Source organism: Onychomys torridus, chromosome 3, assembly GCF_903995425.1.
Source record: "Onychomys torridus chromosome 3, mOncTor1.1, whole genome shotgun sequence".
Lineage (NCBI taxonomy): Eukaryota > Metazoa > Chordata > Mammalia > Rodentia > Cricetidae > Onychomys > Onychomys torridus.
The window spans coordinates 6,939,589-7,011,677 of NC_050445.1; the positions used below are offsets into that span (position 1 = coordinate 6,939,589).

The 72,089-nt window shown below is 43.7% G+C and overlaps 1 protein-coding gene across 5 annotated transcripts; it reads left to right on the plus strand.

Moving 5' to 3' along the window:
• The first annotated feature begins 23,485 nt into the window (after positions 1-23,485).
• Ccdc126 (coiled-coil domain containing 126) lies at positions 23,486-49,300 on the plus strand. Of its 5 annotated transcripts, none has more exons than XM_036182707.1 (4): positions 23,486-23,687; positions 25,262-25,557; positions 42,454-42,831; positions 47,437-49,300. In XM_036182707.1, the coding sequence occupies exons 3-4, from the start codon at positions 42,594-42,596 to the stop codon at positions 47,619-47,621; spliced, it is 423 nt and encodes a 140-aa protein (XP_036038600.1). In that variant the 5' UTR covers positions 23,486-23,687; positions 25,262-25,557; positions 42,454-42,593; the 3' UTR covers positions 47,622-49,300. The 5 variants fall into 5 exon arrangements, with proteins under 5 accessions (XP_036038600.1, XP_036038604.1, XP_036038599.1 ...); XM_036182711.1 differs by having other exon boundaries at positions 25,420-25,557; XM_036182708.1 differs by lacking the exon at positions 23,486-23,687 and adding an exon at positions 24,397-24,542.
• The last annotated feature ends 22,789 nt before the right edge of the window (positions 49,301-72,089 follow it).

Genomic DNA, 72,089 nt, shown 5'->3' on the forward strand with positions numbered 1-72,089 from the left:
TTTTGCAGAAGACCTGGGTTCCATACCCACATCCACATGGAGACTCTCTACTGTCTGTGACATCGGTTCCAGGAGATTTGATGCCCTCTTCTGGCCTCTTCAGGGCAGTAGACACATATATGGCTTGCAGGCAAAACAACATTCACATAATATTTAAAAATAAATAAAATAAGTCTTTGTTTTAAAAGTTTAAGTTTCAACAATTCCTAACACTGCTTCTGTGGCTTTAAGCCCTGATAAATATAGGCAAATGTGCTAAGTAATTCACGCTTGGTAAATTACATCCAGGCAGGTGACTAAACTAGATATGTGAAAAATAAAAGATAAACACAGAATTAATAGTCCTGTTTTTCTTAACATTTTGGAAGTTACCAAACACTCCAAGGACAGATCTAAAATATTAAATATTAAGTAACCACAGGTGTGATTTAAAATCCAATGACTTGGTGTCAGAGAAGATGGCTTGGTGGTTAAGAGCATTTGTTGCTCTTGCACAGGACCCAGGTTCAGTTTCCAGCATCCATCTGGTGGCTCACAACCATCCACAGCTCCAGTTCCAGGAGATATGAAGCCCTTTTTCTCACTTCCTTTGGTACTAGGCAGGTATGTGATGCACATACATGTGTACAGTCAAACCATTCATCCACAGAAAGTAAATAAGGCTAAAAATTGCCACTTTAATAATAGTTATGTTCCAGATCAGCGGTTCTGAACCCGTTAAAAGCAGTTGTGTGGGAGAATGGGATCATGAGGGATTTTTAGTTTTTCATACACTAAAGAAACCTTTTCCTTCTAACCCTGTCAGGTCCTGTCATCGGTGTTGCTTAATGTCTTAGTTATTTTCAGGACCTGTGCTTTGGGAAGGAAAGCAGCACAGACATTAGAAGTCTAAGAGATGTTTAGATGCTTTTGTGAGCAAATATGTTTGAACTCTGCCCTCAGTGCTTTTCAAGCAAATCTTAGGGATATATCCTTAAATAGAAGGTCTGGGCTCAAAATCCTAACTCTACCACTTAGGATCTGGGCAAGATACTTGATTAATCTCTGTGTTTGAGCTTTCTCACGTGTAAAATGGAAATAATATTTTAGGATTATTATGAAGATGTGTTAATTCATTCAAAATGCTCAAACAGTGCTTAGCACACAGAAATTGATCAGTTATTATTATTATTTTTTTAACGATGCAGATCTAGAATTTAGGGCCAATCCTTTTGGGAAATCTAAAACTGTTTCTTGCTGTTGTTGTTTTATCTTTCTACTGGGAAAGAAACATAATTCAGATCTGTAATTTATGTGTGAGAATGTAGATCTTTTAAAAATCACCCTTTCTTTCTCTGTGTGTATGTATGCATGTATATGTGTATATTATGTGTGTTTAGGGTGTGCAGGTGTCCACAGAGGCCAGATGAGGGCATCAGATTCCCTGCTGGAGTTATAGGCAGTTGTGAGCTACCTACCCAGTGTGGATACAGGGAACCAAACTCAGGTCCTCTGTAAGAGCAGTACATGCTCTTAACCATTGGGCAATCTTTCCAGCTCTTAACAGTGGACTTTTTTTTTTTTTTTTGAGACAGGGTTTCTCTGTGTAGTTTTGGTACCTATCCTGGATCTCATTCTGTAGACCATGCTGTCCTCGAACTCACAGAGATCCATCTGGCTTTGCCTCCTGAGTGCTGAGATTAAAGGCGTGCGCCACCACTGCCCGGCAACAGCAGACTTTTTTTTAAAAATTTTTTTATTTTTATTTATTATGTATACAGTATTCTGCCTGCATGTGTCCCTGCAGGCCATAAGAGGGCACCAGATCTCATTACAAGTGGTTGTGAGCCACCATGTGGTTGAACTCAGGACCTCTGGGAAAGCAGTCGGTGCTCTTAACCACTGAGCCATCTCTCCAGCCCCAACAGCAGACTTTTTTTTTTTTTTTTTTTTTTTTTTTGAGCTGAGGATTGAACCCAGGGCCTAGGCAAGCACTCTACCACTGAGCTAAATCCCCAACCCAACAGCAGACTCTTTTTAAAGGTACAATATAGTCAATGGTCCGAGAACTGAGATGCCCATGCCTTCCAGATGTTGGTATTCCAGATCATCAGAAACATGCAAGTACTGGAGTAACTGTTAGATGGCATGGGGAGCAGAGGCAATTGCACAGGGTTTTATTTTACTGAGATCCTCCTGCCTCTGCCTCCAGAGCACTGGATTAAAGGTGTGAGCCACTGCTGTGGGATGTTCTGTATGTTAAATGTGTTGCTCTGATTGGTTAATAAATAAAACACTGATTGGCCAGTAGCCAGGCAGGAAGTATAGGCTGGACAAGCAGAGGGGAATTCTGGGAAGTGGAAGGCTGAGGGAGAGAGACGCTGCCAGCCACCACCGTGACAAGCAAGATGTAAGGTACCGGTAAGCCACGGGCCATGTGGCAACTTATAGACTAACAGAAATGGGTTAATTTAAGATATAAGAACTAGATAACAAGAAGCCTGCCATGGCCATACAGTTTGTAAGCAATACCAGTCTCTGTGTATTTTCTTGGTTGCGTCTGAGCAGCTGAGGGACTGGCGGGTGGGAGAGATTTGTCCTGAGTGTGGGCCAGGCAGGACTGGAGAAAACTTCAGCTACAAGCCACCACGGCTGACCTCTCCAGAGCGCTAGTATTAGAGGTGTGTGCCACAACAGCTGGCCTCCTAGGATTTTATGTGAATAGGCCTTATTAGATGTTGTCACGACTGGAATAAGGCTAGAGCCAGAGCCAGCAAAGAAGCAGTAATCAGTCATATGTCCCAGGAGGAGAGGTGGTTGGTCATTCATGCTTTCTCTATGTTCACACATGACAAAGGAATGGTAATATTTTGTCTTAATCCATCACAACCACAGAGTTATCTGATATAAGCATTCTGTGCAATTATTTATTTTAAGCAGGTCACTAAGGCTTAATGGTGAGTTCTAGGCTAGCCAAGGCTACACAGTGAGACCTGTCTCAAACAACAACAACAACAACCCAGAGACAAAGATCCCACAGCTGGAGCAAGGCTTATAATAAAAATGAGAGCACAGCCAAGGACTCCTGACAGAAGATTATATAGTGCAAGATTTGCATTCCGGGCTGGACAGACACTCCGTGGGCAAAGGCACTGGCCACACAAGCATGAGGACCTGAGCTCAGATCCCTAAAGCACACGTAAAGCTGGCTATGGTATCTCATGTTTGTAATCTCAGTGTTCCCCTAACCAACGGGAGGTGGAGACAGGAGAGGCCCCAGCCAGCCTGCTGTGTGCAAGTGAGGAATGATGAATGAGCCTATTCCCAACAAGGTGGAAGGAGAGACTGACACCTGAGCTTGTCCTCTGACCAACACCTGTACACCCTGGCATATGTACACCTGCACACCCTAGCACATGTACACCTGCACACCCTAGCATATGTACACCTGCACACCCTAGCATATGTACACCTGCACACTCTAGCATATGGACACCTGCACACTCTAGCACATGTACACCTGCACACCCTAGCACATGTACACCTGCACACTCTAGCACATGTACACCTGCACACCATAGCACATGTACACCTGCACACTTTAGCACATGTACACCTGCACACCATAGCACATGTACACCTGCACACCCTAGAACAAGTACACTTGCACACTCTAGCACATGTACACCTGCACATGCATATGCGTATACACACAGACACACACACAGAAAGAGAGAGCTTTTTAAAGCGCTACAGTCTCACACATAAATTACAAATGCTGGTTTGTGTTTCTTTCCAGATAGGAAGATAAAAAAACAACAATGTAAATCTCTTGTTTCTCTTCAAGCTCTGAATAACTACAGCCAGAGATTTTTGCCTGCATCAGTCAGGAGTGTGTTGCCTGTGAAAGGGGAAGGGAAATTTAACTATTTACACAGGGCTTGGTCCTGTTAGTTTCTGAACTGAGACCATTTCAAAAACTTAAAAACCAGAATTACTATCTAAGACTTACCTGACGATGTGCCTTAGGGCCAGGAGATAGCTCAGTTAGTGAAGTACTTGCCTTATAATCACTAGGACCTAAGTTTGATTCTTAAAATCCAGGCTTAAGAAAAAAGAGGTATGTTGTAAAATATTATTTTAAGGTGTGATACTTTTGTTTATGTTGCATTTGTTTAACTCAGTGAAACTGTGATACTGTGCCTGTCTAAAACACCTGACAAAGAGCTGAACGGCCTATAGCGAAGCAGGAGAAAGGATAGGTGGGGCTGGCAGGCAGGGAGGACAGATAGAAGGAGCAAGAGAACGAGGGAGGAGGACTTCGGGGCCAGCCACACAGCTAAGGAAAGCTGGCTAGAAACAAGCCAAGCTAAGGCTGAGCATTTATAATTAAGAATAAGCCTCCGTGTGTGATTTATTTGGGACCTGGGTAGTGGGCTCCAAAAGAAAAAAAACAACCAACAGCAGAGGTGGGGCTGGAGAGTTGGCTTCTAGAGGACATGAGTTAGATTCCCATACCTACATGGCAGCTCATAACTGTCTCATGCCCTCTTACGGCCTTTGTGGGTACTGGGCACACACATGATGCACAGGCATACATGGAGGCAAAACACTCATATACATAACAAAAAGAAAAAGAAAAAAGAGGTGGGTATGGTTGCCCATTCTTGTAATTTCATGGCTAGGCAGGTGAAGACAGGTGGATCTCTGGGGCTTGTTGATCAGACAGTCTAGCCTACTTGGTAAGAGACCTTGTTTTAAAAATAAATAAATAAATAAATAAATAAATAAATAAATAAATAAATAAATAAAACAGTGAATGGCAGCCAGGAAATGACATTCAAGGTTGTTCCTTGGCCTACGCACACATACACGCAAAGGCTTGCTTTAGATTTTATGCCCGTAGCATGGGAGTTGGTTGATGATGATGATGATTTTGTTTTTTAGAGACAAGATCTTGCTATGCTTTGAAATCTTCCTGCCTCAGCCTCCAAAGTGCTGAAATCACAGTCATGTGTGACCATATAGTCCTTTACAGAATAGGTTTGAATGGAAAGTAGAGAAAGAAAGACTTTCTTTTGCTGTGATGACTTAGGAATCCTGCCTCTGAGTAGACTATGTGCAAGACAATGTACCTAATAGGACATAATAATAGTACACAGTTAATGACTGTTCAGAAGAGTAAGGGGAAAAATACAAGACACAGTGCTTGGTAGCTAGATCAACAAACTTTCAAGGTCAGTGTTATCATTGCTGTTATCACTGTGCCAAATATTATATGAGTTATAACAAGAGGAAATCTCTCTCTTTTTTTTCAAATGTCGAATGCTGTTTATTGAAGGAGGGAGGAGGTCTTAAATACAGGCTTCCAGCACAATGGGAGAACCCCGGAGGGCAGAAGTTTGCTACCCATGTTTTACAATCTTGCATCTAAGTTGTTAATGCCCAATATGCAGGACACACGGACAAGGAACTTCCCTTAAGCATTCAGGAGGGTGGAACCCAGCAGGGAATTAGCATAGGGAGGATATTGTGGTTAAGGTCAGCAACCAAGGCAACAGTTTATCCAAAATGGGGGCCAGGGACCTATAGGTCCCCCCTTTTACTAAAAAATGAGCTTCTGACTTAGGTTGCATGGGACGTCAGCAGGTCACCTTACCTGTCATGGAGACGCCTGCTCAGGCCACACAGGCGCTCTGCCTTAGGTTGGTGAGCGCCCCCCAGACATTACCTGTCTCTGAATATTCATTATCATACAGGCTCAATCATGTGAGAGCTACAGAGTTAACTGCTGCCAAAGATCTCAAAGTGGCGCTGGGCTTGCAATCTGTGTGTTCGACACAGAAAAGACCAATAGAAGTTCTAACCCACCCACAGCCTGTAGGCTAAAGGTAACTGAGCCATTCCTTTCCTTAACGAGCCTTACTGCAAATTGGAGTCCTTGTAAGATGGTATCACAAAAGCAAATGGAATTTGAGATTATAAATTTATAATTTTCAAAGGCAATCAAAATGTATATAACTTATGAATTAAATTTATCATGTCCAATAGAATGAAAGATTGACTAACTGTGGTGGTTACTTTTGCCGCCAGGGTCCCTGCTGTGCTAGCTGTAGTAACCAATTATGAGATGGTGCCCAGGCGGTGGTGGTGCACACCTTTAATCCCAGCACTTGGGAGGCAGAGCCAGGTGGATCTCTGTAAGTTTGAGGCCAGCCTGGGCTACAGAGTGAATTCCAGGAAAGGTGCAAAGCTACACAGAGAAACCCTGTCTCACAAAACAAAACAATTATGAGATGGTAATCCCAGAAACAGTAGCAGCAGAGGCCGCCACTGCTATAGCAGCAACATCGGCAGCAGCAATGTCAAATTCTCTTCTGGAGCATGTGGGTATCCACTGGCATGGATACAACTCCAGGAACACAAACTGCCAAGGCCCATTTTTCTTGATCTCAGCACCACTTAAGCTGGCAGCTCTTCAAAAGAAAGACTAAGAACCATAAAGAAAAAACAGGCAGCTCTCAAGGAGCAGAACTAATGGTCTCATAATGGCTACATTCAGTCTCATAAATTTTAAGGTATCTTCAAAGGGGGTTAAATGAATTTCAGGAGGCCAATAAATGTTGCACAGAGCCACTCCTGAAAAGTAGGTACTACACCAGCTTGAAGAGGGTTGTAAAAATGAAAATGCTTAGCTGGCATGCTACTGTTAATAAATGGAGGTCAGTGACCTTCAGGGTTATCCTTAATCTCCAAGGTGTCTGGGTGACACATTCTCAAACATATTTGAAAGAGTAGTTACCATACGTCACCTTCTGGAGAATCAAACTGCATGGCTACAGTTCCTAGGCTTACGTTAATGCTTGCCAAAGCTGGCCATATTGGGCTCAATCCCCATTGGCATCAGAAGGGGAGGGTTTTTTATGAAGGCCCAATAGGTCTCTGCCATGTTGGGCTTCAGCAGCAGCCACAGGGCACACAAGGAACCTCATTATCCAGAGGAAATACAGAACCTCGGGCCCACACCAACACCAGATTGCGTTCCCTCCAAGTGCCAGTAGAAAGATCTTTCTATCACTCCAGAGGGTGATTTGCAACAGGAGCCCTCCAGTGCTTATCTGCAGCAGATACTCCAGCAGAATCCACCAATAAAAAATTTAAAATATATAAAACAAGTGAAAGAATAGAATGTGGAGAGGGATGATGAGCCCCTAGTTCCTCCTTTATACTTTAGCAAAATATATTTTTTTTTTTGTTTTTGTTTTTCTCGAGATAGGGTTTCTCTGTGTAACTTTGGAGGCTGTCCTAGATCTCGCTCTGTAGACTAGGCTGGCCTCAAGCTCATAGAGATCCACCTGGCTCTGCCTCCCGAGTGCTGGGAGTAAAGGCATGTGCCACCACCGCCTGGCTGGCTTTTTTTTTTTTTTATTAGTTCAAATTTTTCTTTTATTTTCTATTTTTCTTTTTAAAAATTAGTTAATTAATTTTTCTATTATCAGCTTGATACAGTATAAATTCTTACCTTGGGTTGGGGATTTAGCTCAGTGGTAGAGCGCTTGCCTAGCAAGCGCAAGGCCCTGGGTTCGATCCTCAGCTCAAAAAAATTCTTATCTTAATAGTGAAATGTTTTATTGAGGCTTACTTAGTAATTGAGTAAAACCAAAACTTATTATAAGCCACAGTCATCCTAGGGTCCCCCATGCTAGATATACATAGCCTCCATGGTTCTGTGGGTTGCAGTCTGATTGTTCTTTGCTTTATATCTAGAATCCACTTATGAGTTTTGTCCTTCTGGGTTTGGGTTACCTCACTTAGGATGATTTTTTTCTAGTTCCATCCATTTACCTGCAAATTTCATGCTGTCATTGTTTTTCTCTGCTGAGTAGTACTCCATTGTATATATGTACCACATTTTCTTAATCTATTCTTCAGTTGAGGGCATCTAGGTTGTTTCCAGGTTATGGCTATTACAAATAGTGCTGCTATGAACATAGTTGAGTATGTATCTTTGTGGTATGATTGAACATTCCTTGGGTATATGCCCAAGAGTGGTATGGCTGGGTCTTGAAGAAGATTGATTCCCAATTTTCTGAGAAACCGCCATACTGATTTCCACAGTGGTTGTACAAGTTTGCATTCCCACCAGCAGTAGAGGAGTGTTCCCTTTGCTCTGCATCCTCTCCAACATTGACTGTCATTAGTGTTTTTGATCATAGCCATTCTGACAGGTGTAAGATGGTATCTCAGAGTTGTTTTGATTTGCATTTCTCTGGTGATTAAGGAAGTTGAGCATTTCTTTAAATGTCTTTCAGCCATTTGTGATTCTTATTTTATGAATTCTCTGTTTAGCTCTTTAGCCCATTTTTTAATTGGGTTGTTCAGTATTTTGATGTCTAGTTTCTTGAGTTCTTTATATGCTGTGGAGATCAATCCTCTGTCAGATGTGGGGTTGGTGAAGATCTTTTCCCATTCTGTAGGCTGTCTCTTTGTCTTATTGACTGTGTCTTTTGCCCTGCAAAAGCCTCTCAGTTTCAAGACGTCCCATTTATTAATTGTTGTACTCAGTGTCTGTGCTGTTGGTGTTATATTTAGGAAGTGGTCTCTGGTGCCAGTGTTTTCAAGAGTACTTCCTACTTTCTCTTCCATCAGGTTCAGGGTTACTGGATTTATGTTGAGGTCTTTGATCCACTTGGACTTGAGTTTTGTGCATGGTGACAGATATGGATCTATTTGTAATCTTTTACATATTGACATCCAGTTATGCCAGCACCATTTGTTGAAGATACTTTCTTTTTTCCATTGTATAGTTTTGGCTTCTTTGTCAAAAATCAGGTGTTCATATGTGTGTGTATTAATGTCAGGGTCTTTAATTCGATTCCATTGGTCCATATGTTGGTTTTTGTTTGTTTGTTTGTTTGTTTTCTGGTTTTTCGAGACAGGGTTTCTCTGTGTAGCTTTGCGCCTTTCCTGGATCTCACTCTGTAGCCAGGCTGGCCTCAAACTTACAGAAATCCACCTGGCTCTGCCTCCCAAGTGCTGGGATTAAAGGTGTGCGCCACCACCGCCCGGCTCGTATGTTGGTTTTTATACCAGTACCAAGCTGTTTTTATTACTATAGCTCTATAGTAGAGCTTGAGGTCAGGGATGGTGATGCCTCCAGAGGTTGCTTTATCATACAGGATTCTTTTAGCTGTCCTGGGTCTTTTGTTTTTCCATATGAAATTGAGTATTTTTCTTTCCAAGTATGTGAAGAATTGTGTTGGGATTTTGATGGGGATTGCATTGAATCTGTAGATTGCTTTTGGTAAGGTTGCCCTTTTTACTATGTTAATCCTATCTATCCATGAACATGGGAGACCCTTCCATTTTCTGATATCTTCTTCAATTTCTTTCTTTAGAGATTTAAAGTTCTTATCAAAAAGGTCCTTCACTTGTCTAGTTAGTGTTATCCCAAAGTATTTTTATATTATTTGTGGCTATTGTAAAGGGTGATGTTTCTCTGACTTCTTTCTCAGCCCTTTTATCATTTGTGTATAGGAGGACTACTGACTTTTTTGAGTTGATCTTGTATCCTGCCACTTTACTGAAGGAGTTTGTCAGCTGTAAGAGTTCCCTGCTAGAAGTTTTGGTCACTTATATATATATGTATATTATCATATCATCTGCAAATAGTGAAAGTTTGACTTCTTACTTTCCAATTTGTATCCCTTTGATCTCCTTTGTTGTCTTATTGCTCTAGCTAGAACTTCTAGTACTATATTGACTAAATATGGGGAGAGTGGACAGCCTTGTCTTGTTCCTGATTTTAGTGGTATCGCTTTGAGTTTCTCTGTTTAATTTGATGTTGGCTGTTGGCTTGCTGTAAATTGCTTTTATTATGTTTAGGAATGTTCCTTGTATTCCTGATCTCTCTAAGACCTTTTATCATGAAGGGGTGTTGGATTTTGTCAAAGGCATTTAATGAGATGATCATGTGGATTTTTTTTTAAGATTTATTTATTTATTGTGTATAGTGTCCTGGTTGCATGTATGCCTATATGCCAGAAGAGGGCGCCAGATCTCATCACAGATGGTTGGGAGTCACCATGTGGGTGCTGGGAATTGAATTCAGGACCTCTGGAAGAGCAGCCAGTGCTCTTAACTGCTGAGCCATCTCCCCAGCCCCATCATGTGTTTTTTTTTTCTTTCAGTTTGTTTATATGGTATATTACATTGACAGATTTTTGTATGTTGAACCATCCTTGCATCCCAGGGATGAAACCTACTTGGTCGTGATGGATAATTTTTTTGATGTAGTCTTGGATTTGGTTTGCCAATATTTTGTTGAGTATTTTTGCATCAATGTTCATGAGGGAGATTGTTCTGTAATTCTCTCTCTCTCTCTCTCTCTCTCTCTCTCTGTTGCATCTTTGTGTGGTTTGGGTATCAGGGTAATTGTAGCCTCATAAAAAGTGTTTGGTAGTGTTCCTTCTGTTTCAATTGTGTGGAACAATTTGAAGAGTATTGGTATTAGTTCTTCTTTGAAAGTCTGGTAGAATTCTGCACTGAAACCATCTGGTCCTGGGCTTTTTTGGTTGGGAGACTTTTGATGACTGTTTCTATTTCTTTAGGGGTTATTGGTCTATTTAAATGGTTTATCTGGACTTGATTTAATTTTGGTATGTGGTATCTATCCAGAAAATTGTCCATTTCTTCCAGATTTTCCAATTTTGTGGAGTACAGGTTTTTGAAGTATGACCTGATGATTCTCTGGATTTCCTCATTGTCTGATGTTATTTCTCCCTTTTCATTTCTGATTTTGTTAATTTGGGTGTTCTCTCTTTGCCTTTTGGTTAATTTGGCTAGGGGTTTGTCTATCTTGCTGATTTTTTTCAAAGAACCAACTATTTGTCATTGATTTTTTTGTATTGCTCTTGGTTTCTATTTCATTGATTTCAGCCCCCAATTTGATTATTTCCTGGGGTCTAATTCTCCTGGGTGAGTTTGTTTCTTTTTCTTCTAGAGCTTTCAGTTGTGCTGTTAATTCATTGGTATGCGATTTCTCCATCTTCTTCATGTGTGCATTCAGAGCCATGCCTTTTCCTCATAGTGTCCCATAAGTTTGGGTATGTTGTACTTTCATTTTCATTGAATTCTAGGAAATCTTTAATTTCTTTCTTTATTTCTTCTTTGACCCATTGATGTTTCAGATGGGCATTATTCAGTTTCCATGAGATTGTAGGCTTTCTATAATTTTTGTTGTTGTTGAAGTCTAACTTTAAGGCATGGTGGTCCGATAAGATACAGGAGGTTATTCCAATGTTTTTGTATCTGTTGAGATTTGCTTTGTGACCAAGCATATGGTCAGTTTTTGAGAAGGTTCCATGGGGTGCTGAGAAGAAGGTATATTCTTTTGTGTTAGGATGGAATATTCTGTAGATATCTATTAAGTGCCTTTGAGTCATAACATCTGCTAGGTCCTTTATTTCTTTGTTAAGTTTCAATGTGGTAGATCTGTCTTTTGGTGATAGTGGTGTGTTGAAATCTCCCACTACTAATGTGTGGGGTTTGATGTGGGTTTTAAGCTTTAGTAATGTTTCTTTTATGAATGTGGGTGCCTTTGTATTTGGGGCATAAATGTTCAGAATCGAGACTTCATCTTAGTGGATTTTTCCTGTGATAAATATGTAATGTCCATCCTGATCTGTTTCGATTGATTTTAGTTTGAAGTCTATTTTTGTTTGTTTGTTTGTTTGGTTTTGTTTTGTTTTTCGAGACAGGGTTTCTCTGTGTAGCTTTGAGCCTTTTCCTGGATCTCGCTCTTTAGACCAGGCTGGCCTCAAACTCATAGAGATCCACCTGGCTCTGCCTCCCGAGTGCTGGGAGTAAAGGCGTGTGCCACCACTGCCTGGCTGGCTTTTTTTTTTTTTTTTAATTAGTTCAAATTTTTCTTTTATTTTCTATTTTTCTTCTTTCTTTTAAAAAATTAATTAATTAATTAATTTTTCTATTATCAGCTTGATACAGTATAAATTCTTATCTTGGGTTGGGGATTTAGCTCAGTGGTAGAGTGCTTGCCTAGCAAGCGCAAGGCCCTGGGTTCAATCCTCAGCTCAAAAAAAAAATTCTTATCTTAATAGTGAAATGTTTCATTGCGGCTTGCTTAGTAATTGAGTAAAACCAAAACTTATTATAAGCCGCAGTCATCCTAGGGTCCCCCATGCTATCTATCTATCTATATCTATATCTATATCTATATCTATATCTATATCTATATCTATATCTATATCGTGTCCATGGTTCTATGGGTTGCAGTCTGATTGTTCTTTGCTTTATATCTAGAATCCACTTATGAGTTTTGTCCTTCTGGGTTTGGATTACCTCACTTAGGATGATTTTTTCTAGTTCCATCCATTTACCTGCAAATTTCATGATGTCATGTTTTTCTCTGCTGAGTAGTACTCCATTGTGTATATGTACCACATTTTCTTAATCTGTTCTTCAGTTGAGGGGCATCTAGGTTGTTTCCAGGTTCTGGCTATTAAAAAAAGTGCTGCTATGTGCCCAATTTTCTGAGAAACCGCCATACTGATGGTGGTGATGGTATCCTGGGCCTATGAGGATGCTGGACTAAAGTCTATCAAATTGTGCAAACAAGAAAATTGTATACTATGTGAATTATATGTCAATAAAGATTTTATATTAAAAAAATAAAGGCATGCAGCACCACCGCCTGGCAAGTATTCATGATTAATTCTTAAACATTATTATTATTATTTTGGTTTTTTAAAAATTATATTTTCTGTGCATTGATGTTTTGTCTGCATTCATGTCTTTGTAAGGGTGTTGGAACTGTAGTTACAAACAGTCATGAGCTGCTATGTGGGTGCTGGGAATTGAACCTGGAACTCAGGTCCTCTGGAAGAGCAGCCAGTGCTCTTAATAGTTGAGCCATGTCTCTCTGTTGTTGTTTGTGGGTTTTTTTTTGTTTGTTTTTGTTTTTTTTTTCTTTTTGAGACAGTGTTTTTCTGTGTGGTCTGGCTGTCCTGGAACTCACTCTGTAGACTAGTCTGGCCTTGAACTTACAGAGATCCACCTTCCTCTGCCTCCCAAGTACTGCCACCTTTAAAGGCTGCAGCCACCTGGCCTAAAAATTATTTTTTAATGTATATAGATATTTGCATCATGCAAAATATGTATGTCTGTGCAGCATGTGCATGCCTGGTGTCCCCCAAGGCCAGAAGAGGTCATCAACTCTCCTGGAATTACAATTACAGCAGGTCTCGGTTGGTCCTGTAGTGATGAAAATTGAACCCGGGTCCTCTGGAAGAGCAGCCAGTGCTCTAAACCACTGTGCCATCTCTTCAGGCCCTCCAGCAAGTATTTTTATTAGCCACTTAAGATTTTTAAAAAAGATTTTTTTATTTTATGTATATGAATGTTTCACCTGCGTGTATGTGTGTCTGTCACCCCATCCTGGGAATCTGGTCCTCTGAAGTATGTAGACTTAACCACTGTGCTATCTCATCAGTCCCTCATTTATTTATTTATTTGATTGTTATTCTTCCAAAGCTTATATTTAATTGAGAGCTTTTGTTACACCTAGCCTGTTATGCATAAGTTAGGAGAGAAACACTTAGAGGTTCCAAAGATTTTAATAATTCACCATATAATCGGATTGTTGACTGATCAGGGCTGCAGGACAAGGACTCAGGAGCCTTGTTTCTCCTGGCAGCCCTGAGCAGGGCCAGAGGTGGGGTTTACAAGCACAAAAACCACAAACATTTGCTGCCAAGTTTGTTTCCACCCACTAGAAGCCAAAGACTAGGGGCTTTCCTGTGTGTTCTGTCATGGTCAGCCAATACAAAACAGGAGCTTTTCAGTCCAGCCAATCAGATTCATTTATTCTTTCTGTTGTCAGGAGCAGTCATAATGTTTTAAAGAACTAAGGGGCGTAACAGAGTATTTCTATGGTTTAGGGAGGAGGCTGGTCAACCTTTGGAGAGTTCTCAGCTCCCCTGGGGCGTGGAAACTTGAACTGTGTTTCACTTTGAGGGTAAATGGAGTCTGAAGTCAAAATGGCAGTCCTCAGGCTAAGGTGCTTTTGCCCGCTCCCTTCACTTTTTATATTCTAGATTAATTATAGAAACCAGTTAAACAGTGGTTAAATCTCTGTAGTAAGCCGCCTGACTGTCAGTTTCCCGAGTTTAGAACAGATTATCCTCATTTTCCGAATGGACTTACTTTCAAAGGGAAGAAATTCCAATGTAGTAGGCGAAGGTAGAGAGAGCTCAAAGGAAGGCAGACAGCCGGAGGGTGGCTGAGGAAGCTTCCTGCCAGTCCTCACAGTGACTGAGCTAACTCACAACTGTGCCAAGTGTGGGAAGCGTCCCTTTCCTCCGTGTCCTTGACAACATGTCTTTCTTGGTGGCAGCCATTCTGACATGGGTAAGAGAGCGTCTCAATGTACTTTCCTCTTTGCATTTGAAGTTTTTATTTTTAAAAATCCAACACAAAAGTCATTAAATTGTGAATGTATACTGTAATCTCTCATCTTCTCAGAAACAACACAGTAAGTTTTCTTTTTTGAGATGGGGTCTCATTATGTAACCTGGATTTCTCTATGTAGTTCAGGCTTTGAACTCAAAGTGATCCTCCTGCCCCTGCTTCCAGAATGCTGGGATTGAAGGCATCTGCCACCATGCCCAGCTGACAATGACCTGTTTTAGTAATTCACATGCTGACTATTGCACACACTTCTGTTCATTTCTGAGCATTTTATTTCAGGGGTGCCATTGTGACACAAATGTTTCTTTGTTTCCCCCCATTCATTGCTGGCGTATATTGGGAAGTGTTGAGTTTTGTATGTTGATTCTGTATCATCCTAGTTTGCTAAAAGTGTTTATGAGAATTTTTAGGATATTGTAAGGATATGATGATATAATCTACAAACAGTAATAATTTTACTTCTTCCTTTTCTATTTGTGTATATATATATATATATATATATATATATATATATATATATATATATATTGTTTGGTTTTTCGAGACAGGGTAGCTCAGGCTGGCCTTGAACTCACAGAGATCCGCCTGACTCTGCCTCCCAAGTGCTGGGATTACAGGCATGCGCCACCACCGCCTGGCCTATTTTTTATTATTTTTATTGTACCTTATTACTCAGGTTAACACTTTTGGTTTTTAAGCACTACACTGAACTGGTTCCTTTAACATATGATTTTTTTTTTTTTTTTTTTTTTTGCTTGTGGTATATGTTACTTTATTTTGAAAAAAAAATTTTTTTTTTGAGACAGGGTTTCTCTGTGTAGTTTTGGAGCCTGTCCTGGATCTCACTTTGTAGACCAGGCTGGACTTGAACTCACAGAGATCCGCCTGGCTCTGCCTCCCGAGTGCTGGGAGTAAAGGCATGCGCCACCACTGGCTATTTTGAATTTTTATTTTCCAATGTTTTGTCTCCTCTTGTTGGCTTTAAGGATCACTAACTGAAGAATCACACTTTTGATTTGTTTTGTTTTTGACTCATACATGGGTCTTCAATACCCTGGTGTTGTGCCTGGTTGACAAGCGTTCTGATACAGAATCTATGTTCAGATTTGGCTTTTGGATATGTCCTTTCTCTAGGAATGTGTCGGGGATCTTCTGCATTGGAGAAACAGAAGCCATGGTTAGATTTGATACTTCTCTTTTGGTACTTGAGTATGCAAGTCTTTCTTACTTGAGGAATCTCTCAGTACACAGCAACTTCAGGAGAGACTGCTGTTTTTTTAGTCTCATTCTGCCCTTTATTGCCCAAAAAGGAAGTAGTGTCCTCCCACCCACTCTGGAGCTGGAGGACCAGCGGGGAGCCTTGGTGGAACCCACATCACATGATGCGCAGGTGAGGAGATGGTTAAGATTCACCAAACACTCTTGTGGGGGCTGGTTATGTCACACTGTACTGTAGATGTATGTTGGCCAGATTATCCATGTTAAAAGTGAGGTGCTGTGAGTTTAACTCACTGGCACAGGACTTAGCTAAAATGTGAGAGGACGCACACAAATGCTTTCTAGTTGGATTGAAAGACTTTTTACAGAGATGTAAACATTCTTACTCATCTCCCTTATTTAGCTCTGTAGTTTCTCTTTAAAAAGATGTGTGTGTGTGTGTGTGTGTGTGTGTGTGTGTGTGTCTGTCTGTCTGTCTGTCTGTCTGTGCTGGCTATGTGTACAAGAGTGCAGGTGCCCAAGGAGGTCAGAGGACAGTGTCAGATCCCCTGCAGCTGGAGTTACAGATGGTTGTGAACCACCTAACCATGGCTCCTGGGAACCAAACTCCTGTCCTCTGCAAGACTAAGCAGTCTCTCCATCCCCCCCACCCCAGGGGAGGGGAAGGGGAGAGAGAGAGGGGAGAGTGGGGAGAGAGGGGGGAAAGAGGGGAGAGAGAAGGGAGAGTGGGAGGTCCTTGTTCCACCTGCCTCTGCCTCTGAGTGCTGGGATTAAAGGCATGTGCCACCATGCCCAGCTTTAAAACATCATATTACTGTGAAGAGACACCATGACCAAGTCAGTATACAGAATAAAAGAGTTTATTGGGGCTTAGAGTTTTAAAGGGTGAGTCCATGGCCATCATACCATGGAGCTCAGCTGGCAGGCGTGGTGCTGGAGCATAGCAGAGAGCTTACATCCTGAGGCAACAGCCATGAGGCAGAGAGATAGCAAACTGGGAATGACGTGGCCTTTCAGAACCCTCGAAGCCTGTCTACAGTGATAACACCTCCAACAAGATCACACCTCCTAGTCCTTCTCAAACAGTTCCACCAACTAGGGACCAAATATCAAACATATGAGCTTATGGGAGACCATTCTCATTCAAAACACCACAATGACCAAGACAACTTATAAAGGAAAATACTTAATTTGGCTGTGGTTCCAGAGGGTTGTATCCATTATGGGGCTAGGTATGTGGGGGAGTGGGGTGAAGGTGTGGCAGCTGAGAACTCACATCGGGAACTGCAAGTAGGAGGCAAAGAACACACTCAGGATGGTATGAGTCTCGAAGCCTTAAATCCCACCCCCAGTGACACACCTCCAACAAGGCTACAACTCTTAATTCTTCCCAAACGGTTCCATCAGCTGGGGACCAAGTGTTCAAACATGAGCGAGCCTATGGGGCCATTCTCATTCAAATGGCCATAGTTTACAAATATAACAAATTAATACACATAAACATTAGGTAATAGAGTTTCAGACAAGTAAGAACTATTGTTTTATCACTTTTTAATACTCTTCAAATTAAACAGAAATTCCTTAGGTTGACACAGCTTTCATAACCAGGATACAACAGCTATTTTTCTACTTTAGTGTTGTAAACTCCTTTCTCTCTCTCTCTCTCTCTCTCTCTCTCTCTCTCTCTCTCTCTCTCTCAAAGATTTATTTATTATGTACAGTGTTCTGCCTGCATGTGTGACTGCAGGCCAGAAGAGGGCACCAGATCTTATTTCAGATGGTTGTAAACCACCATGTGGTTGCTGGGAATTGAACTCAGGACCTCTGGAGGAGCAGACAGTGCTCTTAACCGCTGAGCCAACTCTCCAGCCCGTGTTGTAAACTCTTGAATCTTTTACTTATAATTGTAGCTCCTTTTTTTTTTTTAAGATTTATTTTATGTGTATGAGTGTTTTGCCTGAGTGCATGTGCCTGGTGCCTGTGGAGTTCAGAAGATGTTGAAACCCATTGAACTGGAGTTGTGGATGGTTGTGAGCTACCCTGTGGGTGCTGGGAATTGAAACTGGGTCCTCTGCAAGAGCAGGCAGTGCTCTTCACCACTGAGTCATCATCTCTCCAGCCCTTATCGCAGTTCTTTATAGATTCTATGTGCAGGCTCTGTTTGGGTTATACGTATTAGAAGGCTGTACAAATTTTATGCTTGCCTACATTTTCAGTTTCTTCACATATCTTTATAGCAATATTGTCTGACAGAAATGTAATGCAAACTGCGTTTTGATTTTTACTTTTGCTTGTAGTATTTAGTTTATATATACATATATATGGTAAATACTATATATATATATATATATATATATATATATATATATATACCATATATATAATAGTAAATATACCACACATATGATAGTATATATACCACATATCATATATATGATAGTATACACACACATATTTGAGACAGGATCTCCTGTAGTCTAGGATTACTTCAAACTTAATATATAGCTGAGAATGACATTGAACTCCCAAATGCTGGGATTATAGGTATATGTCACTTAGCTGCAGTTATATTTAAAAAACTTAAAAAAAAAAGCTAGTAAATTGCAATGGTGAATGGCTTTGTCAGGTGCTATGTGGCTGGTGTCTTGGTGTTTCGATGTGATTGGTGATTTGTGGTTTCATCACATCTGTTAAAAGGTGAAAACACCAATCTTTGTGAAGAGCCTGTCTGTCTGGTATGACCATCATCACCTTGGAGGCGGTCCTTCAACACTATCAAGAGTGTGATGGCTAGGTGGGTGTGGTGGCATGTGCTGTCAATCACAGCTCTCAGGAGTCTCTATGAGTTCCATTCAGCCAGTGCTATATAGAAGGAATCTTAAAAACAACATGAAGACAAAGATCCAAGAGCTGGGATAAGGAAAGCATCCCCCTAGACCAGCAGAGGCTCATGTCTACAGGCAAGCAGCTGGAAGATGGCCACACTCTTCTGGCTACAAAGTCGAGAAAGCTGACTCTAACTCTTCCTCCACCTGAGGGTGGCTATTAATTCATCAGTCTGCATTCCCTGGAGGCCACGATGGCATGATTCTGCACTATAGCCATTTGCCCTGACTTAAGTTTAAAGATGACGAATTTCAGTAATAGCTGAACCTCTCTAGACAAAAGCTGGGCGGTGGTGGAGGGAGAGGCAGGAGGATCACTGTGAATTCAAGGCCAGCCTGGTCTACACAGGGAGATCCAGGACAGGCACCATAACTACACAGAGAAACCCTGTCTCAAACAACAACAACAAAAATGTATATAAAAATTTATTGCATGGTGAACTTAAAAAAAAAAAAATTAGCCAGGTGGTGGTGGTACATGCCTTTAATCCCAGCACTCAGAAGGCAGGCAAATCTCTGAGTTGGAGGTCAGCCTGGTCTACAGAGTGAGTTCCAGAACATCCAGGGATACACAGAAAAATCCTATCTTGAAAAACAAACAAACAAAATCCTATCAATACATTTACTTAAATGTATAATATTTAACATTTACAGTCAAAAGTTTAAAACCCCAAGTGGTAGTGTACGTTGTTTCTTATGCAGCAAATCATCAGTATTTGGTAGCTTGCTGTTTCAGCACATCCTGATTCAGACTAACCACCTACCTTGCAAGACTTCAAGGGCCACACATGGCTAGCAGCATTGGAGAGCACAGAAAACCTACATCCAGGTCATTCCTTTTTGCGCACATGAATGATGATGTTCCTTTCCCTGTATGCCTGCCTGCCTACCAGGCTGGCTGTTTTCACACAGACAGCCACAGAGACCGTTTCCCCATTTACCAACACATCCACTCTTTCTGCAGCAAGGAGCTATCGCAGACTTTACTTACGACAATGGCTTTAATGCTTTAGTGTGGAGTGAGGCTAAGTAGCCAACATTCCCAAGGGCTTGCTGCACCCACAGTGCTGTGAAATGCTTCATACATATCAGCTCATGCTCTCAAGTTAATTCACAATATCCTTATGATTTACTTTTATGACTGACGGGGAAGCTGAGGCTTGTGCTGTTATGGCGTTTGCCTAAAGTCATACCGTTGGAGGACCTACGATTCAATGAAGGCTCTCTAATTCTAGATCCATGAGCTTTGATTTTCAACTTGGTAAGCACAGCATCTATGTGGAAAAATGAATAAGCAATGAATATATAATTGGCAAATTATAAAGCCTACAATATCCATGCCAAGAGATAGATGGTGTTTCCAACCTTAACCCCCCTTGTACAGGGACTCTGCAGGCAGTATTAGCCACCCGGGCGGAGGTGGCACATGCCTTTAATCCCAGCACTCAGGAGGCAGAGCCAGGCGGATCTCTGTGAGTTCGAGGCCAGCCTGGGCTACCAAGTGAGTTCCAGGAAAGGTGCAAAGCTACACAGAGAAAACCCTGTCTCGAAAAAAAACAAAAAACAAACAAGCAAACAAAAACCAAACAAACAAACTTTGAAAAATTTAGATTTATTTTATTTATGATTGCGTGTGTGTGTGTGTGTGTGTGTGTAAGCAAGAGTGTCACAGTACGTGTATGGAGGTCAGAAGACAACTTTCAGGAGTCAGTTCTCTCCTTGCACGGTGGGCTCTGAGAACTGACGTCCGCTCATCTGCTCTGTGTATTGTTCTGGGGGGCATACCTCCCCGGCCTCTGAGTTTCTTTTGGTTTTGTCCTTCACATGTGCTTTTCCCTCTGTGGTATGGATGTGGGTGTGGTTGAGAATGTGGTTTTGCATGTGCTACAGCAGGTGTGTGTCGGTTCTCTTGTGGGAGTCGGTTCTCTCCTAACACGGTGAGGGACTGAGCTGAGACTGTATGGCTTGGCGACCAGTGCCTTTATCCCTTGAGCCATCTTTTTAACCCCACATGACTCATTTTCCTAACACAATGCAGTTCGGTGCATCTGTATTGTGGCATGCAGTTTGTTCTTTTTTCCCAACTGAGTGTATTTCAGTCCCAGGTGGTGAAGCATGAGAATCCCCGTACACACTTGTCAGCACTTAAAATTGCCAATCTTTTTGTCTGAGCTGGTGTAGGGTTTTCTTAGCGTGGTTTGAATTTTTCCATTTTGGCATGAAGTTGACCCTCTTTCATGACAGTGAACACTGGTTATTTGGATTTTCTCCTTAGTTGGGGCCTGTCTGGATCCTCCTCCCCCTTCCTCTGTGGTGCTGAGGTTCAAACTATTTAAACCTCACACGTACCAGCATTCTCCCCCAAACTCTGTTTTTGTCCTCTTCCTCTTGTGATTAAAATTCTTCATGTATTCTGAGTACAAGGCCTTCCTGGTTAGATACATTGTAACGGTCTCACTCCACTCAAAGACTTCTGTTTGTTGCTGTTGAAACCGTGTCTTTCCCAGGCTGGCTTTGATTTCCAGATCCTCCTGTTTTGTTTTTTTGAGGTGTGTGTGTGTGTGTGTGTGTGTGTGTGTGTGTGTGTGTGTGTGTGTGTGTGTGTGTGTGTGTCTATGAGAGAGAGAGAGAGAGACAGACAGACAGACAGAGACAGAGACAGAGACAGAGAGAGACAGAGAGAGAGAGAGAGATTTTATGGGTGTGGGTGTTTTGCCAGCCTGTCCATCAGTGTGCCACCTGCATTCCTGGTGGACTGTCTAGAACTGGGGTTACAGATGTCTGTGAGCCACCATGTGGACACTGGGAACTGAACCTGAGCGCTTTGCAAGAACAAGTGCTTTTTTTCTTTTTCTTTTTTTTTAAATTTATTTATTATGTATACAGTGTTCTGCCTGCATGTATCCCTGTAGGCCAGAAGAGGGCACCAGATCTCATTACAGATGGTTGTGAGCCACCATGTGGTTGCTGGGAATTGAACTCAGGACCTCTGGAAGAACAGCTAGTGCTCTTAACCTCTGAGCCATCTCTCCAGCCCCATCATCAGGCTTTTCTAAGTTTTATTTTGATATCTGATTTTTGAGAATAGCTTTGTAGCCCAGAGGCATCTGTCCAGGAAAGTAGAACATCATTCGGTGTGCGGTCATTAGTACCCAGCGTTCTAGGGTCATCCATGATGAATTTGTCTCTCCATTTGTTAGACTCTCTCAGTACTTGAAATATGTGAATGGTAATTCCCCTGCACACTCAGAGATGTTCAGGTGTTACGGGTCAAGAATTTAACCTCTGAGCCATCTCTCCAGCCTTTAACCACTAAGACATCTTTCCAGCTCAATATTTGACTTTTTTGTTTGTTTGGTTCCCCCCTTCCCCCCCGAGACAGGGTTTCTTTGTAGCTTTGGAGGCTGTCCTGGAACTTGCTTTGTAGACCAGGCTGGCCTCGAATTCACAATGATCCACCTGCCTCTGCCTCCCGAGTGCTGGGATTACAGGCGTGCACCACCACCGCCCGGCTTAATATTTGACTTTTTTTTTTGAGCTGAGGATGGAACCCAGGGCCTTGTGCTTGCTAGGCAATCACTCTACCACTGAGCTAAATCCCCAACTCCTATATTTCACATTTTAATGTGTAATTTTTATGTGTGCTGGGTGTTGGTTTTTTGTGGCACTCTTGCTCCAAAGGAAAAGTCACGATACACAACAGAATCCACTAACAAGAGTTTTAAAAGGACAAAGAGAAAGGCATAGATGTGATCAGGCCTGTGGAAAGACATGTGCAAGAGAGAGACCAGGGGACATGGCGCCACCTTATAAAGGCCAGGACAGACCTGCGCACACAGGCCCATGCGCAGAGATCACTCGGTCAAGTCTGCATGACAACATGACCATGTAACCATGGGTCATGAAGGATGTAAGTGTCTAAGATGACTAAGTGTCCCGCCAGGCATGCGAGACCATGCCTGACTGTGGGGGCATGGTGGGAATTTCTATCACTGGGCATCTAATCTAGGGCCGATCGCCAAACCTGAAAGTCCTAGATTATTATTATTTTTTTAATGTATTAACTTTGTTGAGCTCCTCCTCCTTCTCCTCTTCCTCTTCTTCTTCTTCTTGATTTGGCTTTTTTTGAGATAAGGTTTCTCTGTGTAGCTTTGGAGCCTTTCCCAGAACTCACTCTGTAGACTAGGCTGGCCTCAAACTCACAGAGATCCGCCTGCCTCTGCCTCCCAAGTGCTGGGATTAAAGGCACGTGTCACCACCACCCGGCTTTTGAACTCTTAATTGTAATAATTTGTCTACAAATTGTCTTGTATTTGCCATGTGCATACATAATTATACCATACATGAAAAGAATATTGTTAAAATACTTTTTGTATTTATTAAATTGTATGTGAGTGTGCTGGTCTGCAGAGGCCCAAAGAAGATGGGATTCCCCTGAAACTGGAGTTCCAGGAGGTTATGAACCTCTTGATGTGGGAGCTGGGAATCAAACTCTGGCTTTATCGTCCTCAGCAAATGGTCTGAACTGCTGAGCCAGGTCTTCAGTCACCAGAAAAGGATACTTTGTTTCTATTAATCTATTAATCTTTAGTCCTTTTATTTTCCTTGTCCTTCTGCACTATGTAAGGATCTTCAGGAACAACGATGGGCACACTTGCATTCTGCAACAGTAGGATACCCAGCATCAGCTAACAGCATCTGGAGGGTTGTTTTTCCGATGGAAGGTCGGTAATAAGCCGCGGAGACTTCAGTTCACCATCAGGATGCTGCCTTTTTTCTAGTAGTGTTGCAGCTGCCGCGCCTCTTGGTTGCCAAGCAACGGCGTCACCCGCAGCCCCTGGGCTAAGAGCACGTGCCGCCTCTCCGCAAACCCGGACTACATCTCCCACAATGCCGCGCGCAGCGGGCCCTGGCCGCGGAGTGGGGGAAGGGCGGCCGGGAGGCGGAGCGGAAACGGGGAGCAGAGTCTCCGGGCGCCGAGCGCTCTCCGTCCTACCTCCATCCCGGCCCGGAGGCTGTTGCGGCGCCGCTGACGTCCGCGGCGGGCTGTAGCTGCAGCTCCAGCTCGCGAGCTCCGCGGCGGTGGCCCGCGTGATTGACGGGAAGCCCGCCGGCCAGGTAACGCGGAGGGGAGGCGGGAGGCGGTGTCCTCACGGCCCGGGCTTTGCCGCCGTGACAGCCGAGACTCCCGGGCCGGGCTCGGTGGCTTTCTGCGGGGCTGTGCAGCCGCCGCGGCGGAGCTCACTCGTGCTGCGTTTTTGACAGCTCAGTTCTTCGGTTGGGAGGAGGATCATGAAATGGCCTTTAAACCTGCCAAACTCTTCTCCTGGGAGGCTGGTGGGGGAGGAACTTCATTTGCTGTCTGGTGCAGGCGGCGGTGAAGGTTGAGTGGCCAGGCTGTCAGGATTCGAACTCCAGGTGCTACTTCCATCAGGCTAATCAAAGCCCGATAGGTTTCATCCAGCAGATGGAGATCGCACATTAGTTCTAAGTTGTTAGATTTATGAATAATAAACTAGGACACCATGAGCTCTTCATTTAATGAAAAGATGTTTTGAATGTGATACGAAGTGGTGTGCACTTGTGTGTGTGTTCTTTCGTTCAATCATTATTAAGTTGTGTGTTGACTTTAGGTTTTACTCACCTTACATGCAAAGGATTCCTTAAGACAGCGGTTCTCAACCTGGGTTGAGACCACTTCACAGGGGTTGTCCAGGACCATCTGCATATCAGATATATACATTACGATTCATAACAGTAGCAAAATAACAGTTATGAAGTCGCAACGAAAATAATTTTATGGTTGGGGGGGTCACCACAACATCAGGAACTGTATTAAGGGGTCACAGCATCAGGAAGGTTGAGCACCACTGCCTTAAAATATGCTGGCTTCTTAATTTCCGTCCTTTTAAGATGGCTGAGAATGTTCTAAGGAAATTGATGACTCTGCTTTCCTGAGGATCAGCTCTGGAGGTACTGTACAAGGACTCACTCACCTCCCCCACCTCTCCTGCCTGGCCTGTGGGAAACCCTTAAGAGGAGATTAAAGGCTTTGTCAGCGCCCAAGTCCTTTGCAGCTTTCCCCTGTCAACTTTCTGTACTGTCTCACTGGTTCACAGTCTTCACCTCGCTTAGGAGTTCTGTTTCCAAGTTGCAGTTTTTGTTCTCGAGACACATGGAACGCAGTAAATCTGATGGGGAGCCACTTCAGCGGTTCACGTTAGCCCTGCTGATGGCGGTGGTTTTTCCTCGCTTTCTCAATTTTGCTGACATTGGTGATGGGTTTTTCATGGAAATCTTTCTAAGTCTGTAACTGAATTTCCTTTGCATTTAAAACATTTGTTCTGTATGTACTGTTTTGAGTGGAGATACTCTTGTGCAGGTTGTGAAATAGTTGAGTATTGTTTTGGATGGGCACTTGTAATGGGGCAGCGGAGTTGGTGGGCCTGATGAGGTGCCTGTGTGAACGTCCTTAGAAAAAAGGAGGACTTCCAATGCTTGTTAGAAGAGTCACGTAGTTAACGACCGGGAATTGGGGAAGAAGGCATGCAAACATTTCTGATTAGCCTTAAAATGTGTGGCAAAACATTCATTTTGAAGAAAATGTTTCTACTGGTGTTACCGAGTGTCTAGAGGAGACAGTAATGACCACAGAAGAGGGTGACCTTGGTTCTTGTCCTGCTTCCCTGCAGATTTCCTTTGCTTGTGTCTAAAACAGTGCGTTGATCGATCCTGCGGACTCTTCTGCCTCAGACTTGCAATGCTAAGGATTTTGAAACACCCATTTTAATGAGGGGGAAGAAGATAGACTCTCCTCTCCTCGGCTGTGTCCTTGTTCCCTGCACTCCAGGTTATATAGTTCTCCAGGTCCACCCCGATAAAAAGGGATTACGAAAGAGCTGGGAAGCTGCAGGAGCCTCGATCCTACAGACCGCATCCCATTCTTTGTGTGCTGACATCCCATTCTGTCCTTTGCTGGCGGCCCTCGGTATGTGCTCTGGCGCAGAACTTATTCTCACTTTTCTAACCCGTTTTCACTTTTGCTCGTCATGAATTCATCTGCTTCGGCTGTTTTCTCACTGGCCTCTTTTTGTAGAAGGCCCCTGGCAGGGGTGCCCATGCCCACAGCTAGCTGTGGAAAGGGATGTGGGCCACGTGATACAAGTTAGGCTTGGCTAAGGCTTTGGGCAGGTCAGGCTGTGACTGAAGTCTCTGGGGTGCACCATATACTTTAGATTCAGCACTCACTATAGCCCGGTGATGGAGTGCTTTCTTTTCACTGTGGTACTTCCTGTTTTCATCCCTGCCCTGCTTTCCCCCAACCCCTTTTGGGGTTTATTTATTTGTTTATTTATGAGACAGGGTCTCACCGTGCAATCTCTGGCTAGGCTGGAACTTGCTGTGTCTACCAAACTGGTCTCCAACTCACAGAGAGCCACTTGTCTCTGCCTCCCTAGTACTAGAATGAAGGCGTGTGTCACTATGCAGGGGTCCTTTAGGGTATTATTTTATTGTTCTTTAAAAAAAAACAAACAAACTTTTTTTTTTTTTAGAAAGGGTTTCTCTGTGTAGCCCTGGCTGTCCTGTAGACCAGGCTGGCCTTGAACTCACAGAGATCCACCTGGCTTTGTCTCCTGAGTGCTGGGATCAAAGGCATACGACCCCACCGCCTGGCCTATTTTTGTAATCTTTGCTGCTTCTGTCTTATCCCTTCCCAAAAATGCCATCTAAAAATGATAAAATTTCTGTGTGTTACTTTAGCAGGAACTCTGTGTAGTTCTTCAAGGCAGTACATTTTCTTTTGTTTTATCTTTATTTCTTGGCAGTGTGGATTGAACCCAGTAGCTACATACCCCCAGGCCTAAGACATCTTCAAGTTTAGACCTAATTATAGAGTAGATAGCTGTCACCTATGTTAATTTTTTTCCACCAGATCGTGGCTTCAGGCAGTATTATGTAGAGAAAATATTTTAGGAATGGACCTTTTCCCCAGAAATTCCATTCCAGGGCCAAATCTGGTGTGTGTGTGTGTGTGTGTGTGTGTGTGTGTAGGACTTAGTTCTGTATCATCGTCTTGGACAGCACTATGTGTACCTTTATGTGCTGGTGAGCATACCATGTCTTTTTTATAATACACACATACCTCTGTGGCTGTAAAGTTTTTTGGAGACTAACAGACAGGAGTGATTCTTAGAGTACCCTAGGCTGAGTGAGGGCTGCTGCTGCTACTGTTAGATAATATTCACAACAGCACAAAGCGGAGCCCTGAAGCAAGACAAAATGGGATTTGAATGAGAGATTTTAAGGTAGGATTAGCCATCTGTTAATGTTTTTAATGTTGCTATTACAGTATTTTCATAAAAATACATGGAAATACTTCGTGAAAGGCAGTTTGAAATGCTCTATTTTTTTTTAAAAAATAATTTTTAAAACTGCAACCCAGCAAGAAATCTTTATCTTTAGAATTCATGGATTTATAATTGCATTCATGTCTATGTAAAAACATATATCCCAAGAAAACTCTGCAGTGTGTACGTTTTTCTCTGATGATTTTAGCTTTGTTTTTCAAAACATTGCTAGTTGCAGATAATTTGTTCCCTGCTTTTGAAGAGCAGTGGGATCCTGAGTTGGGAGTTTAGAGGTGTGAGCTGTCTCTAGTCCTCTGGTGTTGCTGGAAGTTTCTTGTTCCCTTGGTGTTCTCCTTCCTTTCTCTTTATAATTCTAGTTTAGGACTGAGCAGTGGTGGCACACGCCTTTGATCCCAGCACTCGGGAAGGCAGAGCCAGCTGGATCTCTGTGAGTTCAAGGCCAGCCTGGTGTACAGAGGGAGATCCAGGACAGGCTCCAAAGCTACTCAGAGAATCCCTGTCTCAGAAAAACCAAATAAATAAATAAAATAAAATAAAATTCCAGTTTAAATAGTTCATGATTTGTTGTCTTTTTTTCTAGTAATAATCCTGGCCAAAAGTGTTTATCTTTTGGTTTGGGACTAGGGTGAAATCACTAAAATGTTGCTTAACTACTCGGCTTTTTGCATGATGGCATGCTGTTTGGTAAGAGTGTAAGAGAGCTTTGACCAGTACTTTCCTTTATTTTTATTTTTATTTTTTTAAGATTATTTATTTATTTATTATGTATACAGTATTTTGCCTGCATGTGTCCCTGCAGGCCAGAAGAGGGCACCAGATCTCATTACAGATGGTTGTGAACCACCATGTGGTTTCTGGGAATTGAACTCAGGACCTCTGGAAGAACAGTCGGTGCTCTTAACCACTGAGCCATCTCTCCAGCTCCAGTACTTTCCTTTAAAGCAGTGGTTCTCAGCGTGTGGATTGCAACCCCAAGAGAAGTTGCATATCATATATTTACATTACAGTTCATAAGAGCAGCAAAATTACAGTTATGAAGTAGCAACAAAATAATTTTATGGCTAGGGGGTCCCTACAACGTGAGGAAAGGTCGTAGCATCAGGAAAGATGAAAACTACTTTTTTTTTTTTTTTTTGTTATTTTGTTTTGTGTTTTTAAAGACAGACTCTCACTCTGTGGTCCTGGCTGGCTTTGAACTCAGATCTTTTTGTTTCTGTGTCCTGAGTACTGGACTATAGGCATGTATCACTACACCTTGCTTCCTGTGAAGATTTTATAAGTTGGGGCGGGGGTATTACAGGCTGCAACAAATACAGAACTTTAGAGAAACGTCTGCCAGTATTTGCTGGTTAACCCTTGTGCTCCGCAGGTAATGTTTTAGAATTTGACACATTGTGCTTAAAATGTTTAGTTTTCTGTTAACTTTCTGGGGATTGCTAAGTAGACTTGGTTCTGCTCTGGCCTTCTATTATCCTCTTCCCATTAGAAAACACAAAGTAAGAGTTTCTTTTTGTGTTTGTAAAGACCACCATGTCAGGTCATTCCTGAAGGGACACTAGCTCACTTGAGCATGTGGCTCTGGCTGGCCTTGCCCTTCTCCCCGACTTCCTCTGCCTTGCTAAAAACCATTAGATCAAATTCCTAAAGTTAGCCACCAAGGTCTAGTCCCTTATTTGGATACTTCCTCCTCCTGAGACTGACTACCAAGGTCCAGCTATCAAAGTATTCAAGTCCAGCAATCAAAAGCCCCATTTGGTTCACTTAACTACATGCCCAATTAAAATTAAACACCTCATTCTAACATAGGGGTTTCCCATTTTACCTTTATAAACTGTCGTTTTCCTATGTGCTGTGTGTCTGTCTCCTCTATCCAGAGGTAGTCCTCTCCTCCAGGACAAATACCCCTCATCCCTCCCTTTTGCCCCTGGTTCCCTTCCCCCTCTACCTTCTGTCTCTGTCTCTTATTCCCTGCCCTCTGTCCCCCTCTGGGGTAAAGAACTCTCCTTTGTGCTGAGAACTTGGTTTTGGGGTATCTTGAGCTGACTCGAGGTTCCCTACAATTACTGATCCTGTATGTTACAGATTGCCTGACAAGTTCCTAAGAGGGTCATGGGGCTTTCTTTGTCTGGGGTTTCCTGCTATTTGTTAGGGAAGAATGCCATTTTTCTATCAAAGGTAGACAGTCTAGCGAGGGCCCACGTTCTGTACATCTCCCTCACCTCTAATCTCTCTCCCCACCTTGTAAAACTTTTATACAGATCTTTTATTTTCCTCGTATTTGTTTATACAACCTCCCCCCCCCCCCCAACGGCAGACTCCTCCCTTTCCTTCATTCTTTGCATGATCCTTTTAAAACTAGCCAATCGGGAATGACTGTGAGGTCAGACCCCAGCCAATCTGGAAAAGACGCAGTCACCACGAGAGTTAGAATAAAAACGTGTGCTCGCTAGTCTGGTTTGGGGTCTTAGTGCATCTTTGTGCAGGAAGGAATTATTTGGCAAGCTGCTGTCCCTTGGCTCCTGTGATTACTTGTGGGACACGGCTAGTCTTTGTTTCTAACTCACTCACTTTGGCTTCTCCAGACCAGGCCAGGCTTATCCATACTAGGGCTTGTGAAGCCTCTCCTGATTTATTTTTCCTTTCTTTCTTTCTTTCTTTCTTTCTTTCTTTCTTTCTTTCTTTCTTTCTTTCTTCCTTCCTTCCTTCCTTCCTTCCTTCCTTTCTTTCTTTCTTTTCTTTCTTTCAGATTTATTTGTGTGTGTGTGTCTGTCTGTCTGTCTGTGTCCATGTTTCTGTCTTCCCATGTCCATGGTGGCCAGAAGAGGGCTTCAGATTTCCTGGAGCTAGAATTATAGGTAGTGAGCCACCCCAGTATGGATCCTGGGAACTGAACTGTCTTCTGAAAGAGCATCAGGTGCTCTTAGGCATTGAGCTTATCTCCAGCCCTGCTATTTGCTTGTGTCAAGAACAAGAAGAAGCAGTTTTTCCCTTCCTTCAAAATTCTGGTCAGATGCAAATGTTAACAGTTTTAGTTGGCAGGAAATTGGGACCAGGCTTTGTGCTTTGGCAGAGCAGTTGCTACCTCCTCAGAGGGATTACCTAAGCCCGTACCTCATAGAGACTTCCGCAGACACAGCCTGCTTCCATTTATTCAGTGTGGTGCCTTCTAATAGGAAATTAGCTTGTTTCTGAGTTACTCATTAATTGTCCCACTTCCGCTAAGGCAGTGACTCTCAACCTTCCTGATGCTCTGACCCTTTAAGATGGTTCCTCATGTTGTGGTGACCCCCAACCATAAAATTATTTTGACTGCTACTTTATAACTGTAACTGTGCTACTGTTACGAATCGTGATGTGAATATCTGTATTTTCCAATGGTCTTAGGTAACCCCTGTGAAAGAGTTTTTGACCCCAGAATGGGTCATGGCCCCCTGGTTGAGCACTGCTGTTCTAAGGTATAACTGTTAGGAACAGTAATCCTATTTCCACCTTTCACATTATCAATTCATGACACACAGTAGGTGCTTTAATAGATAATGTGAATGCATGGATGAACAGGTGAATGAATAAACCAAGCTCATTCACACAGTAAATGAAGCTGCATGTATAAGGTGTAGCTTTATTCATTTTTTCCACACTTTTTCTGGAAATACATTGATATGTATTGATATATGATATGATAAGTAGATCTTGGTGAAGGGATCTACTTCTTGAGGATGATGTCTTTGCTTCACTTCCTGTGCTTTTCTACTGTGTGTGGGAAAGGGTGTATCGGATTTCTGCCTACATAGCTTTCTGCTTGTTCTCTCGAGACAGACTTTTTCCCTGAACTGGAAGCTTGCCGTTTTATGACTATGCTGGGTGGCTAGCAAGCTCTCAGGATTGGCCTGTCACTGAGCCCCCACCCCATGCTGGGGTTACTCACAGAGCCATGCCTGGCTTTTTCACACAGATAGCAGGGATTTGAACTTGGGTCCTCATGCTTGCAGAGCACTGCCTTTGAGCCATTTCTCCAGCCCCTTTCTAGGTGTGTGTGTGTGTGTGTGTGTGTGTGTGTGTGTGTGTGTGTGTGTGTGTGTGTGTGTGTGTGTGTGTGTGTGTGTGTAGAAAAGCCATGTTATAAATTAAGATCTAAAATTAAGTTTTTCTTTGTGTGTGCATGTGTGTGTATTCATTTATGTGCAGGAACACTCATGTGTGGAGGCCAGAGGACAGCCTTGGGTATCATTCCTCAGGAGCCATCCATGTTGGTTTGGAGACAGGCTCTCTCACTAGTCTGTAACTCTACACCTGTGCTCGACTTGCTGCAAGCATCTGCTTGTCTTTGCCTCCTGGTACTGGGATTACAAACACGCCACCATCACATTTAGCTCCCTCCCCAGGTATGGATGTAACCTATATTTATTTATTTAAAGTGTGAGAGTGTGTGTGTGTGTGTGTGTGTGTGTGTGTGTGTGTGTGTTGGGGGTGGGAGGGATCAGCCTTTTTAGGCAATTTCTGGGGATCAAACTCAGGATCTGATGCTTGATAGACAAGTACTTTATCAGCCTTAATCTTTATTTATAGATCCTTCTTATAGCAACTTTGTAATGCTTTAATTTATGTGAATAATATGTATTTGAAACATAATGGACCAATAATAAATTAATGAACAGTTCAATAATGGTCAGCCTCTGGATCATTGCCCTAATATTCTTATATTATTCTTTTAAAAAGGAAAAGGGTGGAGACTCATTTAATATTACAGTTCATTCAGTATTTGCAAATTCAACCTTATTCAAAAAAACTTATCAGACCCTTAAATGTATGCCAAGAAATGAAACAATAAAAATGATCATTTTAATGCACAATAAAAAAATGAATGAAGAAATTGAAGTGGCCACTGGTTTTGTTTCTGTTATTTTTGAGGAATTCTAGGGAGAGACTGAATTTTGTTCCATGTTGTATTAATGTAGAATGTCATACAATTACATAAAGACATGACGAGGACTACAGAGATAGATGGCTCATGGTTAAGAGCACTTACTGTTCTTGCAGAGGACCCAGGTTGGTTTCCACACTTACATGCTGACTCACCTCCACCTGAAACCCTAGTTCCTGGAGTCTGGCGCCCTCTTCTGGCCTCTAGGTTTCTGCACGTGAAGAGCTCAAGCGCACCTGAGCTCCTGCAGGCTCTCATGCATGCACGTGAGCAAAAGTCCTTCCTGGAAGGAAAAGGTTAACTCCTTGGGGATCCATGAGGCTGCCTTTTGCTTTTCTGTCGGTTTCCTTGGGTCTCTTCAGTCTGTATGGTGTCGGCCATGTCAGGTTTGGTCCCCCCAGTTCTGGACACGCAGCATCTTCACAGTGGAAGGAAGGGAGTTAAGTAGTATGGTGTAGAGAACCTGGGCCGAGAGTCGGGCCTGTGTTCTGAGCCCCAGGTTTAACGGTTGTCTCATTGTTGGAAAGACACTTTGGTCTCTGCATCAGGTAAGGGCATTGGATTAGATTTCTCTTTGATTCTTCTAATCCAGTGACAGATAACTGAAGATACTTTAACTTTACCTCCAAATTTCCATTTTCTGCCTTTCTACCCTCAAAAAAAAAAATTACAGAGAGTCACATTACTGCTTGGCAGAAGGCAGAGTGACACCCAGGGATATGCTTAGAGCAGCGAGGCTTTTCTCAGTGACTGCTGATTGTTCCTCAAGCTCTGTAGACCATGTGACAGAGTCCAAGGTGAGTTAGGGGTGTGGGGTGGCACCAAGGAGCAAAGGCGCACGACTGGACGGCATGATGGATAGGATCACTTGGTATACACAGTGATGTATTGTGGGAGTTAGAGGACCAGCATGGACCTGAATGGAGGGAATGAGCTTTGGAAATCCATTCAGCAGAGGCTGCTACATTTCAACACATACTTTACTGTGTGTAATGGCTTATGCCTGTAATCTCAACATTCATGAGGCCAAGGAGAATTGTTGAGTTTGAGGCAAGCCCAGGCTACATAGTCTGTTCCACGCCAGTTAGGTTGAGTGAGATTCTGGCTCAAAAAACAAAAACACTACCACCAAAATACATGGCCAGGCACGGTGGTACACACATGCCTAGTTATAGCATTCAGTGGGCAGATGGATCTCTGTGAGTTCAAGGCTATAAAGTGAGACTCTGTCTCAAAAAAAAAATAAATAAACATGTAAAAAACTCCATAAACAACAACCCCTTCACCAAAAAAAACCCCAAAACCAGCCAAACAAACAAACAAAAAACCAACACAACTCCACATTGAAACAAGCAAACATCCCCAGATCCTAGACTCCTTTTGGAAGAAGAGCAGTGGAGGGCTTGAATGAGATGTGCCCTCGTAGCCTTGGGTATTGAATACTGTGGCACACAGGAGAGCCTTAGGAGGTGTGATCTTGTTAGAGGAGGCGTGTCACTTGTGAGGTTAAAGACTCACATCATTGCCAGTTTGCTCTCCCTGATGAGCTGCAGCCACCGTGCCCACGGCGTACTGTCACACTCTCCTGCCATAATGGACTCTTAAACCTGTGCAGTCCAAAGCCCAGTAAACTTCTCCTTCTATAAGTTACCTTGGCCATGGTGTTTTATCACTGCTATAGACAAGTAATGAATACAGTGGACCTGAGTTTTTCTCAGCTAGACTACAAGCCAGCAAGCCCCATCTATCCTCTGGTCTCCAACCCGTTGGAACCAACTGAGGATGCAGGTGTGCACTGGATGTCTGACCTGTTACATGGATGCTAGGATCTGAACTCCAGCCTCATGAGTATGCAGCAGGTGCTTCTAACCTCTGAGACATCTCTCAGCCTGCTCAAACTTTCTTTTTCTTTTTTTCTTTTTCTTTCTTTTTTTTTTTTTTTTGAGCTGAGGATGGAACCCAGGTCCTTGTGCTTGCTAGGCAAGCGCTCTACCACTGAGCTAAATCCCTAACCCCTCAAACTTTGTTTTTAAAAGTATTTTGACTTCTTTGAGGACAGTGCATTGAAGTGGGCTTGAAGAATCCAGGAATCGACCTGCGAGGCAGCTGTAGGAAGCAGCAGGCTGATGATTGTCGGGCTACACTCTGCTGCCCTTCTTTGAGTCCATAAAGGACTTTTCAGACACTTTGTTTCCTATGTGTCTCCTCTCTTTACTTCTTTTATATTGTGCCTTGTCTTAGTTACTTTTCAGCTACTGTGACAAAACACTACGGCCAAGGCAACTTATTTGAACAAGTGTTTAATCAGACTTAGGGTTTCAGAGGGCTAGGGTTCATGATGGTGGAGCAAAGGCATGGTGAGTGGCAGGTACAGCGAAGAGCCCACATCTTGATCCACAAGCGGGAGGCAGAAAGAACACACTGGGAGTGATGTGAGTCTCTTGAAACTGCCAAGCCTGCCCCCTCCGAAGCCACACCTCCTAATTCTTCCCAAACAGTTCCACCAACTGGAGGCCAGTTATTCAGACCTATGAGCCTATGGGGTCATTCTCATTCAGTTCCCACATGCTAGAAAGATGGTTTCCTTTTTTATTTTCTGCAGGTCGGAACTTTCCTCTAGGAGTGTTTAAAATAACGATGGTAATGATGGAAGTGGTGGCAATAATCTCACCTTAAAAATTCTGGGGATTACATGAGGATGTAGCTGCGTTTTACTTTCTGGAGTCATTAGTAGGCAGTATAGCAGTGCAGAAGTTAAGACTGAAGAGTGTTTTGGGAGCTGGGACTGTATCAGAGTGGTAAGGGCGCTTGCCCCTCTGGGAAAGGTCCTGGATTCAGTCCCCAGCACTGGGAAAAAATTTTTTTTAGATTGCAATCCATTTTGGCCAGGGAAAGAGTGTTAGATGGTGGTGGCCCAGAACCCTTAGTGTTGGTCAGTCAAGTTGCTAGGTAATGACTTCTCTCTCCTACATGGCTTTCCAAGTGCCCGGCTGGTATTTGAAACATAACGAAAAATGGGCTGTTGAAAGTGCAGCTTCTGCAGTCATTTAAAGCTTTGAGCATGGTACAGAAAAACTCTGTGAGTCCTATTTTTTTTTTTTCCCAATTGAGGCTAATACTTATTTCTTCTCTAATCACTGAACGTATATAAGTAAATTACTATTAGTCGCCGAAAGTTCAAACTCCTTGTCTGTCCATCTTCCTGTATGAAAGCATGGATGTAAATCCCGGAGAAGAGGAATGTGTTCACACTGACACTGACGTGGTTCAGTGGAGCTGGCTTTTCTCCTTCATGGGGACTTGGCCATCTTGGCAGTAACAATTTGTGTACTAGTAAAGGTCACTGGTCTTCAACCTCCCGTACCCAGGTCCGAGCAGCAGGGTCTGATGTCACACCAAATGAGCTGATTCACACTGTGGAATTTACACACCTCCCTGCAGCTGCTGCTGCTGCTGCTGCTGCTTTACTTTGTGAGAAGATCGGACATTTGGGCGCTGTTCTTCTCTGTCTTTGCTGTACATTGAGGACTAACGTCATGTTCTGTAAAAAATGTCGGTAGCAGCAGGCGTGGTAGCACACATCTGTAATCCTAACACTTGTAGAGGCTGAGGCAGGATGACAGAGGCCAGACTAAGGTGCATATTATGATCTTTGTCTCCAAGCAATGACAATTGTAAATACTGATGCTGACTGGGAGCATAGCTCAGTGGCAGGGAGAACATTTGTTAACATGTAGGAAGGTTCACCAATACATCATTCAAAGGCAAAACAAAAAGATGAGGTTTGGTTCTAATTTATAGGTATAGTGTGGTTTGGTACTGGGATTATAAAAAATCTGGCCGGGTGATTTTTATGTAAACCATTACCTGAGAAAGAGCAAAGGCACATGTGTACCTTTAAAAACCTTAGTTACTTCTTCCTGCGTGGCTTAGAATTGTTTGTGGGATTTTCAGAACAGTTCTCAGGTCTTGGGGCGCTTCAGGGAATCCCCTTGGACTTTGGAACTTGTGCCCTTGGCCAGGCATAAGCTGGCTCCTGGGCATCTGTTTAACTTGGGAAAGTTCTAGAGTGTTCTTTCTTCTGTGTGTTCTCTGTGCCTGCTTTCTTTGATGTCCTTTCAGAATACCCTAGTGCAGAGTAGGGCCAGGTGCTCCCAGCCTCTCAAGCCTTTGTTATTCTTAAGACAACCCTTTTCTCTTTTCCACTCCTGGTGTGTATTAGTGTACAAACCTACCTACCTACCTACCTTCCTTCCTTTCTTTCTTTCAAGATTTATTTATTATGTACACAGAAGAGGGCACCAGATCTCATTACAGATGGTTGTGAGCCACCATGCAGGTGCTGGGAATTGAACTCAGGACCTCTGGAAGAGCAGTCAGTGCTCTTAACCTCTGAGCCATCTCTCCAGCCCCATTTCTTTCTTTTAAAGTTAACTGTCAACAATGAGAGAAAATATGGCACTTTGTGAGACTAGCTTGTTCCCCTTATTGATGATTTCCAGTTCTGTTCATTTTCCTGTAATTAAGTTTGCTTTTCATTATGGCTGAATGAAACCTCTATTGTGTGTATATATTACATTGGTTAAAAACCTTTTCATAATAAATGTCTTATTACTGTGAGAGATCATGAAGCAGACACTACGTAATTGCAGAGCCTAGATTCCTTATCATATTTAACTCTGTCCAAGACCCTGACTTCCTGCACAGGTAAGCATTTTGTGAAGTGGGCATTTTATTCTGTTGAAGGCTGAGTATTGTTAATAGTTGAAAAATCTCTTGGTCAAGAAAAGGGAATCTGGCCTGGGTGGAGAGCTAACATTCCAGTTGGGCATGGTCAATCCCTTGACCTAAGAACTACTCCAGTAAGCCATGCTATAGAGAGAGGTGTTGCCAGGTGGTGGTGGTACACTGGAGACAGAGCCAGGTAGATCTTTGTAGAGGCCAGCCTGGTCTACAGAGCGAGATCCAGGCACCAAAACAACACAGAGAAACCCTGTCTTGAAAAAAACAAACAAACAAAAAACCAAAAAAACAAAAAAAAAAAAAAGGAAAGAAAGACAGAGAGGTGTAATAATTAGTCCTTTAGTGTGACACTGTCCATACGTACCTTCCCTCACCCGATCCCACCCCTAGAGCGTAGCTTACCAGGCCACTGCAGTGCATCTTCCTGAGCCTGCTGGCTGTCCTGAATCAGTCAGAAGTGGCACTTCTCCTTTTGGTTCTCTTTCTAAGCATGCTTTCCTCACGCCTCGGATTTCCTCAATATTTTGAGCTTCCGTATGCTCGTTAAGCTCCCCTCCCAATCGTGTTGCTGCTTGTGAGTCACTGTCTGGCTTCCAAGCTAGTTTAAACTAAGTCTGTTGAGATTACAGTGGGCCTGCCCTGGGGGTTTCTGAATAAACGCTAATAACAATTTTCTTGGGCTTCCCTTTGGGTCTATTCTTAAAATCCTTTCATTAATAAGATCAAGAACCCTAAGAGGAGACCTGGATTCCCCCCATGTCAGTCCTGAGCAGACATACTGTGGAGTCCCTGTTAGGAAGTTCTTGCCTTTATAAAGGTCTCTTTTCTGACTGTTGGGCGTAATCAGATGTGATTCTGGTCACAAAGTCCAGTGTCTTACACTGTGCACCATTATCTCATCTGGGATTGAGCAACTTACTGAGGTTTTTTTTGTTTTGTTTTGTTTTTTTCCAACTGGGCACCAGTAAAAGATTTCTGCATGTGCAGCAGCCAGAAGTGCATTCAGAACCACATGTGCAGTGAACCCAAGGTGTTTGTGGCAGTGTTTGCACAGGCTGCATTGTGTAGCCATGGCTCTGAACACGTAGCATGCCATTCTGCAGTGTGCATGCCCTCGTGCTGTTGTAAACGCAGTGCTCATAGTCAAGACTGCTGCATGTTATCATCACCGAGTTTTCACTGTGTACACGGCTTTCTGCCCATATGGTTTACTTATGGAAAACAAAGGCCTTGCTGCTTTCCTGCTTTCGTTCTTCAGCACATCCGTGTCAAGTTAGCATACATTTGGATATGCTTTCTCCCCCACCCCTCTTCCTTTCTCTTTCTTAGCTGTCATTTAAATCTTCACCTGCTAAAACTACCTAGCTTCCTGTGTTTTTGGCTCTCCAGTGATGTCACTTTGCTGGCTTTGCAGTTCAGACTTTGAACTAACTGACCGACTCAGGAGAGTCCAAGTGTTTCATGTGGTGTTAAGATACACAGTGTAATCTGCAGCTTGTATTGGAAGACACAGAAGAGCTAGGATACGTCAATATAAATTTATGAGGCAGATGGATCTGTGTGAATCTGAGGCCAGCCTGATGTAGATAGTGAGTTCAGGCCATCCAGGGCTACATAACAGGAGCTTGTCTTAAGTGAAACAAAAAGTTGAAAGCATCTATTCGCTAGAAAGCAAATTTCTTGGGTAGAGCTATAGAGTATCCCTCATACCTCACTTAGTATGTGCTGAATGAAAGCTATTTATTGCTCCATGGGCTTGGGTTTTTTTTTGTTTTGTTTTGTTTTGTTTTGTTTTGTTTTGTTATTTTTTAAATGCTAGCCCAGCATGGTCTTGAACTCTACAGGGAGTCAAGGACAGTGACTTTGAATTTCTATTTTATTTTATTTTATTGGTATGAGTACTCTATCCAGAAGAGAGCATCAGGCTCCATTATAGATGGTTGTGAGCCACCAAGTAGTTCCTGGGAATTGAACTCAGGACCTCTAAAAGAGCAGCTAGTGCTCCTAACCTCTGAGCCATCTCTCCAGCCCTGGGCTTGGTTTTTTGTTTGGTTGTTGTCTTGCTGTATAGCTGAGACTGACTTGACACTCCCATGCAGCTTAGGCTGGCCAGGAGCTTGCCATGCTCTTGTCCTTCATGTGTTGGAATTGCTGGTGTGTGCCTCTGCGGCTGGACTGTTACCTTTACATTGTTGTACTGTGTTCATGTTTCTCTCTCTCTCTCTCTCTCTCTCTCTCTCTCTCTCTCTCTCTCTTTTCCTTTGAGACAGGGTTTCTCTGTGTATCTTTGCACCTTTCCTGGACCTTGTTTTGGAGACCAGGCTGGCCTCAAACTCAGAGATCCACCTGCCTCTGCCACCCAAGTGCTGGGATCAAAGGCGTGCGCCACCACCGCCCAGCTAGTGATGTTCTCAAAGTAGGTTATATTTAGTTTTGTCATTCCCTGGTAAATGGATTAAAACTGAGTTTATTTGTTCTCATTGCAGAAATGAAAGCATTCCTAAAGATTATTTGTAGTAAGCTATGAAGTAGTCATGGGAATGCACTATAGATTTTTACTTCAATTATTTTCCCTCTGGGTAATGAAACCAGGGCTTTCTTCCCTGGGTGCTTTGGTGCTCTGTAAACACTCTTTAAACTTTAGGTCTTTCCAAATTTCATGGTTGGTTTTAACCTTTCAGTTGATTACTTTCCATGTTACATTGGATGCTTCGGAGGGTTAATGATTTTCACTAGTAATACCTTCCAGTGACACATCTAAATGTTGGCACATATTTTATTATGGAAAATCTTGTTAGGTGCCAGAGTCCAGCCCCGGATGAGGGCAGGGTCTGAAGATGAATGGATGTAAGAGCAGTGATGGGAGACATTTCTTAATTGCATTTTTTGGAGAGATGGACAGGGAGGAAGCGCATCTCTTATGGCTTGTCCTACTCTGACAGGTCCCGCAGAGGATGCATGGAGTTAGTGAGGGAAGGAGGTGAGCCAGGCCATGGTGGTCGGGGGGATCTTGCAGCTTGACTGACTAGCAGCCAGAGTGCTTCTTATTTATTTATTTATTTATTTATTTATTATTTATACAGAATTTAGTTAGCAGGGATACATTCATGATGTTGCAAAACGTAGATCATATAATTTTTGTTTTTGGACATGTGTTTCACTTCCTCTTGCTCATCTTTTAGTCATCATTAATAAACTATGACAGAGCAGAGTTATCATTTCCAACCTTTTTCCTCAAGTTTTGACATTAACAAACAGAGTTATTATTCTTACTCATTAACCCTATAACCCAGTTTTTGAGAATCTAGAGGCATATGACAGCCTGGTCTTGGGCTGGTAGCTTTTGTGGCTACAAGGGCATTAGACCAGAACGAAATCTTCAAGCCAGCCCAGGCACATTGCCATGTCCCAAGCAGTGTATTATTAACTCTTAATGGTCAGAGTGCCCAAGCCAAGTCTCAGGCCAAAGCTGCTGCAGTTATTATTTAAATTCTGGCATAATATAATACAATGTTTCTATTTTATATCTTTATAGAATTTGTCTATATGTCTAATCCTGGCATTCTGTTGTTCCTTGGTCTTATGATATCACAGTGGCTCTGCATGAGCTAACTTCTAAGAGAGGGGGGTCCTGACATCATCTTATGCTTACATCATCTTTCCACTCCATTCTTTGCTCGTCAGTATAAGTCCCTGTGTGGGGCAGAGGTAACTTCAGCCAGTCTAACTGGGTTGCTGTGTATGCCATGTAATTGCCTGAGTGTAGAGTAGGAAGAGGCTTGCAATCTGATCTCCTCTAGCCTGCCGAATCTTGTTGACCTTTTTGAGTTTACTTTGTTTTGAATATCTTGTTCCTGAGTAAGTATAGGGACAGATGTTTCAAGAATATCTCATAGCCTCATAAAGAGACCTCTGGCTTCCTTATGTGTCACAACCTCCAAGGCGTAAGGAAGAACTTCAAGTAGATAAGGATATCTTCCTAAAAGTGGGAGGGATAGTATGTTCAGGACTTTCCTGGGGAAGCTTACAAGCAGTAGTTCTGGGAGAAGGCATAAATGATTCATATGAAATTTCCCATCAATCCAACATCCCCAAATTGTACAAATATTAGAAGTCCCCCAAGGATGTAACAGGTGGAGATGAAAACCAAAGGTGTCATGGCAGCCATCATGTGGCTCAGCTTTGCTGGATCTTTGTTGAGCAGCTGTGCTGGCTTTATGACTTCTGCCATTCCATTCAGATATGGCTGTGCCAGTTAGGCATTTTGATTTCTCTATTTGCTTTTCATAGTTTCCTATCTATCTATCTATCTGTCTGTCTGTCCGTCCGTCCATCTGTCCATCCATCCATCCATCCATCCAGAGATAGGGTTTCTCTGTATAACAGTCCTGGCTGTCCTGGAACTCGTTTTGTAGACCAGGCTGTGCTCAGACTCACTGAGATTGGCCTGCCTCCGCCTCCCAAGTACTGGGATTAAAGGTGTGCACCACCACTGCCTGGCCCATCATTTCTAACTTTTTTTTTTTTTTTTGCATTCCTGTTTTTGTTTACTTTCGAGATTACCTTTGTGTTTATGGTGGTGGCCATGTTTGAACAGACAGACCTTAGAAATCTGGTATTGTCTGTGAACCTTATCAATGGCTTTAGTGACAGATGAGAAGTCATTCAAAATTATATGAATAAGGTGGTGGCGTACCCATGTTGCGAAACCCCCAGAGACCACAAAGGAGCCAGTTTCCAACACAAGCACACAAGGGTCTTTTTATTGTCAGGTTCAAACCTGGGCCACTGCCTGGCAGATGGAGGGAAATGTGGCAGCAGTGGCGGCGGTGGCGGGCCCAGGGGTAGAGAGTTTTTAAAGGGAAATACCACAAGCTGGGAATTATATACCTTGGCATCTTGGGATTGGGTAGAAGGGATATGGGGCAAGGTGATTTTTTCAAACTATTGGTCTAGACTTTTGGTGCAGAACCACAGCCTGCTGACAGGATTATCTGGATATCTGCAAAGGCCATAAACCACAGGCAGAATGTCTGCAGGAGCATCTGGATCTTGTTAAACTTGACTGCTGTGTTTCTTAATTGACTGCTTCTAGGGTATCTGTTTGAGTTGTCATGACACATTCCTGAGGTTCTTCCTGAAATTGAGTACAGCCCCCCTGGTTACCAGGTGATCTAAGATGGTGGCCCTTCCCTAAGATGGAGTCTGTAAAGTCAAGTCTAGGTTTTCATATTGCCTTCACAATGGCACATTTTTCAGATGTTCTCAACAAATTTATATTTATTTCTCGTTTAATTTTGAAAATGTATGTTGTTATGCCCAGATCATGGGGACCCCCAAAAGACTACCAGGGAGACCAAATCCCATATGTAAAAGCAAAGAGCCTTTATTTCAAGCTCCCAGTTTGGCCTCTCTGTCTGTCCAATGCAGTGGTGAGAGCAGAGAGTCCCAAGCCCAGGCAGGGTAGTTTTTATCACAGCAGAGGTTGTGGGTGAGGGGGATTTCCAGAGTTTGAGACCCTGATTGGCTGCTATTTGTCTAGGGTATAGATGTGTGCTTGGAATGCTTGGAATGTCAGGCTTAGATGCTGGCCGTCCCTGGGTGGGGTCAGCTTATGGCTTTTTCTGGGGTCAGGGTGGTACCTGCCAGTAAGCCTGTCATGGCAGCTGTGTGGTCAAGCTGTTGGGCCCCCACATATGTAAATGAACTCATAGGTGATCAGGAAGCTTGTTTGAGGCAGAGAAAGTTGTCAGGGAAAGATGACATAGTAACAAATCAGAACTCTAGAACTTTCATTGTCTATCCTGATGCCGACACAGGTGAGACTGACCTCTTTGTTCTTCCTTCACAGTTATGTCAGAGCGGAGGGAGCCGTGCTGAGGCTGGACACGCAGCACTAGAGAGTTTTTCCTCTCTTCTCAAAAGCCGTGCCTATTTGGTGTCTTGTTTCCAGTTACTGCTTCTCAATCAAGTCTGTTTGCTTCATCAGAAATGTTTTTTACAATCTCAAGAAAAAACCTGTCCCAGAAACTGAGTTTCCTGCTGCTGGTGTTTGGACTCATCTGGGGGCTGATGTTACTTCACTATACATTTCAACAGCCGCGACGTCAGAGCAGCGTCAAGTTACGTGAGCAGATCCTGGATTTAAGCAAAAGATATGTGAAAGCCCTGGCGGAGGAGAGCAAGAGCATGGTGGACGTGGACAGCGGAGCATCCATGGCAGGCTACGGTAAGAACCACGGGATGTCTTGTCTTCTCCTTCCCAGCCCTTCCTGGGCAAATGCAGCTGCAGGAACTGAGCTCAGCTCCTGGTGTGCTCTTTATAAGTTGATTTTTTAAAAAAGTACAGGTGTATATTTTCAAATGTAAACTAGGAATCCAGTTCTCATACATTCCTCACCCAGATTTGTTATTAACAGCTCACATTTATTATATTTTTAAGTACATTAGAGAAATTGTAACATTTCACTACTACATTCATCTCTTTAAAATATGTATGTATAAAGTATATTATGTGCATTTTAAAATGAGTATGTAATACAGTGTATTTGTTTTATATATGTATACAAATTTTTTTTATTTTAAAAAAAAATTTCTCAATATAAAACATCAAATGGAGAACATCTTTGAAGCCCAAGAAGCAGGATTTACCTAGAGTTCCAGCATTGCTTCCTGCCAGTCTCCCTTTCAAGTCCTAGGTTCCTGTGTTTTAGGGGTCTTGTTTGTTTGTTTGTTTTATTTATTGAGATGGGATCTCTCTGTTCTGGCCATTTTGGAACTCACTATACATATACAAGGACCAGGCTGGCCTCGAACTCACAGAGATCCGCCTGGCTCTGCCTCTCCAGTGCTGGGATTAAAGGCGTGCGCCACCACCGCCCGGTTTGTTTTAAGTTCTTTTCGTGTGTCTTCTATTTTTTTTCCCCTCTTAGATGAGATGGGGAGCTAGAAATCTCCAGAAGGCTGAGACAGGAGAGTCATGAGTCTGAATGAAGCCTGTTCTATCAGTGCTGGGAATCGAACCCAGGGCCTCACGTAATGCTAGGCAAGCACTGTAAACCAAGCCTAGCTCTACCCTGGCTTATTTAATTAATCATTTATTTTGAGGCAGGGTCCTGAACTTACCATGTAGTTGAATATGACCTTGAACTTCTGATCTTCCCTTACCTCTCCCCCTAGTACTGGATTCCAGGCCTGTGTCCCATGCTAGGCAAGTACTTTATTAACTGAGTTATATGCCCAACTGTTTATTTTTGAGAAAGGCTCTTGCTTTGTAAGTTAGGCTGACCTTGAACTCAACCTTTTCCTGCCTCCTGTGTGCATTGGGATTGGCCCCTGCAGTAAGTTGTTGGTCGGCCCCTTTTGGTCAGGTCACCTTTCTTCTTTCAGCAGAGGTATTGACAGTCTTGAGGAGAGGCCTTCTTCCCAGCAGGGACCATACTGCTGCGAGTCAAGAGTACCATAGCACTTCACTCCCAGGCTGCTCTGACATTCTTTCTGCCCTTCTGTGGTATCCCCTGAGCCTTGGAGGACATGTAGATACCCTGTTTATGGTTCCAGGCATGGTGTAGCACACCTGTAATCTCAGCATTAGGAAGGTGGAGACGAGGGTCCCTGGGACCTGCTGGCCAGTCAGTCTAACTGGATTGGCAAATTCTAGGTACGGTGTGAGACTGTGTCTAAAATAAGCAAAGGTTGAGAATAAGTGGCTGTTGAATTGCTTAGTCATAAACTGGACATCTATATCCCCTTACTCTTTTGGTTTTTTGAGACAAGGTTTTGCTTTGTAGCTCAGGCTGGCCTTGAACTCAAGATCCTTCTGCCTCAGCTTCCCAAGTGCTGGGATTATAGGCAGGTATCACAGTGTCCAGCTGTATTTATCTCTGTGCAAATATATATACTCCTTTTCTGGAGAGCCAATGTTGTTTTCTTATTTTGAAAATGGTCTTAGAGTTTTATTGCTGTAAAGAGACACCATATAAAGGAAAACAACTTTTATAAAGAAAAACATTTAATTGGGGCTGGCTTACTGTTTCAGAGGTTCAGTCCACTTTCATGGCGAGAAGCATGGTGGTGTACAGGCAGACATGGTGCTGCAGAAGGAGCTGAGGGAAACCCTGTCTAAACAAACCAAAAGGAAAAGAAAAGGGAAAAAAAAATAGTCTGCTTCCCTAGTGATACTCCCTTGGAGAAAAATTAATTTGCAAGTGGCTATCAACTAGAGATAGCTTCTGGGTTAGGGATGGGGCGAGTGTGTACTTCTCCCTTTCAGCTCTAGGACCCCATCTGGTGCAGGCCCTGTGCATGCTGCCTCAGTCTCTGTGAGTTCATGTGTGTGTCAGTCCTGCTGTGTTTAGGTTTTGATTCCTTGGTGTCCTCCATCCTCTCTGGCTCTTACATTCTTCCTGCCTCCTTTTCCTCAGGGCTCCCTGAGCCCTGAGGGGAGGGATTTGACGAAAATGTACTGTTTAGGGAAAGTGTTCAAGGTCTCTCACTCTCTGCATATTGTCTACCTGTGGGTCTCTGTGTTTGTTCCCAGCTGCTGCAGGAGGACGCTTTTCTGATGATGGCTGAGCAAGGCCCTGATCTATGAATATAGCAGAATGTTGTTAGGAGTTAGTTTATTGCTATGTTCCTTTAGTGCTCCAAAGGGTTTAGTTTTTATGAAGTCCAACTTACCCTTTTTTTTCTTTTATGTCTGTCTCATACTTTGTCTGATAGCACAGCCATCAGCAGCTTTATCAGCTGGTATTCGATGAGTTTCCCTGGAGCTGCCTTTTTGGTCCAGGATCAACAAAAAATAGCACTATCAATTGCCACTATTGACTACCTAATATCTGTGAAATGCCAGTGAAAAACCTGAAGGGGCAATTTCACAAAAGAGCAATTCATTCTGTTCTAGCTAGGAAAAGTCTACTTAAGCCCCTTTAGCGTTCTACAAAGGTTAAGAATTAGAGTAATCGTCGTTTTTCTGGAAGAAATTCAAGTTAGAAGTAGGTGGCATGCCCGCCCTGGCCAGGTCTCCTGAGTGTGCCGTGTCAGCAGTGGACACAGTGGATCTTTCCACAAGGTCAGAATTCATGCGGTGCCAGTCAAGTCACATGCTTTGCTGGTTTAACTGACTGCAGTGTTCCAGATGGTTCTAGGTGTACTGACGATAAGGACATGAGATCTTTTATTGTAATCTTAATTGCTAATAACTCTCAGATCACATTTTTTTTTTAAAAAAATGCACACACACACACACACACAACGGCTACAAAAGGTTGATGACACAGAGTTCAGAGAGGCCTCACCACAGCTGAGGTGAGAGCTAATAGAACGCAGCGCCTGAAAGTTGGACAGTGTTCTGAGCATCTCAGTGGGAGGAGCTGCAGAGAAACCTGCCAAGGAAGAGCTGGAGAAGGAGCTGAGAGACTGAGGCCAGGTGCCTAGGACTGGACCATCCAGTCAAGGTGCAGGGTGGGGTCTAGATGGATCAGGACAGCAGTTGGATTAGATGTCATCAAGCAGTGCTGGCTATTGCTGACCTAAATTGTTGGAAGCAGTGTGGGGTTCTTTGTCTTTCCTGACGCCTGTGTGGCATGGTTAGAGGACAGGTAGGTGGGTTTGCCATTGTCATCTCAATGTTAGATATCTCTGTTTCCTTTTTCTTATAATTCTTTATTTTATGATCAGTGTTTGGTGTTTTGCCTGCATGTATGTCTGTGTGAGGGTGTTGGATCCTCTGGAACTGGAGTTACTGACAGTTGTGAGCTGCCACACGGGTGCTGAGCATTGAATTCAGGTCCTCTGGAAGAGCAGCCAGTGCTCTTGACTCTCTCCAGCCCCCTCGATGCCATTTTACTGTGCATTTATCTGATGACAGAGGGTGATGAACAAGTTTTCAGGTATTTATTGGCCTTTCTTCTTTGGAGAACTTTTGAGTCCATTAGTTCATGTTGCATTCTTCCTGGGTCTGGTGTGCACCTTTCTGCTCGTCTGGAGAAGTTGATGGTCAATGCCTCAGGGTTAGTGCTGGCCGGGGGTAGTGTCTGCACACAAATGGGATGCAAAGTCAAAAGCCTCCGCATTTGTCCTCAACATGGAGTCAAGGGCTGCTTCGTAGCCTGGAGTCACCCAGGCTGAACCTGAAAGTCACTGTCTCAAACTCAGGAACAGCATAGATTAGAGCCCTCCTCCAAGGAGGTCACCCTGTGCCCTGGCTCCCCATTCCTGCTCTAGTCTGGAGGGTTCAGGTGTCTTGCTTGTGTTTGGTTGAACTGCTTACATAGCTCTCTTTACCTGCCTTTTGTAGTATTTCTCCTGCCCGGTCCAAGCCTTCTGTATACACTGCTCAAGAAACTCAGCGTAGTGTGTCAAGAGATGCCTCAATCAGTGAGAGCACTGGCTTGTCTTCCAGAGGATCTGGAAGTACCCACATAGGGGCTCACAGCTGTCTTTAATCCATGGAATCCAACAGCCTCTTCTGGCCTGTGGGCACCAGGTATACAGATGGTGCACAGACATACATTTAGATAAAGCATCCATACACATAGAATAAATACGTTTTTGAAAAGTGAGTGTATTTCTTACAGAGAAGGAATGTTTTGAGCCAGACTTTAAATCTGATGCACTGCTCTCAGAAGTGGAGAGTTCCTGGTGTGTTTGAACTCTCTTGCTTTGGGTGTGGTGCTAGTGATGAAAGTGACCGTCTGGGGTCCGAGTGTGTTCTCTGTAGTACCATTTCGTTCAGATGTCCTGGTAATTGTTTACCTCTTCCCTGTAAACTGTAAAGACAAGTATTAAGTGCTCTATTGCTGTTTAATATGATTTATTCCAATTTTCCCCCTAGCGGATCTGAAGAGAACGATCGCAGTCCTCTTAGATGACATTCTGCAACGCTTGGTGAAGCTGGAGAACAAGGTTGACTATATTGTTGTGAATGGTTCAGCAGCCAATACTACCAACAGCACCAGTGGGAACTTGGTGCCGGTGACCACCCACAAAAGGACAAGTGCATCGGGCAGTGTCAGATAGCAGGGAAGGCCACCTTGCAGGGCTACACCACTGTGGAGTACATCCATCACAGGACACCTCTAAACTGCTGCCCAGGACACAGTGATACTTGACAATAAAAGCTCTACACATTTCCAAGGAGCCGCTGGGCTCACAGGACGCTAATTCTGTATATAAACTCGCAGGCACTGTTAGTTTGCTTTCCAAAAAAGCTCTTCAATGCTCTTCTGTATACTTAATGGAAGTTTGGTAGCACAGTGGATGTGGTTAAGCAGGGAGGTCATCTTCGTATACATCTTTAGTATTTGAGACAAGAAGAAACAAAAACACTAGAAAGACATGGAATCCTTTCTATAAAATATTTATTTAAGTATATAACCTGTTTTTTGGATAAGCAGACGATAACATTACTGAATTATTCTGTCGTCTGCCCTCATGATGTCCCTGGGAGTAGAACACATGCTTAATTCCAGTACTATATTTTGTTACTCAGATTATGAGCAGGAAAAGGAAGTGTCATGTTAAAAATCATGTTTTGAAATAGACCCAAAGAATGTTTTCATTTGCACTATCCTTCAAAATAACTGAAGGTTAATTGTATATTTTTAAAAATCGCATTTGTAAGAGTATAATTTTGAAATGGGTAGCAGCCACTGTCCATAGTCTAACCATTGGGGACTATTTAATAGAAATGAGAGGAGTCTCTAATCTCATACTTAAAAATTTCTTACATATATTCTGCATAGTAATACATATTTTTATGATGAAGTGAAAAATAAAATATGCGTGATTTTTTTTCACAATCATGATTGTTGATTTGAAAGTAAATCCCAGTGTCATATGCTTGTAGCCATGGATACTCAGGAGGCTGAGGCAGGAGAATTGCGCACTGCCAGCCTAGGCAACAGAGCAGACCCTATCTAAAAACAAGGAAAAGGAAAATATTTAGCCAGTTGACTGTTTCTGCTGTTAGGAAGGTGTACATTATTCCCATATTTTGGTATATGTTGCCTTGATTATATTGGTGGGGAAAGGAAGGGACTTGAGAATGTTAGCCAGATGTATATAATAAATGTATTTGTGCTGCACAAAACTGCTTGGAAAATGTTAATGCTAGTTGATGTTATGTAAGAGTATCCTGTGTTAGGAGATGTCAGATTAGCTACTCATTTTATATAAATGACCACTTTACAAAATTAAGAACATTAAAATATAAATTATGAAAATTGATTATCTTTTTAGGGAAATAAGTACTATATACAGCACAAGAAATCTTAACTTGATATAATTCTAGTTTAGAAAAAAAACATGTCTTTATTTAAATATCTTTTATAGCAAATCCAATTGCTATATAGTATTCTATATTTTGTAGTATTTATTCTACATAATGACTGCTAAAGAGCAGCTGGCCTCTAGATTAAGACTAAATTGAACTTAGTTTTCAATATTGTTCCTTATTATAATATGCTACCACAAACAGTAGCAGTGATTGTAATATTTTGTTAAAATCAGTATAAGAATATATTGTTTCATGAAAGATGGCTTTCTGAAATGTCTTCCTTGTACCTTTATGTGAAGAGATTGTGTTCCTTCACTAGGTTGAAGTCGGAGGCGCTTGTGCAGTCTCGGAGGGGTTGTGAACATTTCTGTTTTGTCATTGTTTTCAGGGATGAAATAAAAGAGATGGTTTGTATTTACAATTGTTCCATGTGTTCTTTAAATAGTGGCTATGCATTTCATAAATGGTAAATGATTGTTTTTTTTTTTTCTTAAAGTGCCAGGAATGGAACCTAGGGCTTTTTTTTTTCTTTTTGGGTTTTCAAGGCAGGATTTCTCTGTGTAGTTTTGGTGCCTGTCCTGGATCTCGCTCTGTAGCCCAGGCTGGCCTTGAATTCACAGAGATCCTCCTGGCTCTGCCTCCAAGTGCTGGGAATAAAGGTGTGCGCCACCACCGCCACTGCCGCCACTGCCGCCGCCGCTGCCACCACCGCTGCCACCACCACCACCGCTCCACTAGAGATAATCTTAACATAAGTTTGGGTTTTATTTCAACTCCAAATAACTTTTACAAAAAACTATAAAACAACAAGAAAACCCAAGGGGCTGGAGATGTGGCTAGTTGGTAGTGTGATGACTTAGTGTGCTCCAAGTCTTGGTTCCGTTCCCAACACTGCATAAACCAGTGTGCCTGTAATCCCAGCCACGAGGGAATGGTTCTTAAGAACATTGGTTAGGTGATGGTAAAGGTTATAAGTTAAATGTGGTGTGTGTGTGTGTGTGTGTGTGTGTGTGTGAAATGAAAAGAACGTCATTTTTTCTAACCAGGGATAGCTACTGTTGACATTTTAGAATAAGATTGGAATCTCCAGGCTGGCAGTTCAGCTCAGTGGTAGAATTTACCTTGTGTGTACAAGGCCATGCCTTTCATCTTTAGCATCATCAGTCAGTGAACCTTTCATGTCCACATCCACTTTGTCCTGGCTGCTTTTGTGTCAACTTGACACAAGCTGGAGTCATCTGCAAGGAGGGAGCCTCGGTTGAGGAAATATCTCCATAAGATTCGACTGTATGGCATTTTCTTAATTAGTGTCCAGTGGGGAGGGCCCAGCCCATTGTGGGTGGTGCCACCCTAGGCTGGTGGTCCTGGGTTCTATAAGAAAGCAGGCTGAGTAAGTCATGGGGAGCAAGCCAATAAGCAGCACCCCTCCATGGCCTCTGCATTAGCTCCTGCCACTGGGTTACTGCTCTGTTTGTATTCCTGTCCTGACTTCCTTTGATGATAAACAGTGATATCAAAGTGTAAGCCAAATAAACCCTTTCCTCCTCAACTTGCTTTTTGGTCCTGGTGTTTTTTAGAAACCCTGACTTTTTCCTCCCTTAATGCTGGTCATCAAATCCACACAGCCTTTGTGCATGGTAGGTGAGTCTTTTATCACCAAGTTCTTTCTCCAGGACTACACTTAAAATGTTATCATGTCACTTTAAAGCTCTAACTTGGGCTGGGGGTGTAGCTCAGTTGGTAGAGTACTTGGCTAGTATGTGTGAAGTCCTGGGTCAATCCCCAGTACCATATAAAACAGGCATGGTGGCACATGCCTGTAATCTCAGCACTGGGTGTCCTAGTTAGGGTTACTGTTCCTGTGATAAAACACATGGATGGCCATGCCTGACTGTGATCTGAACACTGAGGCAAGACAGGAGGATCCCCAAAGCAACTTGGGGAGGAAAGGGTTTATTTGTCTTTCTTTTCTACATCACAGCTCATCATAAAAAGAAACCAGGCCAGGAACTCAAACTGGGCAGGAACCTGGAGGTATGAGCTGATACAGAGACCATGGAGGGGTGCTGCTTACTGGCTTGCTTCCCATGGCTTGCTCAGCCTGCTTTCTTTTTTCTTTTTCTTGGCGGGGGAGCAGGGAGTTTCGAGACAGGGTTTCTCTGTGTAGCTTTGCACTTTTCCTGGATCTCACTCTGTAGCCCAGGATGGCCTCGAACTCACAGAGATCTGCCTACCTCTGCCTCCCAAGTGCTGGGATTAAAGGCTTGGGCCACCACTGCCCGGCACTCAGCTTGCTTTCTTATAGAACCCAGGACCACAAGCCCAGGGATGGCACCACTCACAATGGGCTGGGCCCTCCCACATCAATCACTAAATGGTTAACTAGTGCTGGGAATTAAAGGCCTGTGCTACCACTGCCTGCCTGACCTCTATGTTTAATGTAGTAGCTGGCTTTTTTCTCTGATTCTCAGATAAGCTTTATTGGGGTGCACAAATAAAATATCACCACAGCTCCTGACAGACATGTCTGTGTACAAAGATGTGACTGTGCTAATTGTTACCAGGCCCAGGTCTAGTTGCTCACCTCTCAAAGCCAACACTTGGCAAGTGAGAGGAGAGGAACAAAAATCAAATTTATTCAAGGACCATTGTTCTAAGAAGATGATCGGATTATTATCTTCAAAGTTCCATCTTGGAGAGCTCAGGAATGCAAAAGGTGTTTATGAAGAGGGAAAGCAGTCTCAGGGTGAAAGGCACTGCTGAGCGGACTCATTCTTCAGGACGAATGTTTTTCTCATCTCTGGATAGGACGTTATAATTGAGCTTTACCTCCTTGGGCTGCTACTATAGTTTATTTTAGAAAAAAAGAGAACAAATCCCCCCCCCCCCCACCACCAAAAAAAAAATTCTCCCATTTCAATTTATATTGTGAAATAGGATTTGACTGTGTAGCCTTGGCTAACCTTGAACTCATGGCCATCTTCCTGTCTTACCTCAGTGTTCAAATTACAGTCAGGCACGGCCATCCCCATGTGTTTTCAGGATGTTTAACCTCATGGTCATTTACATGCCTTGTGTGGACCTAAAGAATAAGGGCGCTACTCATTCCAACATTATCTGCAGCTTAATTTAGTCACTTAAGAACAGCCCCTACTTAGAATTGAAAATGCTAGGCAAAGGAGGGAATGCAGCCTCCACAGGAATGGCCACTGAGATGCCAATCAATCGCCCAGCAGCACATTAGCTCAGGTATGTATGTCATGGGTCTCGTGGCATGTTCCCGGTGTAGCTCTGTCTTGGGCAGTACTGTCTCTACTTTATCAATGCTAGCTGCATCAGCCTTTCTGAATTCTCAACTTTTCATCTTAAATTTGAGAACATCTGGCCTGATTTGAGTTCATGTTCCTTGTGCTAAGGCTTTGAAACTAATAGTGTGGGTGAGAGCGATGCTGAGTGTGTGTGTGTGTGTGTGTGTGTGTGTGTGTGTGTGTGTGTTTGTATGTGCACTTGCGAGCATGTTCATTTCTTTCCTTCTCTCAGGGGCCAGCATTTTCCGCTTCCTGTTGTGCCATGTCTAAAAGCTTGTTTTATATATTTGGTCCTTGGTTTTGTTTTAAGGGGAAGTAGTGTGTTAGTTTCCTGTGATCATCATAAAAATGATCACAAATTTGACAGGTGAAAACATTTATTCCCATATGGTTCTGCAGTTTAGAAATCAGAAATCAGTTATCCTGGCTGAGGTCAAGGTGTTGGCAGGACCTGCTCCCTCCAGCGGCCCCTGGCAGAAAAATGCGTTCCCTGCCTTGTCCAGCTCCTGGGGCTTCATTCCTTGTGTTTTCTGGCTTGCAGCCCTCCTTTCCATTCCAGAACCAGCAGGGCAGTGCTGTCAGACACCCTCTGCCTGCGCCTTCGTACACAAACACTTTTAGTGACACTCAGTGTCCCCCGGGTATCAGGTAGAGTCTCCCCATCTTAAGATCCTTAATCTGCAAGGTCTCTTTTGTAACACCCACAGATTCCAGTGATTTGGGGCTTGTTCATTCAGCCAACCACAGGAGGCAAGTACAGCCCCTACTTTGTCATCTTGGCTGAGAATGAGAATCTTCTTTTCAAATACACATTTTTTTTTTTTTGTTTTTTTTTTTGTTTTTTTTTTTTTTGAGACACGGTTTCTCTGTTTAGCCCTTGCTTTCCTGGAACTCACTCTGTTGTAGCTGGAGTTTTTCTGGTCCTGCCTGGCCCACGATCAGGACAAATCTCTCTCATCCACCAGTCCCACAGCCGTTCAGACCCAACCAAGTAAACACACAGAGACTGATATTGCTTACAAACTGTATGGCCATGGCAGGCTTCTTGTTATCTAGTTCTTATATCTTAAATTAACCCATTTCTGTTAGTCTATAAGTTGCCACATGGCTCGTGGCTTACCGGTACCTTACATCTCACTTGTCATGGCTGCGGCTGGCAGTGTTTCTCCGCCTCAGCCTTCCACCTCCCAGAATTATTCTCTCTGCTTGTCCTGCCTATATTTCCTGCCCGGCTACTGGCCAATCAGCATTTTATTTATACAGAGCGATATCCACAGCACTCTGTAGACCAGGCTGGCCTCAAACTCAGAGATCTATCTGCCTCTCCCTCCTGAGTGCTGGGTCTAAAGGTGTGCACCACCATCTGGTTTAATTATTATTATTTTTTTAATGTGAGAACTTGGGTGATGTATGTCAATAGTAGAGTATGTGCTTAGCATGCTCAAGGCCCTGGGTTCCATCTGCACCTCCAAACAAGCTCTCTATTTTTAAATAATAAAAATAAGTGCTCTCTGATAAAAAAAAAAAAAAAAGCCTTTCTTCCTCTTTTCTCCCTACCTCCCTTCTTTCCTTCCTTCTGTGTGCTTCTGCCACTGAGGTCTATTCACAGTTTTGATGCTGTTAGTCCCACTGGTCAAGAAGAAGACCACAACCCTAATTTAAAGCCAGATTTGAAGCAAGCTTTAGTTAAATACTGGCCAGGTTGATGGACTCTGGCCAGGTTCACTCAGGGCTCCCAGGAAATGATGATGAGTCACATTTTGCTGAGACTTGTAAAGACACACCCATAAGGTATTTCCCATTAGGTCCAATTAGGGGCAAACATACATCCTGACATACTTCCTGCCTGCGTACCTCTCCCCTACACGTGATCATCAGGTGTAGTTGGGTCAAACAAACTTGTTTAGGGGAGCAAAAACTTGTAGCTTGTTACCCCCCCCATAAACAATAGCCTCCAGCACTTCAGGAAGTATCTGTCCCTGGGCAAGGGGCTTACAGGTTAGAGGTATTTTTGTTTCATGGATCTCTTAGGTGCAGTGATGAAAACATTAAATGTAACTTCGGCTCTTGCAGTGGTTGGAAATGTAAATTCTCTAGCATTTGAGTACTTTGGTCCCCAGTTGGTGCTGTTGGAGAGGTATAGGAGGTGTGGCCTTGCTGGAGGAAGCATGCCACTCTGAGAGTCTCAGGACTCCTACCACCTTGATTTGCCCTCTCTGCTTCCTGTTTGTTGGTAGAGATTCGAGCTTCCCAGGCATGCCTGGTGTTTGCTGCCTCTCTTCCCTGATCTGATGGTGGTGATGGACTCTTATCCCACCTGGGGCTGTAAGCCCCAAGCAAACCTTTTCTCCTGTAAGTTGCCTTGACTATGGTGTTCATCACAGCAATAGGAAAAGCAACGTATGCCAACCTTCTCAAAATTTTTCTTAAAATTTGAAAGAGGGTCTTAACTACATTGTCCAGGCATGTCTGGAATATACAGTTGTCCTGGTCAAATCTCCAGAATAGCTAAGGTTACAGGCTTGTGGCTCCAGGCATGGCTAACAAAATCTTATTATGTGAAATAATTTGATAGTTTCTAGTCAATACTGATAGCTATCCATGATAGATTGTTTTTGTTATGTAATATTGAATCGTTATCTCATGATCAGTGTGGCTTTGGTGGTGGAAACCCTGCCTGGCCTGAACTGAGATAATACCGTGACATTGATGTTGTACTTGCTTTCTGCTAGGAATTTCTGGAATGTTGCTAATAACCTAAGACAGACTGACCTATCTTTTTGCCTTGGGACTAAAAGGACCAAGCAGTGCCCATGAAGCCCCAGAGAGAGCAGAGTTAGGGTGGGATCTGGGAAGACACTCAGTGGCCAAAAGCTCCCTGTATTTAGTTATAAGCTATAAGTTAGCTTATAATACCTGTTCAACTGTAGTGGTTTGAGTGAGAATATTCCCCACCCCCACCCCCAGGAGCCTACATTGGAATGTTTACTTGGTCCTCAGTGGATGGCTGTTTGGGAAGGATTGGGAAACGTGGCCCTGTTGGAGGAGCTGTGTCACTGCGGGCTGCTTGAGGGTTCAGAAGCTTTCCACCATGTCCAGTGTGCTCTCTGCTTGCTGTTTGAGATGTGAGCCCTCAGCTTCCTGTTCCTGCTGCCAGGCCTTCACTCTGCCATCATGGACTCTAACCCTCACTAACCGTAAGCCTAACTAAGTGCTTTTCTTTTATAATTGCCTTGGTCATGGTGTCTTATCACAGCAACAAAAAAAGTCACTAAGACTCTAGCTCCAGGGATCTGATACCATGTTCTGTCCTACACACACACACAGACACATCTTAACTACTAAAATAAATAAAAATAAAGATATCCTTTCTCCTCCCCAGAGTTTTGGGTTGAGGCAAACTAGCTTTTTTTCTATCATCTGCTTGTAGAGACATCCCCTCCCCATTTCTTGAAGTTATCATCAGCTTTAGTCTTCTGACCTTCTGTGACCTCATAAGCAGTGCCCTTGCCTTCTGACTGGTGTAATCTCCTACTCCACCCCAGCTTCCCTTACATTAGACTGAGTCAGGAGGATTGGGAATCAGCACCAGCCTGGGCTACCTCATTCAAATAAAGCCACAATAAACCAAAACAGAGCCACAAAATCCAAGCCCTCAAACTTTATAATATTCTCCCCTTATAAATAGTAACCAAGCTGGGCAGTGGTGGTACACACCTTTAATCCCAGCACTTGGGAGGCAGAGGCAGGCAGGCAGATGAGTTGGAGGTCAGTATGGTCTAAAAAATGAGCTCCAGGACAGCCAGGGCTGAGAAACTCTGTCTCCAAAAACAAACAAACAAACAAACAACAACAACAACAACAAAAAAACCAAAAACCACCCCCCAAAGTAACCAATCCCCCCAAATCTAACCATGGTTGAACCCCACACATTTCGACTATAACCACTGTATTAGTTATCAATTGTATTATCTATTATTAGTTATCTATTGTATTGTTTATTGCATTAGTTATCTATTGTATTAGTTATCACTGTATTAGTTATCTATTATATTATCTACTATTAGTTATCTATTGTATTGTCTATTGCATTAGTTATCTACTGTATTAGTTATCTATTATATTATCTACTATTAGTTATCTATTGTATTGTCTATTGTATTAGTTATCTACTGTATTAGTTATCTATTATATTATCTACTATTAGTTATCTATTGTATTGTCTATTGCATTAGTTATCTACTGTATTAGTTATCACTGTATTAGTTATCTATTATATTATCTACTATTAGTTATCTATTGTATTGTCTATTGTATTAGTTATCTACTGTGTTAGTTACCTATTATATTATCTACTATTAGTTATCTATTGTATTGTCTATTGCATTAGTTATCTACTGTATTAGTTATCACTGTATTAGCTATCTATTATATTATCTACTATATTAGTTACCTACTGTATTAGTTATCTATTGTATTGGTTATCTACTGTATTAGTTATCTATTGTTTGTAACCACGATCACCAAAAGATTGACCACTCCTTTATTCTCCCGAAGCTTCTGTCTGATCAGGTGTGCAGGCACCAGGTAGCTGGGCCTCCTTTTACCATCCAAAGTGGTGCTTGCCGGGGCTGCGGCTCCTCCCCAGCTCAGGCTGTACTCTCTGGCCTCTGGACACGGAGGACTTGGTTCCTCACTGACTGCTGGCCTGAGGCTGTCCTGGGTTGCTCAATGGCAGGACTCTTGACGTGGCAGCTTGCTTCATCGAATGGAGAAGTCTGTAAAAGGCAGAAGTTGGTCTTGTTGTCTTGTTTTGTTTTAGTGACAGAGTCTCTGTCTGTGTCGCTTTGGCTGCCCTGGAACTTGCTCTGTAGAACAAGCTCAGACTCATGGAGATCTGCCCCCCTCGCCTCTGGAGTGCTGGGATTAAAGGTGCACACACACACACACACACACACACACACACACACACACACAGATACCTCCGGCAGAAGTTAGTTTTTTACAGTCTAATCCTGATTATCAGTGATATCTAAATGTCACCATGCTGTTGGCCTAAAGAGAACAATTACACAAAACTGTAAATACAGGAAGTAGGAGCGTGGCAGAGGGGAAGACTGCCTGCCACAGCCACATCCTCCCTCTCTCCATGAAAACTCCTTCCCTCCTTCCATTCCTGAGCCCATTCAACTGCCATGGTCAAGGTTGCCGGTGCCAAACTCAGCAGCCAGTTCTCTGCCACTGGCAGCCTTGACCACAGCAGTTGAATGGGCTCAGGGATGGAAGGAGGGAGTTTTCATGGGCAGAGGGGGATCCTTTCAGAGGGGGATCCTGTCTATTCCCTACCCAATCCACACCCCCCTGTCTTACCACATTCTTCTTTTCTTCTATGGGTTTGCTCCGCCCCCCCCCCCCAGGCTGTACTTGTTAGTAATTTGTGTTATAACTTTCTCTGTTTAGTTTCCTTACCTTCTATGGTGGTTTGAAAGAAAATGACCTGTGTAGCTTATAGGGAGTGGCACTATTAGGAGGTGTGGCCTTGTTGGTGGAAGTGTGTCCTGGGGAGGGCTTTGAGGTCTCACGTGCTCAAGCCAGGCCCAGTGTCTCTCTCTCTTGCTGCCAGCTGATCCAGATGCAGAACTCTCAGCTTCTTCTCCAGCACCTTGTCTGCCTGCATGTCACCATGCTTGCTGCCATGATGATAATGGACTAAACCCCTGAACTGTAAGCCAGCCCCAACTAAGTGTTTACCCATCCAGGTTTGTCTGTACTATTGCACATGACAGGGTTCTTTTTCTTTTTTCAAAGGCTGAATACTGTTCCATTTTATGTTTATAGTACAGTTTCTTTATCAGTTTATCCACTGATGGACACTCAAGATTGATTCCTTGGGCTGTTTCGACAATGAACATGGGAGCACAGATATGTGACACATTGATTTTATTTCCTTGGGATATAAACCAGTAGTGAAACTGCATGGTAGTTTCTATTTATTAATATACTGGGAAACTGTATACTGATTCCTATAGTGGCTGTGCTAATCTACATTCTTCTCTTAGTGTACAAAGGATCCCAATCATTCCATTCTTGGATTTTTTTTCTCTTAATAACAGCCACTCTTCCTTCCTTCCTTCCTTCCTTCCTTCCTTCCTTCCTTCCTTCCTTCCTTCCTTCCTTCCTTTCGTGTGTGTGTGTGTGTGTGTGTGTGTGTGTGTGTGTGTGTGTGTGCACATGCATACATGCGCATGCATATACCATGGTGATCTTATGGAGGTCAAAGACAACTTTGGGAGTTGGTTCTTTCCTTCCACCATGAGGCCTGTAGGGGATTGAATTTATGTCTTCAGGCTTGCTGGGAAGCACCTCTGTCTGCTGAATCATCTCCTTGGCCCTGATAATAACTGTTCTGATAGGTATGTGGTGATTCTTTGTGGCTTTAATTAGCTAGTATTAAATTTTGATGATCTCCTTGTCTTTTGGCAGAATTAAGATGTCCCAAGAACAAATGGTATGTTTCTTGGGGTCATTGTTTCCTGGACATTCTTGGCCCTTTAAGAAATGGTGTTTCAGGATCACAGTACACACAGGGCTCTGCTACAAGATCACCATTGAACAGAGCTGGAAAACATGCGACTTCTCCCCCTAATATAATCTCATGGTTGTTTTCATAACAACATCAGCTGAGAACTGGATCATTGGCCTTTGTCTTAGGTCCTCCAGAGGTTCTCTTAGCCTATGTTTGAGCTCCCTGTGCTCACACCTCAGCACGGTCATCTTTGCAGGCTCCTACTGTTAGTTATTTGGCGGCGCTCTTACCCCACGAGGAACACATCCCGAACACGACAAATCCACAGAAGAGCTGTTTATTAATAGAGGATAGAGGTAACAGGCCTGTGTGAAGCACACACGTGAGTGAGGAGAGGAGAGAAGAGAAGAAGAGGAGAGAGACCTGTGCAAAATGGCGCCGGCTTTTTAAAGACTGGGCATGCGTACAGGACCGCATATGGCTACTCCACGCATGTGCGTAGTACATGGGCACGCGCTTTATGCAACCATGTAAAGCCATGGAGTCCTAGTCACGCGGGATGTTCTGACCTGGAAATGGCTATTTTGAACCGGAAATAACTAGGCAGTCCGCCAGGAAAGCCCAACCGTGTGGACATGTTGTGATTTCCTATCACCTACCACGGTGCTGTTTTTCCTGGCCCCACAGAGGATCCTGTGCTATGTCACTTTGCAGGGCAGGTGATTGCCATGTTTCTCCCAGGAAGGCCAGTGAGTTTTAGGAGCATTCACTGTCTGTGGGAGCATTATCAGCACAGAGAGACAAAAATATGTAACTTTGGGGCTGGAGAGATGGCTCAGCGGGTTAAGAGCACTGGCTGTTCTTCCTGAAGTCCTGAGTTCAATTCCCAGCAACCACATGGTGGCTCCCAACCTTCTGTAATGAGATCTGGAGCCCTCATCTGGCCTCATCTGTACATGCAGGCAGAACACTGTACATAATAAATAAACCTTAAAAAAAAAAAGAAAAAAATGTAACTTTTAAAATTAAAAAGTTTTTTTTGGTATTATGATTCATCTACAATATATATCTACAACTGAAGAATTTTATATTTTTGCTCCCCCTCTCTCCCACTTCTGTTTTTGGATACAGAGTCCTGCTGTATTATCACCACCTTCCTGCTTCAGTCCTCCTTTGCTGGTATCATAGGTGTGAAACCCCTCCCAGCCAATATAAAATCTCAATTGTTGTTGTTGCTGTTTACTGATCTTTTTTATGTTAGATGTCTGGCTTGCTGTCTTTAGCCTGGTTTATTTGTCGTAGTATAATACAATGCCCATGTTTCACAATAACTGCATGCTGTTGTTGGCGAGGAGACCACTGAAGGGAGGCGGTAGGTACTCGGTACTTGGAAGCCTGCCCCCTGCTGCTTGTGTTTTGGGACAAGAAAGTGTCATGCAGAGATGGGAAGGGACAATATTTTGCTCAAGGTCTGGTAGAATAACCCCTTGCCTGTATTTTGTCACCAAACCCATCCTGGTTACTTGTTTCAGTTTATTTTCTAATTCCATGCTTTAGTTTTCCTTTCCTTCTTTTAAAATTTAGCTGGAGTTTTGCTCCTACCCCTTCCTGAAATACATCTCTTTCTTATCTTCAGTGGCGTTCTTTTCGTTTGTGTTTTATTTTTATGGTTTTCTTACTCGCTGGGGCCGCTGTGTTTCCTCTTCCTGCCATGAACAGGGGCGGCACCAGGCCCCCTCTGCTCCTCTCAATCCATCCATTTCCTACCATACACATCTGGCCTGCTCTCCGCTGCCCCTTGACATAAGAATCTATCCTAAATTGTCCCGGAACCTGAAACCTTCCTCTCTCAAGCACCAGATCACAGGTGGCCCTGTTTCTGGTACAGCCTAGGTCCTGCCCACTCTCCAATGTGCATCTCCTGCCGATACTTCTCTCCCGAGCTGCAGCTCTACATAGCCAGCTTTTTCACTTCCTGTCCCTCTTGGGCAGTGGATGGGTGGCTTACATTTAACACGTTAAACACAAACTCGGGTGTTCAGCATGGTCTGTTCTCTACCCTGTTTAATAAACGGCAACCTTGTCATTTTGTTCAGGTCAGAATCCTGGCACCATTGCCATTGATTCTTCCCTTGTTTATTCCGTACCCAATCCATCAGTATCTCCTGCTAGCTTCTGCTGTCAGGCATCCAGTCAGCCCAGTCCATTCTCACGCCCTAGCCCCCCACAAACAGCCACCACCCCAACAGCCCCCGCCCTGATAGATAGCCCCTCCCCCAAAGCTCCTCAGCTGCCTGTTTGTCTGAGTTTTTCCTCCTTGCTTGTCCTTCACAGTTTCTTTCCACTGGGGAATGGAATGAGCTTTGATAAGGTACTCCTCTGTTCAAAACTTGCCAGTGTATTTCCTTAGAATACCTTGGGTTTTGGCTAATTTATAGACGAATCAAGACTGGTCATGGGGGCTAGAGAGAAAGTCCTTGAAGCTGAACCTGGTGACCAGAGCTTTATTCCTGAAGAGCTTGCTGAAAGGAAAGAACCAGTTCCTTAGTTACCTTCGACCTGCACATGTGTACTGTGGCACAGGGGTGAGAACACTTACACACCACACTGACAGACAGACAGACAGACACAGTCACACAGACACACATAGTCACACAGACACACAGTCACACAGACACACACAGATACACAGACACAGACACACACAGACACACACAGTCACACAGACACACATAGTCACACAGACACAGTCACACAGACACACAGTCACACAGACACACACACACACACACACACACAGTCACACAGACACACACAGTCACACACACACAGTCACACAGACACAGTCACACACACAGTCACACAGACACAGACACACACACACACAGTCACACAGACACAGACACACACAGATACACAGACACAGTCACACAGACACACACAGATACACAGACACAGACACACACAGACACACACAGTCACATAGACACAGACACACACAGTCACACAGACACACACACACACACACACACACACACACACACACACACGTAGAAGGAGACATAGAGACAAAAGCTTGACCAGACATTGCTAACTGTTGAAAGTGGGTGATAGAAACATGAGTTCATCATAGTTAATTTGTTTTCATGTATTGCTAGATTGTATCACTTAAATTATATATAATATAAATTAATAATAATTATAAATAAATAATAACATCAAACATTAAATAATAAAATGAATAATAATGTTAAATATATATGTATATATACAGTTTTTTAAAACCCAAAACCCTTTAAAATTTTCACAATTTTTGTTTAATTGCCTGGTCAGTTAAGGTAGCTAGTAGCTATTTGTGGCTAATGAGTACCTGGAAATGTTGCTAGACTGTAGCAAGAAAGCCAAAAATGTCAATCATCCCACTAATACCTTGTTTTGACGTGCATATAGTTACTTCGATGTTGATATGAAAATATCTTGGCTATATAGAACCAAATAAAATCTCCTTAAAATTGCACCTGTTTCTTTTTACTCTTGAGAATTGAAAACACATCCGTGCCTTATGCTGCGTTTCTACTGGCCCTGCCAGGCCCAGTGATCCGCTCTGCTTTCTCTCAGCCATCATTGCCAAGGGTTCTCTCGTTCACACCTATTCCAACCACAATGACCTCTTTGTTTAGGAGAGGCTAAATACCTGTCTGCCTCAGGACACAGGCTCTTGCTAGTCTGCTATTGCTTGGGTGGCTCCGTCTCTTCTTTTTCCCAGGGATCCACTCAAGCTGCTGCCTTATTGGTGATGTTTACCTGATCTGTGACACGCTATCACTTCATGCTTTATCGCCTGGATCTGCTTCCCCTTTATAGTACGTATCACTACTACAGCAGTCTACTTTCTGTTGCTGTAGTAAACTGCTGAGGCTGAGCACTTTATAAAGAAAAATGGTATTTGGTTTTGGAGGCTCAAGGGCTGACACCTGCTGTCTCTGGTGAGGGCTCCCTTGGCTTGTACTACGACATGATGTAGGATACCCTGGTAGCAAATGTGACAGGAAGAGCTCATATAGCAAGACAGGAAACTGGAATAGGCATGTGCTAAACTTGCTCTTTTATATAACAGCTCATTCTCTCTGGGTCCTAAGAGAACTTACTTCATTTTTTCTGAGGGTAGTAAGTAATCCAATGACCCAGTTGTCCCTGACACCACAGGCTCCATATCTTAAGATTCTGATACTTGGACATTGCCACATAGGTCAAACCTCCAGTACATAAACATGTTCATTCATCTTATCATCTGAGCATGGGGCGGGGGGAATGGTCCATGGGAGATGATAGCTGTGGATCCCCAACAGGTTGTAGTAGGAATCTTAAAGAGTCTTATTTATAAAAGCAAATCTGGAGCCAGGTATTGGGGTGAATGCTGGAAGATTAGAGAAGCAGAGCAAGCCACAGCTTCCTCACCTCGCCAATTCCTCAGCTGATCCTGTTTCCTCAGACTGGAAGCCTCTGAGTCCTCATCCAAATGAATCTCAGCTGAACTGTGCTGCTCAAAAGCCTAAAATCTTAACCAGATAAAAGCTTCTAGTTTCTGGTTCTCACACCTTACATACCTTTCTGCTTTCTGCCATCACTTCTTGGGATTAAAAGCGTGAGTCACCAAGAATGGTTGTTTCCAGTGTGGCCTTGAACTCACAGAGATCCAGATGGATTTCTGCCTCTGGAATGCTAGGATTAAAGGCAAGTGCTACCACTGCCTAACATCTATGTTTAATATTGTGGCTGTTCTGTTCTCCGACCCCAGATAAGTTTATTAGGGTGCACAATATTTTTGGGAACACAATAACACCACAGAGGTACATGGTGACATTTGTGAGATGAAAAAATAAGGATTTCAAGTTCAATATTGACTATTCAGTTTTCCTAAACATATAAAAAGTAAAGGTTGCTAGGTTACAAGAAAAATTACAATACATAAAATACTTTACATAAGAAAACAAGTGCATTCTAATATGATATAGATATAGATTTTATTCCTTTAAAATAAATTAAAGTAAAATAAATGACCTTATTGACATTATTCAGTGTTGCTATATTTGTATAATTAATAAGATGGGGTTTTAGAGATGTAAAGAGTTAAAGAAAGCCAGGCAGTGGTGGCGCATGCCTTTGATCCCAGCACTCGAGAGGCAGAGGCAGGTGGATCTCTGTGAGTTCGAGGCCAGAGTGAGATCCAGGACAGGCACCAAAGCTACACAGAGAAACCATGTCTCCAAAAAGGCAAAAAAAAAAAAAAAAAAAAAAAAAAAAAAAAGAGTTGAAGAAAGTTAATAAAATAATAAGGGATTTTTGTTATTGGGAAAAATTTTCAGACAATATATTCTAATCAGAGTTTTCCCTCCCCAACTCCTTCCAGATTCTCCCCACCTTCCTCACCCACCCAACTGCATGCCCTTTTGCTGTGGGCCACAGGAATATATCATAAGAACTCAGCTGGTTATGGCAAAGTACTACCTGAAGGGATCAAGGAATTCCTTCAGAGGAAGCCAAATTCCAAGGAGCTTTTGGTGTTATTTGGCTTGTTATAGATCAGCTGTATTCTGTTATGAAAATCATGTGTGCCTTCAGAGTTTTCCCAATTGACTTTTCCCTAAGAAGGGCTAACAGTGTAGACTGATCGCTCTCTGGACATACACATTCAAGGTATTTGGAGAACAGCCTCAGGAAAGGCTTCCTCTAGAATCAGATATCTCCCTTAGCCACTTTCAAGGACTAACAGTAATAACAGTCCACATTCGAGTCTCCCTACTTAAGGTAAATTCCACAAGGAGACACTACCTAGGTCAGGTGGACATTAAGTAATAGCTTTACTCAGTTTAGCTCGGACTCTCCTTTCTTACAGCCTTACTAACTTTATAGACCGCTAACTCCTTACCTAACCACTTCTAGGAATATTTAGATAACCTTCTGTGCTGACAGCTATGCTCAGCTAGAACCCCAGTTCAAGCCTCCCTGTAATTTTCATCATTGGCAGCATCCAGCCAGCCAGGTGCATCCCCAGATGGAGGAAAGTACCTTAGCAGAGATACCTCTGTAGTCTCTAAGAACAGACTTGAGCATCCAGACTACCTGTTTGAGAAGGCCTGGCAGATGTGACAATTAAGCTTAACTTCTTCCTTTCCCAAATCTTACCTCTCATTCTGTTAGGGTCGACGTACAAAACAGAGAGCTTCACTCCAATATCGGGTCATAAATGAAGCTTTTTATTTTTAGCACAAGCTCGTGGGTCACCAGCACGAGGAGTAGCTGGTGACCCCGAGTTTGAGGCTCACAGGCCTTTTATGAGGCAGTTCTACCAGGGCAGGGGAGTGGGGTCACCCCGAGTGCAGACACCTGGACGCCAGATGTCTCTACGGTCTTTTCTCAGAGTCTGGGTAGGTAAACGAATTCCAAGCTTATCTAGCAAGGGGTTATTTGGCAAGCATTCTTCTTAAGCAATTTTATCTTGCAAACACAACCCCAGGGGTTAATTGGCAAGCATCCTGTTAGCACAGTATGGTGGGCTAACTTTTCTGATATGGGGTGTGGGGGCAGAGTGCAGTATTTCCCACTGAATCTGCAATAAGCAGAGCTAGTGGGGGGGGCTTGTTTCCCTTACAATGGCCTTTCAATTCCACACTTTCTCTTGTGCCGGCCTTTAATCCTAAAGGCCACTGCCAGATACCGCCTGGTACCGTTGCCTCAGGACCATCATCTTAACCCCATTTACCTGGGATCGTACAAGAGCCGAGATTTGATTGAGGATACATGGTCTAATTATGAGGATAAGAATTAATATAATAAGTGGTCCTGTGAGGGCTGACAATAATGTAGTTGGCAGAGGTCCGGGTGTAAGTCAGGCCATCAGCCCCATAGTGGGTGCTGATTAGAGGTAATTTTTATATAATTTTTTTTGGCCTGATATAACCTGCCAAGTCGGAGACACTGGTTGATGTGGGTTACTTGCGGTCGCACTGGCAACGAATCCGAAGCTTAAGAGGATTGTCAGTCCGTTCCGCAGTCCAGGAGTCTTCTGGCACTTTGGCTGGCTTGAGGTGGGAGGCATGGATCCAGGCGGCGATCCCGTCCATCTTGATCGCCGTTGGAGTGGTCAGCAGGACTTGGTATGGTCCCTTCCACCGGGGTTCCAAAGTCTGATGCTGGTGTCTGCGGATGTATACGAAGTCCCCCACGTGGAACTGATGGGCAGCACTGTCCCCGCCGGGTTGGTATGCAGCGGACAGTTGCTTCCACAGTGTATGCTGGACAGATGCTAAAGCTTGCAGCCTGTCAGACAGAGGGGAAAGCATGATTTCTCTTTGCTGGAGGGTTAGGTTCTTAACTGGGGGTGCACACCCAAGGAGCAGTTCAAAGGGGGTAAGACCCATGAAGGAAGGGCTATTTCTAGCTCTAAAGAGGGCATACGGTAGGAGCATCGTCCAATCTCTAGAGCCAGTCTCCATGGTCAATTTGGTTAAGGTCTCCTTAATTGTTCTCCTGTCCTGAGCTCTGGGGTCTATAGATATAATGTAATTTTTAATCAATCCCCAGTATTTTTGTCAGTCCCTGACTTACCTGGGCCACGAACGCTGGTCCATTATCTGACCCAATTACCTGAGGCAGTCCAAATCTTGGGAAGATTTTTTTCAGGATTTTCTTAGCGACTATTGCTGCAGTCTCCTTTTTGGTGGGGTAGGCTTTTACCCATCCTGTAAAGGTATCTACAAACATTAGCAGGTACTTTAGGCCATACTTAGCTGGCTTTACCTTGGTGAAGTCTGCTTCTTAATGCTGGCCAGGGCGGGTTCCTCGTAGCCTTTTTCCGGGGGCCAGTTTTCCAGGATATGTATTTACCTGCTGGCCGGCCCGGCAAGCAGCTACCATCTTTTCTGCCATTTGTTTCTTTTTAGATGGGGAGAGGGTCTTATCTTTTGTAGTCAGCTGGATCGATTTTCTGCTGCCCAGATGGGTTAATTTGTGGATCCTTTCCAGAGTGTCTTTCAGAAGTTCCGGGGGTGGAGCCTCTTCAGGAGCTGAATCCTCCGGAGTCAAGGCGTGAAAGGCCAGGCTCCTTGGATCCTGGAGGGCAGCCTCCTTTGCCTCTTGATCGGCCTTCCTGTTTCCCGCGACCACTGGGGAGTCTCCTTTTTGGTGCCCAGGGCAATGTACGATGGCCAGCTCTCGGGGTAACATTACAGTCTTTAATAGGGCCTTAATTTTTTTTTTTTTTTTTTTTTTTTTTTTTTTTTTTTTAGCCGATGTTAGTAACCCTCTCTCGATATATTGCCCCATGCACATGCGCTGTTGCGAACGCATACCGGCTGTCAGTATAGATTGTGGCCCGTTTCCCTGCAGCCATGGTGAGAGCTCGCGTGAGTGCTATCAGTTCTGCTTTCTGGGCTGAAGTTCCTTCCGGGAGGCTACTAGACCAAATTACCCGATTTTTGTCCGCTAAGGCTGCTCTCGCTTTTTTCTGCCCCCTCACTCAGGAAGCTGCTGCCATCCGTATACCATATCAGATCAGAGTGGGCTAGAGGCTGGTCTGTTAGGTCCTTTCGGACCCCGGTCTCTTCGGCTAGGATGGCCTCGCAGTTATGGACTAGTTTATTTTTACCCTCTTTCAGGGAGATTGGGAGCCGGATTTAAAAGGGGCGGGGGCCCAAATGTGATGCGGTCTCGGTCTAGTAGCATTGTCTGGTAATAGGTGGCCCGGGCATTGCTCAGCCATCGGTCAGGCGGCTGGCGGACAATGCTCTCCAATGCATGGGGAGCTATAACAGTCAGATGCTGTCCCAAAGTTAATTTGTCTGTGTCTCTCATCAAAGTAGCCACTGTTGTCATTGCCCGGAGGCAAGTGAGCCACCCTCTAGCCACTGGGTGGAGTCGTTTGGATAAGAAGGCGACGGGCCTTTTTCAGGGTCCCAGAGCTTGCGCTAGTACACCAACCGCCACCCCCTTTTTCTCGTGGAGGTATAGGGTGAAGGGCTTACTCACATCAGGAAGGGCGAGGGCAGGTGCCGACAGGAGTGTCTTCTTTAGCGTCTCGAACGCTGTCTGGTGTTTTTCTTGCCAGACAAAGGGGTTCTTTTCCCGAGCCGGAACTGCTGTGGGTTTTAAGGTGACCACAACGGGTGGCTGTTCTACTGCCAGTCCAGGTCCCCCCCATCTCTGCCCAAGCCTCCGGGAACCTGTGGGTCCATTTTTTATTTTTCAGTCCTGTGGGGACCATAGTCAGTTGGGCCGTGGGGATGGTGGTCCCATACAGCCGATATTTCTCTGTTGCTGGGAGTTCTTTCCCCAAGTTGACTGTTTTCTGAGTGGTCCAGGGTCTCTCTCTGCTTCCACTTGCTCCTTGGACCAGTGACTTTCGGGTAGACAGAGGGCCTAGTGGATGCTTGATGGCTGAATAGACTGCCCCCGTGTCCACCTCAAAGTCCATTGGGGTCCCCTCCATTTTAAATGTTACTCGGAGTTCGGGGAGGGGGTCCGAACCCTGACTTCCTCAGTCGTCAAGGGCCAAGACCGACCGGCCTCATCTTTTTTTTTTTTTTTTATAATAAACCTTTTCTGCTTCTTTGACTAAATCTCTCAAACTCAGTTCCTGCAAACCATCTAATCTCTGTAATTTGCGTCTTATGTCTGCAGCTGACTGTCCTATAAAGGCCATCGCTACCGCCCCCTTCTGTTCTTCAGACTGTGGATCGAAAGGCGTATACCTCCTGTATGTTTCTATGAGCCTTTCAAGGAAGGCAGAGGGGGTTTCATCAGGCCCTTGGAGAACCTCATCTACCTTAGCCAAATTAGTGGGCCTTCTGGCCGCCGCATGGAGACCCGCCATTAGAGTCTGGCGATAGAGGGACAGATGCTCCCTACCTTCCGGAGTATTCGGATTCCATGTTGGGCGCCTCATCATGAGGGCATGCCCTTCTCTGGCGGGTGCCCTGTGCAGGCCCCGAAGGGGAGACCGGGGCTGGTCCGGATCCTGCCCCCGCTGGCGGCGGCGGCGGTGGCGATCTGTAAGGCAGTGGGGGGTCTAGGTCAAGAGAAATGAGATCAGCCTGAGACTCTGGCAGGGGTGCAGGTGTCGGGATCAATGGGGGAGGGGAAGATTTAGGCGAATCAGAGGTTTTGGTTAGAAGGAGAGAGGTATGATCAGTAGGTGGTGCAGATGGGCCGACCTGAAATGACCGGACCCATTTAGGCGGGTCCATCATTAAATCTTTCCAGACCCAGATGTAGGCTTGTTGGTCCAGATGCCCATGTGAACCTGGAATGAAGATTTTTTGTTTGACTGTTCTGATTATATTAAGATCAAAAGTACCATCTACCGGCCACCCGACTCCGAAGGTGGGCCATTCAGACGAACAGAAAGTCTGTCACTTTCCCTTCCTCATCCAAACCGCCAGGTTCAACGCGCGGTCCGTCACTGCCGACCAATGAGAGAGGGTTAGGGACAAAGGGGTGGAAGCAGACTTGGCGGCCGACTGTCCCTTTCCAAACAAGTAGAAACCGACACAGAAGGACACAAAGATAGAGACACAACATACAAACAAGACAAGCCAGCAAAATGGTAGGGAAAATGAAGCCAAAAGATTGTCTATTGGCCCGGGCCGTCTGAAAAATCTCCTAGACAAAAGGGAATCAGACGGGGCCCCTGTCTCAGGGTCCCCACACTCCAGAGCATCCTCCAGAGCTGCAGCCTGTGGGTTCAGGACACATCTGTCCCCCACCGTCCAAGGGTCCTCACGGGCTGCTTGAACAGCTGCTTCCCTGCCGACTCACCACCGTCCTTATCAATCTTGGTGGGACCTCCAGATGTTAGGGTCAGCGTACAAAACAGAGAGCTTCACTCCAATATTGGGTCATAAATGAAGCTTTTTATTTTTAGCACAAGCTCGTGGGTCACCAGCACGAGGAGTAGCTGGTGACCCCGAGTTTGAGGCTCACAGGCCTTTTATGAGGCAGTTCTACCAGGGCAGGGGAGTGGGGTCACCCCGAGTGCAGACACCTGGACGCCAGATGTCTCTACGGTCTTTTCTCAGAGTCTGGGTAGGTAAACTAATTCCAAGCTTATCTAGCAAGGGGTTATTTGGCAAGCATTCTTCTTAAGCAATTTTATCTTGCAAACACAACCCCAGGGGTTAATTGGCAAGCATCCTGTTAGCACAGTATGGTGGGCTAACTTTTCTGATATGGGGTGTGGGGGCAGAGTGCAGTATTTCCCACTGAATCTGCAGTTAGCAGAGCTAGTGGGGGGGGGGGGCTTGTTTCCCTTACAATGGCCTTTCAATTCCAAATCTCAGTTTAACTATCACCAGAGGCATTTAGCTGTACACAGGTTGCCTGGTGATCAAGCACACCCCAACCTGCAGAAAAATCCAGCAGATAGCTTGGACAGATAGGAGCCACAGGAAAAAAGAAGACAGTTTTATTTTCTCCCATTGACCTAGCAGCTTATAGATTCTTAACATTTTTTTCCAGTCACGTTTAAGACTATAGTTCAGCACATAAGATCCCTCTTCTTAGATATTACCTGAATTTAGCCTTTAGTTAATTCATTTCCCCATTGGTCACTTCCCTTTGGGGTTGCAGGTGATAATTAACAGTTATTGCCCCTCTATGTGATTCTTATCACCCCTCTGTTTGACCCTGGAAGCCTGGCTTTGCATTGCCAAGGGATTACTGCTTGTAAGTGTATACATACCGGGACTCCCAGGGCACGGGAGGGAGAGGAAGAAGATTCGGAAGAATAAATGACTGGACTAAGAGCTCGGTGTGCTGAGATTCTATTTCCTGAAAACAGTCCATGCCGTTCATAGTTCTCTCTCCTGAGCTCTTGGGATGTGTAATGTTAAGTCTGGTCCTCTAATATTATACAAGACCTTTTCTTTCTTTCTTTCTTTCTTTCTTTCTTTCTTTCTTTCTTTCTTTCTTCCTTCCTTCCTTCCTTCCTTCCTTCCTTCCTTCCTTCCTCTCTCCCTCCCTTCCTTCCTTTCTTTCTTTCTTTTTAGGAAACAAATAGGTAAACAGCAACACAACAAAACCCCAAACATAATAAAAATAAAACAAAGGAAAAACACAAGAAACACACCACACACCACACACAATCCATAAAAATACAAAATCAGAAACCGTAATGTACAAGCAGAAGGCCAGTAAGACCAAAAAAAAAAAAAAAAGCCCAGACAAAGCAACACGAGATAAAACGTCTACAAAAATACCATTGAGTTTGTTTTGTGTTGGCAATGGTTGATAATACCCAGTGGGACTCCATTGGAGAGAACTAATATTTCTTTGCCAAAGGATGTCAGTTGGGGATAGCTCCTTGGTTAGGGATGGGAGGCTTCCATCACTGCCCCTTCTCGGCACTGGGACTCTATCTTGGGCCTGTGCAGGCCCGGCGCATGCTGCCATGTCTCTGTGAGTTCCTGTGTGGGTCAGTCCTGTCGTGTCAGGAAAACACAGTTTCTTTGGAGTCAGCCCTCTCCTCTGGCTTTTCCAATCTTCCTGCCTACTTTTCTGCTTGGCTCCCTGAGCCCTGAGGGGAAGGGTTTGATGAAGATATTCCATTTAAGACTGAGTGCTCCAGAAATTCCAGTTGCGGGTCTCTGTGTTAGTTTCCAGCCATTGCAAGAAGAGACTTCTCTGATGAAGGCTGAGCTGCACACTGCTCTGTGGGTGAAGCAGGGTATGATTAGGGGTCATTTTATTGCTGTGTCTCTTTGGCAGGACAATAGGAATGGGTTTTCCCCCAGGCCCATGGCTGCTCGGTCTCAGGTTCTTGTATCCAGCAGTGTCAGCCAAGGATTCCATCTTAAATCCAATTAGTTGGTAGTTGGCTGTTCTCACAACATTTACCCACTCTTGCACCATCCTGTCGTTCAGGCAGATCACCTCTGTAGACTGCAGGGTTTGCCCCTGGGTTTCTCCTCTGGAGGCATGCAGGGTACCATTCAGGACCATGAACAGGACTAGTCGGTGAGTGAAGGCTCTGGCTAGGCTCCAGGTTGGCTTCCCTATGTGCAGTGAGGTATGGAAGTGTTGTCGTCAGCAGTGGGGTCTTATTGTCCATTTGTCAAAGGAGACCACTACCCTCGGGAATACCTAGGTTGTTTGAGGGTTCCATGGGGCCCTTTTATGTCATCTGGACATAACCCATTCCTAGCACTGTGGATTAAGTTTAACTTAAGAGTCCATAATATCTTTTTTTCCCCAAAGATTTATTTATTCATTATGTATACAGAAGAGGGCGCCAGATCTCATTACAGATGATTGTGAGCCACCATGTGGTTGCTGGGAATTGAACTCAGGACCTTTGGAAGAGCAGTCAATGCTCCTAACCT

Coding starts and splice junctions, on each gene's coding strand:
- Ccdc126 (XM_036182707.1), top strand. CDS start 42,594: ATGTTTTTTACAATCTCAAGAAAAAACCTGTCCCAGAAACTGAGTTTC. Junction 42,832..47,436: donor AGCATCCATGGCAGGCTACG/GTAAGAACCACG, acceptor TTTTCCCCCTAG/CGGATCTGAAGAGAACGATC.